This window comes from Notothenia rossii (assembly GCF_949606895.1).
Source record: "Notothenia rossii genome assembly, chromosome: 4".
NCBI classification, from domain to species: domain Eukaryota; kingdom Metazoa; phylum Chordata; class Actinopteri; order Perciformes; family Nototheniidae; genus Notothenia; species Notothenia rossii.
Genome location: NC_136902.1, coordinates 72,162,295 through 72,234,383, shown reverse-complemented (window position 1 = coordinate 72,234,383; position 72,089 = coordinate 72,162,295). Strand labels below are relative to the sequence as shown.

Sequence of the window (72,089 nt, the reverse complement as noted above, 5' to 3'; positions counted from 1 at the left end):
CAAAAATTATAAAAGTAAGGTTGACATGTGGAGATTATCCGGCTGAACAAAACGTGATCCCTCTCTTAAATGTGTGTCAACCACAGACCTTATTTCGAGCTATTTTCCAAAATCCTATGGAGAATTTGCATTGGTTTTTCGCGAAGGAACCGGAAGAAGTTTACTGCCGGGTTTTACGACGCGTCACTGCGGTTCTCTATTGTGTGTTTCGCAACATGTTTAGCTTCTATGGCACGTCTCTACTGGGAGTTGTAGTTTTAAAAGACGTTTTCATATTTCCCATAATAAGAAGTTGCCAGTATTAAACTGTGTACATCCCTGGATGTTTAGGGGATAGGAACACTCACATTTAAAACATATAATTAATACATGGGTGAAAATTGCTTGTGCCCATAATGGGCAGCATTAATATATACCCACATGACAGCTAAGGTCAGAAGAGCTTTATTTAACAGCTGGTCTTATGTCTGTGACCCCTCCTGTTGTTAATTGATAAGCCTGAAACATGCACTTGTCAAGGTTCAGAGGCAAATCTGGCAGTAGCCATTGATCATCTTAAGATAAGATATACTTTATTGATCCCAAGTTGGAAACATTTGCGTTACATCAGCATGTGTAACAGGTGTAAATATGCAGTGGTGTTTATTTGTAAATCATTTAGTATAATCACACAAATTATGTGTTTTATTTAATAATTCTGTGTTCTTTATTTATTGATTGTTCAATACCTGACAAGGCCGGAGATTAAAAACTTGGGTCGCAGGTTCCTCAACAGTGCATTACAAGACATCTATCAATATGTGTGTATACCTCCACCATTAAACTGTCGTATTCTGCACATTTCTTATACTATCTACATACATCTTATAAGAGTATACTACGTATAATATCAGTTAAAATAAGTGCTTAAACATACAGTGGTTAACATTGCAGGAAAGCAATATATTAGTACTTTGTCAGGCTTAATATGTATACCCCCAAAGCTTTTTTCTTATTCAAAATAAGACCTTAACCTAAAGTATTCTTTAATGTTTAAATAAAGCCTTATTAGTTTGTCTGTCTGTGTCTCCTATTAATATCTAAGAATAAAAATAATACATTTCAATAACGTGCTTTAACCACCAGGTGTCCCTTTCTATCAGCTGTGCACCGTTATGGTGTAAATATACCAATATACTGATTGGATCAAATATAAAAGTCAGCCGAATTAGTATTGATACTGCAAGGACACTTATATTGTGAAGAGAAATTGAAGATTTTGTTTAATTGCTGATATATTTATGATCCACGTCACATATTCAGTTTCGGCGGCAGTTGTTCATGTTTGTCTAGAAGTCTTCTCATCAGGGCTCTATAAATAGCGAACTACGGCAGATATGTAATATTTAATGCGGCCGAACCGTGTATTACAATGCCGTTATGTGATGACCTCCAAAAAGAAAATCAAGCAAACTCGGAATAAAGTATCATTTATTTAAAAAAAATGTTTTCCTATTTCACATAAACAGGAAGTACGGTTAACTAAAATGTCCGTGCGGAACAATACCCCAACCCATAGATCCGTGGGTGAATAATGTAATCACCACATTACACACATCCCTTCACATTTACCTTTTAATTTACATTAAAGTATTTCGTGAGGCCTTCTAAAATGTTTTTAAATATAGTTAGGGTTGTAGTTGAAGAGTTTGTAAATGATTGCGTTGCCTGGCAACAGATTTCAGTATTCTGAGCCCCTACTCCCCCCACAACATTTAAGAAGGCATGGGGGAGGTTGGACGTGAAGGTACCAAGCCGGCGTGTGGACACAGGACAGTGTTTTTAACATGCGCGGTTCGGGGCCAGGGCGAAGATGTGTGTCGCTCCCTGCAGTTACAAGCCTCCGGGAAACGGAGGAGCCGGCGCTCAGTAGTGGCCCTGAGCGTTGGCGGCACGAGCAGGCTTCTTTTCGTCAGCGACAGAGTCTCAGGAAGCTTGTTTTTGTGTGACACAGGAGCTCAAGGAAGTGTTGTTCCTGCGTTGAGGGAATACGTCGCTCGTGGGGGACATGGGCCGCGTTTGACGACGGCTAATGGCGGACCCATTCGCACGTACGGCGTGAGGCCTATGTGTTTGTGTATTGGAGGACAGCGGTTCAACTGGTATTTTGTGACGGCGGACATTCCTTTTTCCCTCCTCGGGGCAGACTTTTTATGTGCTCACTGACTCCTGGTGGACGTTAAAAATAAACGCTTGGTCGACGGGCTGTCAGGCTCGCTGTCGGATGCGGACGTTTTTCTCAGGCTGTTGGCTGACTTTCCAGACCTGACGCTGCCCACCTCCTCCGCGCTCACCACCAAGCATGGGGTGGAGCACCACGTCACCACCGAGGGTTCCCCTGTCTACGCCAGGGCCCGGCGGTTGAACCCTTCTAAGCTTGCAGTAGCGAGGGCGGAGTTTTCAACCATGGAACGCCTGTGTATCGTCCGCCGTCCTGACAGTCCTTGGGCCTCTCCTCTACACGTCGTTCCCAAGCCGAAAGGCGGTTGGCTGACCTGCCGTTTGTGTTCGTCTACCTGGACGTCACCAGCGCTTCGGTGGAAGAGCACCTGTCTCACCTCCGAGCCCTTTTCACGAGGCTCAGCCAACACGGGTTGATAATCAATCCTGCAAAGTGCCAGTTTGGGGTGTTTGATATTGACTTCCTCTGACACCGCGTCACCAAAGGTGGTGCAGCACCCCTGCCGGCGAAGGTGGTGGCTGTTGCGGCGTTTCCTCGCCCGCTCACAGCCTGGTCGCTCCGTGAGTTTCTGGGGATGGTGACTTTCTACCACCATTTCATCTCCCGGGCCTCTCACATTATCGGCCGCTGTATGAGGCTTTGAAGGGTACGACCCCCACCCTGGCGATCGACTGGACGGCGGAAGCTGAGTCTGCTTTTACGGAGGTCAAGACCGCGTTGGCTCAGGCGGTCCTGTTGGCGCACCCATCATCCACGGCTCCCATCTATAGCAACTCCAACAATTGGCCTAGCAACGGCTTAGCAACCCCATTGTTAGGAAAATGTATCTATATATATTTATACACCTTCTTGCGAGATCTTTCAGGGGTCGTTGTAAGTTAAAGCGCAAACTGTTACTTGGCTATTGTTGTTATGATTCTCAGTATGTGAACACAGATCGAAAATGGAAAGATTTCTCACAAGTCAGCGTAAACGACCGCGATCTCCAATGGAGCCGGTCCAGCCGGATAACCCTGCTATCCGTGTGTGTGTTTGTGTGTGTGTGCGTCTGTTTGTGATGTGGTGATGAGGTTAAATGCCACAGCATGACAGTTGAAAGTGAACGATCGCTATTGTGTACTTGTAGGCTTAGGGTGTAATGATATTATACAAAAATATTGTAGGAGCACAGAAACAGTGTTCAAATTCTGCTTTTACAAACTTATGTTGGTTGTGCTTACCTTGCAAAGTAGGCCTAATGTTAAGTGTCAAAGGAATGTTTTAATGTAAATATTAATGATAATATTGTAGCGTGTCCAAGTTAATAGTTATGTCAGTTATTATGGGGGTTATTCCCTATCTTTATTCAAGAGCGTGGTATTTAAATTTGAGAGCATACTTTATTGATTTATTTCCCTCAAACCCTGTCCTCGCACTCAAATAGTGCCTGCTTGCACTTAGATTTGCTCTGCTTCTGCTCAAACTGTACGCTTGCATTCAGATATATTGCTGCTTACAGATTTCCTGTGTTCCAGCTTAAAACCTTCAACTCACACTCTGGCTGTTTCTGTGCGCTCGTGAAATGTCTGCTCTCAGATTTCTTCTGTGCACGCTCGGATCTTTAAAGAGGACTGATCACGGGGTTTGTCAAGCAAAGCACATGGTGTAGTCCCAAACGATAGCTGAGGATTCTGGGTAGTGTAGTGTCTTCTGCCATCCAAAAACTCCGAAAAAATATTTGTTTCTCCGAATCGAAGGGGAAAAATACAAAAGCATTGTACACAATTCAAACCAATCAATGTTGTGTAATTAACAAGGATAATCTGGTGTTTTTGAGTTGATGAGTAGTGCAGATATCACTGTAAAATCAATCGACAGTAAGGACTATACTTACTTCCGGGTGTAAAATTCTCCGTTATCCAATGGGAATGGACGCTCGTAATACAATAAAGGGGACATGATCATTATCTTTTAAATAAAGTTAACTAAAGGGAACAATCTATTTGACACAGCTGAAGCTCTGGCCTTCCTTAAAAACTAGCTAATTTAATAAAAATCACAGTTGTATTACACACAATGCACTGCTTCTTGAGAACAAAAATTCGTTTTTACATTCTGACGAAAAATTAAAATGATTATGAATACAAATAAAATTAAAAAAGCCTCCCGTGAGTTACTACAAGTTATAAAGTATATTTTAAAAACGTTTTATAGAATACAAGTTCACTGCGGGACGTTGTAGAAATGCGTGTGTGTACCACGACAAAGGAGCCTCATTCACACTATATAGCGGTTGTTTGCGTGGGGCCGACACGTAAATGTAGAAAAGTTCATGACTCCACCACGAAATGTGGTGTTAAGGAGTCGTGGTGGTGTCACGCATTCTGGTGAGATCAGGTTGTACAATAAGTACCCTATACAAAGATTGATGCAAAACAAGTGACAGGTGACCTTTTTAGAGAGGTTTAACACACAAAAAAACACCTCTGGGGTCATCTCTTTTAAACGTTAGAGCCAATAGAATCAAAGGGGGATAGCCACATGTTGCGCTGTCGGGTCCAATCACGAAGTGTCATTTCTTGACTGGCAGCAAAAACAACCAATCACAGCAGTGCTTCTCTGGCAGGCTCTGTCCAATCACAAACTGTTACGAACATGGATTCACAAGGGAAAAAAGGACTCAAATGCACGAACCGGGAGCCAGAGATAAAGTATAAGTAATATACTTTTATTTGCCAAAAGGATATACAAAAAGAAAAAACACTCTTTGCGAGGAGACAAAAATAACAAAAAGTTTCAATAAGGCTCAACAAAAAACGCTCACAACGTGAGGAACAAAACTTACAAAACGTTTTCAGGAGCATGAATCAGGTTTGTGTCAAGAGAATCAAAAACTGATGAGCAGAGTTCTGACATGAGGACAGAACAAGACAAACTGACACTGAACACTGAGAGACTGGGGAATTTAAACACTCAACAACGAGACACAGGTGAAAACAATCAGGGGCGGGGGTGACGCTGATGAAGGCGGCAGAACACATAAGGAAAAGGAGTCAAGGGACCTGAAATGAGACGTGACAAAAACAAAACAGGAAGTGAAAAACAATACAAAATAAACAACATGAAACATGACTGACTAACACTTCTGGCGGTGCACAACACAAACAAGAAGTGTTCTCTTTAAAGCAGGGGTCTGCAACCTTTTTGACCAAAAGAGCCATTTTGCTCCTTTTTCCCAAATTTTTTTTGTCTGGAGCCGCAAAACATATTTCATAGCTTGATAGCTAATAAAGTTGTATTTATTGTTATATCGGACAAAAACTACATTTTTTTTGCATTTATTAGGCTATTTATTACGTTATACAAAACTGTTAACCTCTAATAAGAAACAAAGAACTCCTATAAAGGAGAATTAAAAATAATACACAGGCCTACTTTAAAATAAATTAAACACATCACTTGGGGAGTCCTCTGCACATTTGAAGGAAAAACATATATAATTAAAATGTGCCCACTTTGAAATAAATAAAACATATAGCTGCACCCTAAAAAGAGTTAACGGTAGGGTAGGTAAGAATGGAGAAACCAGCTCGAGTGCGCTAGAATTTGAAAATACACAACCGGAAAAAATATGCCTCTTCCTTCAGACTTCCTTACAGAGCCCCTCCTCCAACACACACGAACGCGCATCATCAATGAGGCAACGAGATAAGTTTGTGCAAAGATGGAAGGCTGACAGGCAGGTAGGCCATCCAGTTATTTTAGCCGGGCCGGCTAAAATGATTGGACGTGCTTTTTAAAGCGCTACGGCTTCCAGAGATTAATTTGTGTATGTATTTATTGTCAAAGCATTTAATATATTCATTACTATCCTATCGGGACGTTAAGAGCATTCCATGGAATATAACAAAAAGTGTTTTCTGAAATAAATTACATACCTCATTGAATTATGACTGAAGATTGTTAGCTGTCTTCCTCTCCCGTGTTGTTCCTCGATACGTAAAGGCTGCAGCACCGTAGACAACTTCTCTCTACATATCAAACATACCGGTAAACCAGCATCGTTTGTTGTGAAAGCAGATAACTCTGTCCAAACAGAATTAAATCCTATGTTCCTCCGGTACTTTTCTTTGATCTATCCATAGTTCGATCATCGAGCCGGGGGTCAGGTTATTCACCCGCAGGAAAAGGCGCTGGCGCGGGACCGTAGCAGGATGCGACGCATATTTTAGTTGACCTAATTAAAACCGTTTTGTTTTTTATTTATGTGTCACAGTATCACCTCAAAATACAAGATACGAAACATTTTCAACCATGCAACAAAATATAAATAGTCCTACAAATACTTTTATTTTATTTCCTTCTTATTTTTGTCTAAGCTCAAGGGAGCCAGAGCAGAGGGCTTAAAGGGCCGCATGCGGCCCGTGAGCCGCCGACCCCTGCCCTAAAGGAATACCCTTTCTGTCCAATGGGAAATGCTGTGGTGTTTTCTGAAATGCTGTGGCGTTTTCTGAAATGCTGTGGTATTTTCTGAAATGCTGTGGAGCTTTCTGAAATGCTGTGGCGTTTTCTGAAATGCTGTGGCGTTTTCTGAAATGCTGTAGTGTTTTCTGAAATGCTGTGGTGTCTTGCACTTCAGGGCCACCGTAGTTATTGGTCATATTTCGTTTTTTTTATACAAAGAATTTAAGGCTCCATCATTAGAAACAGAAACAGATTTATCTGAAAACCCTGCAGGCTGTTCCAAAAAATAAATATGTTCTGCCTTCTGACAGAGGGCTGTTCCAGATTTTGAAAGGGATGTGCAAAATAGCAATTATATACAGTTTTTAATTCACTATTAGGAATAACGATTAGTGAATCAACTTCTAATTATGGGGAAACGAAAACGTCTTCTAAAACAACAATTCCCAGTAGAGACGTGCCATATAGAACATGTTGTGAAACACAATAGCCAGCATGTGTAGTTCTCGGGGGGCGTTAGAGTCCAGTTTTGAATATTCTGCCGTGGTTTCGTTCCATTTCAAAGAGAAGTACAGAAACACGTAACTCTGGATTTGTTTTAATGTTTGAGGTGCAATAAAAGACACAGCAGCTTTTTGGCATGTTACATTTTATTTTCTGCCTCGCTCATGAGAGTAACAGCTGGCGAAATTACAGCCTCGCCTACTGATTTCAAAGGTGTGCTCTAAAATGATATTTATAAATGACTATTATCATTATTATAAGCAAGACAATAAATGGCAAGGATATGTAGAAAATAAACGTATTTAAGATACGTTCATAAGAAACGTAACGTGGGAGAAAACATGTTTCTAGAAGATATTGTTGTGACTCGACAGATATTTTAGGTTTAGTTATGTTTTCACTCTAGTTTTGTGTTTTGAACTTGTCACTTCCTGTTCTTATTTTGAAAGTAATCTTTCCTCTCATTCTAGATCCCACGTTTCCTGCATTTGTGTGTTTCCCGCCCTTGAGATTGCTTGGCCCTGCCCTGATTGTTTTCACCTGTGCCCATCCCCCTCACCTATATATAGCCCTGGTGTTTCTTTGTTCCTTTGTCAGTTCGTTATGTTTCATTTCGTGAGAACCTGGGCCTTTTTTGACTCCTGATACCTACCTTGAGATTTAGACCTTTTGCCAAGTGAGTTTTTGTGTTGCTGTACAACTTAGCTTTGGCTATTTAACTGCTTTCTATTTTTTGAAAGTACGATTTAGTTTTTGTTATTAAAAAAACATTATATTTTTGGACAACTGTCTTCGAGTCCTGCTTTTGGGTCCTGCGACCTGTGTCTCGGTTCATAACATATATGTAGAAAATAAACGTATTTGAGATACGTTCATAACGAACGTAACGTGGGAGAAAATACGTTTCTAGCTAAACGTAATTGAGAATGCAGTTTAGTTCTGTGGGAACGTAATTTTTAGGAGACAGGGTTGCACATTAATAGGTTTTTAAATGTTAAGAAGCCCTCAGACACTGTTTCTTGCAGATGTTGCGACTTGCAGATGTTGCGAATGGGGTTTAGCAGGTTAAAATGATAAAACCACTGCTGAAGGTTAATCCATAGGTTAATCCAATCTGTGTCACTTTGAAATGATTAATGATAATCCATCATTCCATTTTTATGTCAATAACGGAGATTTCATATTAGCTAGAGTGTATGACAGCTTCCGGTTCCGGGGCATTCTGGCTACGCATCACTCATTCACCAATGGGTAATGTTTGGATGGATTTTAGGAACTTCTCTCGATTCTATTGGCTCTAACGGTTAAAAAGAGGTGTCATCAAAATCGACCGACGGGCGCCAGAGATATGGAAAATGCACCCAAATTACCCCAGAAGTGTTTGTTTTTTCTTCTAAATCTCTCTAAAAAGGTCAAATGTCATTTATTTTGCATCAATCTTTATACAGGGTACTCATATGTTATAGTGTGGATTCCTTTTAGCCTACTATCCCATCATTCAAGGGTGGTTTTCCCTATAAGTAATGTTTTTTGGACAAAATAAATTATATTTTTATTACTATGTTCAATCTGAATTTACTTTAAAATAAAAATATTCTATATTGATTCTGACTCTTCAACATCCAACTCACAGGTTTATCATTGCTTTGAGAAAAAAGATTATTAATTTACCCTTTTTAGAAGTGAAGATATGGTCATTTGTTCTGGGAATGTCATTTCCGAGCCTGAGGCCTGAAAAACAGGCTCTGGGCTCAATTGGTTTTAAAGACAAGAACGTCCCAGAATGAAACCAATCTCTGCTCTGCAGTGTCGTCATCATCCCTCTCTGCTAATCCCCTTCATTTAATTGCTATTCATAGTTGGAAAGAGTTCTATACATTGAACTAAAATATACTCCAGATTTAAATTGTATTTAGTTGATCCTGTTTTTTCAAAGTTATCCAACACAAATAGGACATTTGGTAGGGCAAACTTTTACCCGAGACTAAAGGCCCGATGTAATAATTTGTATCATACATATCAAAAATAATCAGCACAAGCAGTTATTAGATGCATATTTGATTAACTCCACTGTATATCATTAATAATTATTTTATTTTTTCATGTTTGAAGAAACAAATTGTAAAAGTATACATTTACACGCCTCATGATGACAGCCGGAGTGAAACGCAGCGTGTGGAGGTTTCCTCGCAGCCCTTTCATCTCACAGGCAGCGGCGGCGAGGGCAATGCCCCGCCTCCCTCCACGGTTCACCGTTCGGTTCTCCCCTCCCTCCTCTCCCCCGGACGGGGGAGACAGAGTCGGAGCAGGGTGCCAGCTTGGCGGCCGAACATGCTTTCCCCCTCTCCGTCACCACAGCGCGGCGGCGTCTGTTACGGAGACGGCCAGAAAAGTGCTACTGGACACTCCAATAAGCCCGGACGGGCTGTTCGGACCCCAGTTCCACGCCATGGTGGAGTCCATGAAGACGGCCGCGGAACAGGTGGACGGCATTCGCCAGCATGTACAGCTGACTCCAGTCGGCTGATCTGCCACAGCGGCACCAACGCCCGCAGCAGCCGCGGCGTCCAAGCCGGCCACAGGAGGCCGCAAGCGGAGAGACGCCCACAGCAACCGCCCCGGCGGCTGCAGGGGCTCCGTCCCACGTTTCCGCTCCCCCTCCACCCCAGAGACAGGGTCTCCCGGCGGCGAGTCAAAGGGGAGTGAAGCTCCCCCGCTCCTGGTCTGCTCCGCGAGAGCCTCCGAGGAAGCGGAGCCGGTAATTAAGCCGGCTGCCACTAATCTGTTGATTAAGTAGACAGCAGGGCTCCCTGCAGAAGCCTGCTGGTTTTAACCTATCGGTTAATAAACCTGCAGAGCTCGCGGCATTCCCCTGTCCGAGATACGCCTCCTACACACGGTCATAATAACCCATGAGCACCGGTATAACGCCTCATGGGGACAGCACTGCACACACCTCCACTCATCCCCTGAGCGTGTACACGCCTCATGATGACAGCCGGAGTGAAACACAGCGTGTGGAGGTTTCCTCGCAGCCCTTTCGCCTCACGGGCAGCGGCGGCGATGGCGTGGCTCGTCACCATGAAGACCATTACGGCACTTCACAGAGAAGCCTCTCCCCCCAGCAGTTCCATGGGATACAAGAAACACTCCTGTCATCCCAGGAACAGTGTCTTGCGCGGTTTTTACCCCCGCTATTTTTCTAAATCTCCTCTGTCCTGTGCGCGCGCTGTCTTGCTATGTGGCGCGCACGGCTGTCTTGCGCCATTCTCAGCGCCTGTTTGTGCACTATAGAGAGCGCTCGATCGGGCAACCTCTGTCTGCACAGCGGCTGTCACACAGGTTGTGTGAGGCTGTGTCACAGGCATGTCTCCTCTGCGGTGGAGCCCCCGGAGAACATCAATGCGCACTCCACCAGAGGAATTTCCTCCTCCACGGCTTTGCACGGAGGAATGTGGAGTGGAAGATATTTGCACGGCTGCATCTTGGTCTTCCCTCTGTTCGTTTATTCAATTTTATTGGAGGGATGTCTCCCATTCCTCTCTGACACACCCTGTACTGGGTGTCCTGTCGGAGTGAGGGACGTCAGGGAGCCAGCTGTGCGCCTCTCTCCTGCCTCTCGGCACGCGGAGAGCGGCCCTTTTCCCCTCTTATAGGAGGGATGTTCCTTTTTCCTCTGACACACTTTGTACGGAGTGCCTGGTCAGAGTGAGTGACGTCAGGGATCCAGCTGGGCGCTCTCCTACCTGTCTGACATGCAGAGAGCTGCTGTTCCCCCTCTATGATCGCTGCTTAAGGTGGGACCTTCGTCTCTACTTTCTCACAGCGGTATGTATTGTTCCCAGCCTTCACCCCGTCGGGAAGATAGGCATGTTTTGCAATGTTCCAGGGACGGTGATGCGCCATTACGCATGGCACAACAGGCATGGGGTGTTATTTAGCAGGTGTGTCTGTGCTTCTAGTGCCGGGCGGACCCAGTGGGGCGCAAACTGTATCATGCTTCGCCCTTAACCCAATAGCGATAGCCTTAGAGGGCGAAGCCATATACGAAATAGAACTGAGGTTACCTACTGTAACCCCAGCTTCTATGAGTAAATGGTGCAGCCCTCTAAGTGCTGGGCCCCACTGGCTCTACGAATAGCTGAAGAAAAGTTATTTGGTATGGGAGCAGATTGCCGGGCCTCCTTCCTATTTATACCGGAAGGAGGCCCGAGGGTGGGGCCCACCTTGCAGGTGGGCGTGGACTACAAGTGTTTCAGTGCTGCGCGGGGGCGCAGGGGGATTACCCAATAGCGATAGCCTTAGAGGGCTGCGCCATTTACTCATAGAAGCTGGGGTTACAGTAGGTAACCTCAGTTTTCCCTCCAGTGTGATTGTCAGCTCCTCCCTTAATTGTTGCCACCTGTGTCCCCTTACCTTGTGTGTATATATGCGTCTCGCCTTGTCCTGTGCCAGTTCGCCTTGTCTCACCAAGTCTGCCAGTCATCCCTTGACCTTGCTAAGTATATTTTTGATAGACTCTTTGTGTTACGTTTTTGATAATCCAAGTAGATGTTTTGTTTAGCGCTTTTGATCTTATGGTTTCTCAGTTTTGATCCTCCTAGTGAGCGTTTTGTGTCTTTGCCTTCTTATTAAATACTTTGTTAATCCTGACCTGCTTCTGGTGTCGTGCGTTTGGGTCCTGAGCCTTGTGACATTCATAACATTTCTTTAATTCTTTATTATAGTCATGGTAAAGATGGATAAGAGAGAGAAAGAGAGGATCTAAAGTAGTGATGGCGAGATGAAGCCTTATGAAGCTTTGAAGCTTTCCAGCCAATTGGTTCGCAAAAGGGTTCATCTCATGAGGCTTCATCATGGGCTTCATTTGAACCCCAACCCCCTGTTGGTCAAAGTGTGTAAAACAGGCAGATTGGACATCTCAACAGTGCTCTATCTCATACCGAGTTCCCAATGAGTAAAGCCTTAGAATAAATCTAAACAACGAACATTAAATCATATTTTCATGTTAACAATATTGTTTTTATTCCAGTTGATTTTGATTGAAAAGCCTAAGGAGGCTGGTAAACATTGCAAAGAGGGATTTGTATTCCTTACTAATATTCATAAACTTAACCATGTTGTCGCCTGAGAAAGGCTAAACCATATTAAAGAATACATTTATTAACTACATTATCTCATTTAGCTGTAGCTTTTATAAACAACAAAAAATACGTATTAGGCGCATTCACACCGCAGTAATTTTCCCACAAAGGTTGAACTAAGTACAGATCGCGTTCACACCGGAATAAGTCCCTGGGGGAGGATTAGGCAAATGAAGCTGCTGACGTCACTTCTTCTTCTTCTGCTTTGGGTTTACTGGCAGGCCGCAAACAACTCCATGCGTATACTGCCACCCGAAGTCCCCGGCCGGAAGTCCCCGGAGTTGGGGACTGGCTTCAGTAGAAGCTGCTGAAGCCTTCCGAGTAAATCGCCAGAACGTCGACACCTCCTCATCTCCACCGCTCCCATGTTTTCTTTTGTGTTGCATAAGTTAGTCTCTCTGCGTTTGTGCGCTGGGCTAATGCTAATAATGCTAATGCGAGGATAATAAAATGGCGGCTTCACAAACTTTTTGGGAGTTTTACGGGGCGTGGTTTGCATTCTTCCCAGCCAATCAGATATAGGCAGACCCGGCGTCATGGGCGGGCCCCATGGGGCCTGGCCCGCCCATCCAGGATTTGGGCCCGCTGTTTTAATCAGGGCTGAATACAACTTTTTGAATTGTTTTATTATTATGTTTATTGTTATTTGTAGGGCTTTGTCCTAATATTTATTTTTGTTTTAAACTATGTTGAAAGATTAGTTTAATATCATTTTTTAAATTTGCTATGAAATTCTGAATGAAATTCTGAAGGAAAGGCTGCGCACAAGACTGGTTTTTCGCTGGGTTAAGTTGTGTGTTTTTGAGTGAGATGTGGCACAGCAGCCTGTCAGTTTACTCTTGCTAGGTTAGTTTGGCTATTATCATTTACATTTATCTGCAACAATGGATATCAGGAAGTGGTTCATGAAAGGAATATGGCAACTCAGCCCCAGATGTAGGCACATTAGAAGAAATCAGTTACGTTACCGACGAGCTAGCAAGCCAGCCAGGGACAAGGGAGGCTGGCAATCAATTATATTTTGAAGAGAAATGGACTCTCAAGCTGGCCCTCTCACAAACTCCGGCTCTGTGCGCAAGCAGACCGCTGCACACGCTCTCTGCCTCGCTCATTCCTCTCTCCCTTTCTCTCCATCGCTCAACCTCACTCCACCTCTCCATCCTGTGTGCGCTCCTCAAGTTTGCCTGCGTGCTTGCCCAAATTGGCACAGCGTTACAAATGTGCGACAAAACCAACCAATGGATGTAGCCTATAATAAGACCGTCAAGAGCCTTATGGCAACCTAAAATCTATGATCTAACTCCTCTGTTTCCGTAACAACCCCCCGTTGACAGATCTCGAGCGTCTACAGCCCCCCCCCCCCTCCCCCCGTTGACAATTCAGATTTCCCGGGAAATGTAAGTTTCGGGGTGGGCCCGCCCTGGTAAATCAAATGCCCGCCCAGAGACGTATGTCTGCCGCCGGGTCTGGACATAGGAACCTTTTTCTCCCACGAAAGTCCCTGCTCTCTAGCAGGGACGGAAAAGGGGGTAAAAAAGGTTCTGATTAACTAATTTTAGTTCCGGCTCTTTTTTGTGTCAACGCGACATTTCATAACTATATCGGAAATAAAGTGGGGAAAGTACTGCGATGTGAACGCGGCTATTGACGAGTCGTTGAACCAGGGACCCCGCGGTCGTGAGTCAACTGCTTTCCAGCTGAGCCACAGCACACACACGCTGAATCTCCCTGAAAACACTGTAACATATTTATTCCTGTATTTATTCAGTCATGTTTTTATTCCTACATTTATTTATGCTTGTATCTATTTATACTTATGACATGTTCCGACCTCTATATAAGTGAGGTTCTGAGCTCTTTTAATTCCATCGTGTCACCAGCGGACCCGGGTACAGGAGGGGTAATATCGTTCTTATTATACATCCATGGGTATTATGAGCGTTGTGGTTTCTTCAACAGTTCAACCGATCTGAATCGCTTCCAGAAGCAGTCACGTGGTATCGACAGGCAGCGAGGCTTCGTTTGTCATCGATGACGTCACTGGCCCAAAACGATACAAGCCTCGATACATGCTTCACAAAAAGCTTCGGGGATTACTCGACACACGCTCCGAAGCCTCGGCGCAATACGTAACATCACTAATCTAAAGTAAAGAGCCACATGTGACTTAACCTCATAGTAAATGTCAGCAGGAGTATGGAACTGATTTTGAAAAAGAAAGAAATGTATTGCTTTTATTTTCATTGGATACATTGTACAACCACATTTCACAAATTGAATGAAATTAGTACTATTTGATTTATTTATTTAATCGTTTATTTGGCAGGGACAGTGCACAGTAATGAACACTTAAAACATTAAAATGTGTCCATGTTTCCATCCGCAGTCCCTCACATAAAACATTTAAGAAGTTTACATTTTACAAACATAGCAAAAACAAAATACATGATATGCAAAAGAGCAAGAGCAGCATACACAAGTATTTATGACATGGTAATAAATCTAGCAGCAACGACATATAAAGTACAAGAGAAGATACAAGAGATACATAAAGTGAAAGAGGAGTTACCCCTCTATTAAAGTGCATTTACAGTAGCGGTAATTGCACGGATGTTTGTTTCTCAACCATTCTTTGAGTTGACCTTTGAAGCTATTGATAGTGGGACAATCCTGTATCTCAGTGGGGAGGCTATTCCACAATGAGCTGCCTTTAATGGAAAGGACATTTTGTCCAAAAGTGGTCCGTCTGCGCAGGGAAGGGGGAATCAGCTCCGGAAGTCAGTCAGAGCTGGGGGTGCAGGGGGACGGGGGATTTCACACACGAAATGTAGCAGGTTTTTTTCTAATCAGAAAACGATTTATTGTTGATTGGTAGTAATAACAACGCACTTGAACTTTATAGCTCGCACTGCCCCGCGGATTGTATAACAATAACAGATGCAGAGATTAAACAGATTAAAACGGAATAGGCCTACTACATGAATAATCATAGGTTTCTAACTGTGACAATTTACACATTTTACACAGTTGCACATATTTGTGAATTTGGCTGTGCGATATGCTAGAAAAGCGCTAAAAGAACGTATTTATTTATTTTATTTAAAGTGGACCTATCATGCTATATTTGAATAATATAGTGTAGGACCATACCTATATTAGGCATATTTATACTTTTTATTTTTCAAAATACCAAACAGATCATGCATTTTAGCCATTCCTCATTTCGCTCAATTTAACACTTTGCATGGGCTGATTATGTGAGAACAGCACCATCTACAGGCCTGGCATATGTACTACATCGTCTCCAGCGCTTTCGAACGCCAATGTCCGTGGCTGTCTCCTCCTGATTGGTGGAGTTGGCCCAATAGCCGTAGCGCCAATTCTGTGACGTCACAGAAGTGTTCAAATCTGGCTCAGTCTGTATCAGATCCATTGCAGCCCCTTTTTAAGATATTTGGGTATGGAGGAAACTGGAAAGGGTTGAGTTTTCTGACACTTGGTGAGTTCCGTGGAACACCGGGGACACATATTCATGTATAAAAGACGTACAAAAGTGCATTTTGCATGATAGGTCACCTTTAAAGGACACCTATCATGCTATATTTAAATGATATATTGTAGGGCCATACCTATATAAAGTATATAAATATAGTTTTTTTTTCCAAATACCAAAAAGATCCTGCATTTTAGCCATTCCTCATTTCGCTCTATTTGCTCTTTCCAGCCCTGTTTTTGCAGGGGGCTGATTCTGTGAGCTGCAGCTGACCACGCCCCCCTGCAGGAGAGGGGAGCGTGCTCTGAGATCAGCTGCTAGGCTGCAGCGGGGAGAAGAGGGGGAGAAAAAGAGATCTCTGTCCACCGTGTTTTATTCTTATAGAAATAAGAAGAGAAGTAAGAAACCCTCCTTTTTACGCAGAATGTCCATAGACATCAAACGGCAACACATATTCAGTTGCCAGTTACTTTGGCATTAGGGCAGGGATATCTAGATACTTTCCAAGGTTTGATATAATGAATTGTGCTACTTTTAAAGCAAGCAACGATGTTTTCAATTCTGTAATCAAAAAGCTCCTCAAAAACACTATCGAAGCAGTTCCTGCCGTTGCTACGTTAGTTCAAACAGTGACAACGGACTATTTTTCTTAGCGGATGCATGTCAATTTAAATCAATACATACAACAATTTTTTTAATCAATAAAATGATTTTTTAAATCCATAAAAGCATTTCAATTAATATTGTGAGTCATGTTGTTACTTTGTCGAGAATGTGGCCATGTAATAAGCGGGATAATGTGCACATTGCATAATGTGCCTTCATGTCTATCTAGATCCTTCCGCTTCGCGTCGGGCTCCTGATCAGCCTGTCGGTGTTCTTTTCCCCATAATGACCGCGTCTCTGCACATTATCCCTTACATATGATTATATAGAGTCATTCATTTGTTTTAAAGCAGGAGGCGCAAACGCTTGCCTCGCGGAGGGAGAAAAAGAGCCACAGCGGAGAATAAACAGAAGGGCAACCATGGCAACCATGCAAGGGAAGTCTTCTTTGCTGCTTTTGTGGTAGACTACAGTGCCACTTACAGGCCTGGCATATGTACTACAGCGTCTCCAGCGCTTTCGAGCAGCAATGGCCGGCCGTGGGCCAACCTCTCATTCCCCTGATAGGTGGAGATTTGACCAATAGCCGTAGCGCCACTTTACTGACGTCAGTAAAGTTTTCAAATCTGGATCAGTCTGTATCAAATCCATTGCAGCCCCTTTTTTAGAGATTTGGGTATGGAGGAAAATAGAGAGGGTTGTGACACTTGGTGAGTTCCCTGGAACACCGGGGACACATATTGATGTATAAAAGACGTACAAAAGTGCATTTTGCATGATAGGTCCCCTTTAAGTGAACACTGTAGAGCCGATGAACGAGAGTCAGAGGCGGTGTATTCAGAATGGACTTCCACACTTTATTATCCATTAATCGACAAGAGGTAAGTACATGTGCTGCTCTGTATGATAAGCTAGCATGAATGACAACAAACCCCGGTACCCTCACTAACGGGTCCGGGTTGCAACACACACTAATCACACAGTGAATTATGTATCATAAGTTATAACATGTCACCACACAACCCCCCCAGAATTCACCCATAAAAAAATTCAGCGTGGCGGGGCTGAACGACAGGTCGACCCCCATGACTCCTGAGCAAGGGAGTCGGGAAAACGACCTCTGCATATGCGGCCTCAGGAAAAGGCGAGTCCGGAACAACGGGCCCCAAGTCAGTGACAGGGATCAAGGCCGGGGGGCGCCCCCGTTGAGGAGGTCGTGCCAGCACCACCGGCTGACCCAAATCCAAATGGGCCGCCTACACCCGGTCCACAGAAACGCGCTCGGCCTTACCACCCAGGTCGACCACAAGGTGTTCCAAAACACGGAAAGGTCCGTCGTAAGGAGGCCGTAGAGGACCCCTGTGTGCACCGCAACAACTGCGTAGTCCGATGCGTCTGTGGTAATGGAAATGGGAGCCGTGGATGATGGGTGCGCCAACAGGGCCGCCTGAGCCAACGCGGTCTTGACCTCCGTAAAAGCAGACTCAGCTTCCGCCGTCCAGTCGATCGCCTGGATGGGGGTCGTACCCTTGAAAGCCTCATACAGCGGCCGCATAATGTGGGGCGATGAAACGGTGGTAGAAAGTCACCATCCCCAGGAACTCACGGAGCGACCGGGCTGTCAGCAGGTGAGGAAATGCTGCGACATTCTCAACCTTTGCCGGCAGGGGTGCTGCATCGCCTTTGGTGACGCGGTGTCCGAGGAAGTCAATGTCAAACACCCCGAACTGGCACTTTGCAGGATTGATTATCAACCCGTGTTGGCTGAGCCTCGTGAAAAGGGCTCTGAGGTGTGACAGGTGCTCTTCCACCGAAGCGCTGGCGACGAGTATGTGGTCCAGGTAGACGAACACAAACGACAGGCCCCGCAGCACTGAATCCATCAGGCGCTGGAACGTTTGAGCGGCGTTCTTGAGCCCAAAAGGCATCCGCAGGAACTCGAAAAGTCCAAACGGCATTATCACTGCCGTCTTAGGAATGTCCAGGGGATGCATGGGCACCTGGTGGTATCCGCGCACCAGGTCCACTTTAGAAACTGGCCAGATGTGCTGAAAAGTCCTGACTGTGCGGCACCGGGTAGCGGTCAGGTGTCGTGGTGTCGTTGAGGCGGCGGTAATCCCCTCACGGGCGCCAACTGCCATTCGGCTTGGGAACAACATGTAGAGCAGAGGCCCAAGGACTGTCAGAACGGCGGACGATACCCAGGCGCTCCATGGTTGAAAACTCCACCCTCACTACTGCAAGCTTAGAAGGGTACAACCGCCGGGCCCTGGCGGACTGGGGGACCATCGGTGGTGACGTGGTGCTCCACCCCATGCTTGGTGTTGAGCGCAGAGAAGGTGGGGAGCGTCAGGTCTGGAAATTCAGCCAACAACCTGAGAAAAATGTCCGCTCCCGACAGCGAGCCCGACAGTCCGTCGTACGCCACCTTGCCAAGTGCACACACGAGGGAGGAAAACATCAAGGCATCAACCAAGCGTTTATTTTTAACGTCCACCAGGAGTCCGTGAGCACATAAAAAGTCTGCCCCGAGGAGGGGAAAAGAAATGTCTGCCGTCACAAAATACCAGTTGAACCACTGTCCTCCAATGCACAAACACATAGGCCTCACGCCGTATATGCGAATGGGGCCGCCATTAGCCATCGTCAACCGCGGTCCATGTCCCCCACGAGCGACCTCCTCCCTCGAAGCAAGGAACAACACTCCGTTGAGCTCCTGTGTCACACAGAAACAAGCTTCCTGAGTCTCTGTCGCTGACGAAGAGAAGCCTGCTCGTGCCGCCAACGCTCAGGACCACTACTGAGCGCCGGCTCCTCCGTTTCCCGGAGGCTTGTAACTGCAGGGAGCGACACACTTCACACGCGCCGGGGGTCGGCCTCTTCAGCCAAGACACGGGGCTCCGTAATGGACGTGTTGGCTAGCACCGTCTGAACCCGGGAAGGCAAGTTGCGCAAGAACGTCTCCATGAACAAAATCCGGGGATCTTCCCCCCCCTAGCAGATTTAGCATTTTCTCCATTAGCTGAGATGGCTTGCTGTCTCCTAGGCCTTGCATGTCAACTTTCTGGCGGGCCCTCTTCTTAGCAGAAAAGCTAAATGTCTTAAGGAGGAGGGCCTTAATCGCCTCATATTTGCCATGGTGCGGGGGGTTTGCGATAAATCCCACCAACCTGGATGATGTGGAGCTTCCCATCGCTGCTACCACATGGAAATATTTCAAATCGCCACGTGTGCGAACCACGCCGCAGCGGCATGGTCCCAAAACTCTGGCAGCTTTACAAAAACATCGCGATCAGCCATGTTCATTGAGTCTTCGGATACTTTCACGAAAACGTCAGGGTCACCAGTGTAGAGCCGATTAACGGGAGTCAGAGGCGGTGTATTCAGAATGGACTTCCACACTTTATTATCCATTATTTGACAGGAGGTAAGTACATGTACTGCTCTGTATAATAAGCTAGCATGAATGACAACAAACCCCGGTACCCTCACTAACAGGTCCGGGTTGCAGCACACACTAATCACATGGTGAATTATGTATCATAACGTGTCACCACAACACAGAGCAACCATCCGAAAATATTAATAACGAGTAACTCTGAACTTCTCTCTCAGTCTCTGGACTCTCTCTTCATGCACACACAGCATAGGTTACAGAACACCGAAGGTGGTCTTGCGCTCAAGAGTGGTCATTTATTCCTTAGCAACAGCTTGTGAGAGCAGCGCATTAATTGGTGTTCGTTAATGCTGCCAGTTGGTTGACGGCCTCTGTGTGTTGATGCGACTTCTCACGCTCCCTAAATGTTTCCCCTGCCTTTCGCCAGTTGTTAAACCCTCCTTTAACAAAACTCCCATCCCTGTTCTTGTCTACACTGACGAGCGTCTTTTCTATTGCAGAGCAACAGAAGAAGCACACCGCATTATCATTTTCTTTTATATAGTGAAGCCATGTCCACTGTTTAAACCAGCCTGAATTGAAGGATCAGGTAAATGTTTCCTTTCCAAACCGCCTGGCAGGGAATGTAAAGTCTCTTCACCGAGGGCAACTGAGTTGTTGTTAGCTGCTGGACGGGGGGCAACGTCTTTAACAAGAGCCGCGGCCGCGGGTGTTCTCTCCTCCGGGTTGCTGGAGTTACATTTGTCTGTGTCCACCTGCAGGGACTCCGAGTCGATAGGGTTTTTTGGTTGTTTGGCTTTGGGGTCATTAAAGAAATCTAATATTCGTTTTTGAGACATAGTAGTAGCAATATTAGTAGCAGACTATTACTTGTCAATTCATCCTCCTCAACCGTGATTTTTCGCGCCTATTATGATATTATGATATTTTCTGTGTAGTAGTACCCTAGTAGTAGTAGGGTTAGTAGTAGTAGTAGTCTACTTTTATAATTTTCTAATCATAAATCTAATCGATAGATTTATGATCGATAGATTTATGATTAGAAAATGATAAAAGATGGGTAGACATGTGGAGATTATCCGACTAAACAAAACGTGATCCGTCTCTTAAATGTATGTCAACCACAAACCTTATTTCAAGCTATTTTCTATATAGAGAAATTGCATTGCATTTTTGTCGAAGGAACCGGAAGAAGTTTACTTCCGGGTTTTAGGAGGCGTCCTTAAGGTTCTCTATACAGTACATATACTATACAGAGATGCTGTGTGAGAAACCAATGTGAGTTTGGAAAATTGCACAATATAAATCTATTCTAGTAGACCTCAACAATGGAATTATGATCAATAGGGCCCATTCCCAAACCGCCCCCTACACCCTACCCCTCCGTTTGCACGTTCACGCAGAGGGTCCGCCATATTGAGGGCTGTTCCAAACCAACGAGTGTGGAGCGGTGTGGAGGGGGAGTGGGCTATCAAGCCCTCAAACAGCGAGTCTGCAGCGGTGCTGACATGAGACCGGTCTCTACCTGGCCAGAGTCACGCTGTGTGTGTCCGTCAGGAAACAAGCTGTTAACAAGTAGTTCCAGCAAACATCCACTGATAAACTGCGATGTTAACAACCTCATGATAACCTCATATGTTTTAACTTAGGACCTGTGTTTAGTCTAGAAAAAGGTAAATGTGTGCATTTTATTATAAAGTTTTGTATATTTAGACTGTTGCAAAAACTAAGAAGCTTATAAACATCAGGTTTAAAACTAAAAGAGCTTTACAAAAAAGTAACACAATGAAATATGTTTGGAGTTTTATTTGAGTTAGCCTACTAATTTACATTTTTTGTCTAAGGCCCATTCCCAAACCACCCCCTACACCCTACCCCTACACCCTACCACTCCGTTTGCGCGTTCACACGGAGGGTCCGCCATATTGAGGGCTGTTCCAAACCAACGTGTGTGGAGCGGTGTGGAGGGGGAGTGGGCTATAAAGCCCTCAAACAGCGAGTCTGCAGCGGTGCTGACTTGAGACCGGTCTCTACCATGGATGTATAATAAGAACTGGATACAGCGTGGGAGGCGGGGCCTCATTCATTCCTATGAGAGTTGCTCAATGGCGCATGATGACAAAATGGCCCAACTTTTGAGAGAGCGAAACGTCACAGATTACCCGGCATGCCTGAGAAGTACCCGTATGTGCGGTCATAGAGCATGCACAACTTTAACCACGCCGCCCAAAAGGCTCGTTCACATCAAGCACGTGAATTTGCGTACACGTAACAGCACCGCACGTTCATGACAGCATGGTACTGGATTTATATTAACGAGGCGGCAGTTAGCAGCTAGCGGCTAGCTAGTAAATTATGCTAAGTTACACATCAATCGTTATGTACTTTTATAGACAAGTTTACGCGCCAAAACACGGGTAGCGCCATGACACTACACAAATGCACTTCATTTCCGCCGGAAGTCTTTTGCACAGCGTCTGTCGGTGTAAACCGATGTAAACAGTCAGACGGGCACTGGTGTAAACACAGCGATTTCGATGCTAACAGTGATGCTAGCATGGGAACACGATTCTACTTCTTTGACTGGAGATGGCGTTACTCTCCCCCACCCGAATTCAGTGCAAAACTGGGAGGATAACATGACGACGTGGCCCAGCATAAAACCAAAATAAACTGCCTTATTTAGGTCATGCCCACAGGAGCCAACAGTTGTCTGTTGTTTACATAATGCACAATTTACATGATCTCTTTATGCTGTGCAATATATCATATGTGCCTGTACTGTTTGAGTGAAAATAAAGTTTGATGTAATTTAATTTCATTATTGCACTGTTATTGCATTATTGCATTTCATATGTTCCTTAGAGTGCTACAATTTCTTTTAACACAGTTCATCATTCATATTAAGCTCATATTGTACATAAATAACACTGAATTAATTAATTGTTGAGAGGAAACTAAAGAAATGGCTTCAACAAGAAAGATCACATGTTTAATCCTAACAGGTATTACAAATTAAAATATAAAAGCAGCCCACACAATTACATCACTATGAAAATATTCATATATAATATTAAAAAATACAATGCATGCAGTATTTGTTGTGTTTATCTGTATTTAATGAACAACATGGCTGGGTGCTGGGTGCTGGTTTGTGGTCGTAGCACTCTCTATCTAACCACTCGTTCAGGTGCTTTCTCGAGTGATTGCAACCAACTACCGCACACGTAGTTCCCGAACCACTTTTCTTCATGTTGTAATTGTTATATCCTCTTTGTCTCTGCGATATCAGTGCTTTGTCGGCACAACGGAGCTAGCTAGCAAAACAAACCCAGTCCGCCAAAACGGAAGTGCATTGCATCGAAGGGAGGAGTTCAGGATGTAGAGCGGAAACGGCTCAATAACTTGTGTATATTACGCTGACATCAGGATCTAGTGATATCCAAGCAACAGAGCTTCATTTAGCATGATACTTGTGTGGGTTGTACATGAAACCACTTGGTAACCAATACCTTTTTTATGCATACTTTAAGTAACATTAGGCTGTCTTTGGCTCTTTTCTGCTGTAACAATGTAAATGTATTCTGATCTAATTGATGTTTTTCTCAGTTTGTTTCCCTATATTGCGACACTTATTTGGTTTAAGATTATTTCTCCTTTTTTTACAGACATCCCCAACCATAGTGGAATGCTGTTGTAAAGGATTGCGTTGATCCGTGCATCAATACCTTCACCCAGCTTTGAGGCCTCCAATGAACATCGTCTTGTGGCTGGGAAAAATGTGAAGAAATAAATCTCACAAAGACTGACTTTCTGGTGTAATCATTATAATATCAAAGACAAGCACTTTAAGTAACAATATATAAAATCATTCAGCAGCAGAGGATGGGGTGGAAACAGCATTTCTAACTAAGATGATTACAATATTACAAGTTAAACATCAAGATGAACATACTATTATTAATTTAAAAGTACATGGGAGACTTAAATATCCTGCAATATACCATTAGCAGAATAGGAACAAATGTGCCAAAACATTTCTAAAATAAACATAAACATAAACTGAGGGCTTTCTTCCTGAGCCGCTGGGAGTAAAGGTCCTCCATGGATGGCAGCTCCGTCCTGGTGATGTGCTGTGCAGTTTTCACCACCCTTTGGACATGGGCGAAGTTTGAACTTTAAGGTTGGGGGTGCCAAAAAATAACTACAAATGTAATGTATAGCTATAGGCTGCAACACAAGGATTCATACATGAAAATTGATCAGGATAGCCTACAGGCTACTGCAGGTGTGTTTTCATAACTAATATGCCCAATAGATGAAATTACTATGGCAGCGGAACTCGCCGCAAAATAAAACGGCTGCTGCGGCACATACTGCTGCTATAATTAGGCTATAACACAGAGGTCTGTAGGATTAATGTTCCCCAATGCTCACACACTTTTTAATGAACTGTATAGGCATACTAACTAATAACTGTAGGATATAAGCACAGCAGTTTTATCACATTTTGACCTAATTTCAGCGATGAAAACAAAGCCAACCAACAAAGTAATGACTTTTGTTCAACGTCATCTAATGATTATGATCTCCATGCATTCAGCGTCTCTGCCCCACAACTGTCAGCAGCGGCCGCTAGCAGGACCGAAGCATGTGAGCACAACGCAAACGGGAGGATTTGGAGGATTTTGGTTGAGCTGCTTACTGCAGCTGGCTATCCCCGGATGCAGATGCTGCGCAATTACGCATTTAAGCTCAACAAAACGAAATAATTTGAATGAATGGCTTACCTAGTGCAGCATCAGGCGCCTCTTTTTCCGGCTGGCATAGATGTCCACTATCTTCTCAACTGACAGTTTTGCAGTCAAATCTCCCTCAATGTGCAGCAGGGCCAGATCAGAAAATCTCTCCTGGATCATTGTAGTTCTCAGCCAGTTTCTGATCCTCCTCATTGCTGAGAAACTTCTCTCTGATGTCGCTGATCCAATGGGCAGTGTCAGTGCAAGCTGGAGTAATGGGAAGAAGTTTGGATAGCTCTCCTTGCTCACTTCGTTTTGCAGGTCCTTCAGGTTAATGGGAGATTGGACAGCACATTTGATCAGGTCCATTTCTGCTGTCACCAGCTGTGGATGGACGATCTTGAGGCTTGCATATTTTCTCAGAAGTGGTTCAATGCCTTTCTTCTCACACACTTTATCACAGCATCACATGCCGCTGCAAGCTCCATGGCTTCACCTGAAAACCGTCTGTCCAACTCGGCCATCATATTGTCCAGCACAGGGAGATATAAATGACAGTAGATGGCGTGAGCCTCAAATTGTCCGTCTATTTCCTCATTCCTTTCATCTCGTTGGCGCTGCCCAAGTGTGGCCCCCACTACATACTGGTAAAGCGACAAAGGGGGTCTTGAACTTCTTTTTCGCTTTGCCATGGAGGGGGGGTCACTTTCTGCAGTGGCAACTGGCATGCCGACGTCCTCGCCAAACTGCTTGATCTGGCTCCATATGTCTTGCCAACCTTCCTCCTCTCCTCTGCGTTCCCTCAAGTGTGCTCTCAGACTGTTGATCGTGGAGGCAGCATCTGCAAGTGTTGTGGATTTGGACTGAAGTTTCTTGTGAACAACCTGCACAACCCGCAGTAGGTCCTCAAGGATAATGAGGCAGGCGATGAAGCCAGGTGTGGTCATGTGATTATACAACCCACTTGCTTCCACTGACCATTTCTCTCCTTCATCCACCATCTCCTTCAGACAGCGTGTGATAGGCACATAATGTGATTTAACCGCAAAGACGCATCGCCATTTGCTCGCCCAACGCGTGTCACTGGGTTGCCCAATTTCCTTTGCCTTCATCTCGAGTGTTTTCTGCATCGCCAGAAACCTGTGGTGGTTGCTTGGTTCTGAAAACACGGAGTACAGCTTATCAATAACATTTAACGTCATTTTGATGTCTCTGTTGACTGTGCATGACGCATACGTCAGTTTATGGGCCATGCAGTGTACGTAGATGGCAAAGGGGTAATCTTCCTTGATACGCTGCTGCACTCCAGTTAAATGCCCAGACATAACTGAGGCCCCATCATACGACTGTGCGACTATTGGGACGTCCTGCAGTCCACATGACTCCAACCCCTTCTTGATACCCTCAACAATCCCAGCAGCATCTCGGGAGGCAGAGCAGTCAATGAAGCAGATTAATCGCTCCTTAACCTGTAGCTTTTCTGCATATCTGATACACACAGACAGTTGTTCAGACTTTGATGATTTGGCCTCATCCGCGATAACCGTGAAAAAACCAGTCTCACGCACTGCATTTGCTATTTCCTCTCTGACTAGCTCTGCACACAAAGAGATGACCTCGTTTTGAAAATCTGGACTTGTACAATTAAAGTACTTCTCATCCTGCATTTTGCGGAAACTTGGGTCATACTTGCCGAGGAAGTCGCACAGACTCAAAAAGTTTCCCTTTGTTTCATCATCATCATCCGGCTTGCTTTTATCTGTTTCTGTATCGACTGTATTTGTGTGCTTTTTTTCATTTTTATTTTCTTGTATTTCCTTTTTTCTCCATTGTATTTCCCGATGTCCACGGAAAGGGAGGCCCAGTTGAGACAGCAGCTTAACGACATCCATGACCTTTGTCAAATACTCCTTGTTTTTATCCACTGTGTTCTGGTGACTGGTTGACAAGTGGACTCTGACAGATCCATGCTTTTCAGTTTCCTTGTAGCCCTCCCACAGTCTCATGCAGGCCTTGTGTTTTTCACAAGAGGTATGCTTTATCAGCCTCTCAGTTAGCTTACTCCAATATCGCCCGCCTTGTTTAGCTAGTGTCTTCCTCCTCTCCAATCTCCTTGGAAAAGTGGCGGCAACAAAAACAAAACACTGCATCCCTTGAAACCGAGTACTCCAGCAACGGATGCTTGTTATAAAAGAATGCAGAAAAGCAACGATTTCTATCTCCAATTTTGTGTCTTGGGAAAACGGGAAGCACTGGCTGTTTGGGGCCGACACTTTTATCTCCTAGGTCACTGGGAAGTTGACCGCCATCAGAGGCTGTCTCACAGGGATTGCAAGCGGCGGGAGCTGCGGTGCCGACCGGCGCCAAGATGTGGTGGCTGGTCGACGGGCGAGGCGGGACTGGCGGGTCCGGAACAGGTGCAGCTTGGGTGGCAGCAACGGTGGCGCTCGAACTTGAATCCGAAACTTGAGTTGTTTTGGTTGCGAAGAACCTGCGTATATCCATTTTTTTAGTCTTCTCCTGTCAGGTTTTGGCGGCTGGCAGACTCGACTTGTCTGAATTTGAGTGCTCAAAGTGCGCATGTGCGTGCAGCGTGTGAGGGCGCAGCAGCTGCACAGATCGTCTGTGTACTCATTTTTGATTAATGTTCTGTCTCTGACAGCAGTACACACTGAGAGAATATGTTTGTGGATTTAAATTTATTATGTTTATTGAGTTTGCATTTATTGATATAGCGTTCCAGAGTTATATTTATCTAGGCCACCTACTATCTGTACATCATAACTAAAAAATAAAAAAAAAGACTCCGGCCACCAGGAGGTGCCGGGCACCCCGGGAACCCCCCCAAACTTCGCCTATGCCTTTGGAAAGCCTTACGATTGAGTGCGGTGCAGCTGCCGTAACAGGCCGTGATGCAGCCATGTCCGTGATGGACACTGAGGAACCTGAAGCTGCTGACTCTCTCCACCGTAGTCCCATTGATGGCGATGGGGGCGTGTCCCTCTCTCTGCTGCTTCCTGTAATCCACAATCAGCTCCTTGGTTTTGCTGACGTTGAGATGGAGGTTGTTATCCTGGCACCAAGATGTCAGGTTTTCGACCTCCTCTCTGTACGCCGTCTCGTCGCCGTCGGTGATCTGGCCGATGACGGTTGTGTCGTCAGCACGTAGGCCCATACCAGTGTCTTGAGGTGGCTGCGCTTCCTCCTGGGCCACATCCAAAATGGAGAAAAAAGAGAACAGACACACCACAGCTGGGTGAGGCTGGTGAGGCAGGGGAAGATGAGTGAGGGAAAGAGAGAAACAAAACAGGGGGACTAAGATGAGTGAGGGATAGAGAGAAAAAGACAAGGGGACTAAGATGAGTGAGGGAAAGAGAGAAAAAGACAAGGGGACTAAAGTTTAAGAGAGAGGAAGAACACAGAATGTGAGTGAACAATTTAATTTAATTACACATTTAAAAAAAATTGTGTGAGTAAGTGAAGACACAAGGAGGACTGCCCTGTCAAATTTAAAAGTTATTTTTGTTAAATATACATATCCTGTTGAGGCTAGAATCCAAAATGCAGAACCACTTTAGATTGTAGCCTCAAGGGACTGTTTAAGGTTACTTAAAAACATATAATTTCCCAAATTGGTGAAATGAACTCCATCTCTTAGCAATATGTCGGGGCAGTCAAACGTAATGCAAGGATGCCTTACACTCTCTCCACCCAAACCACTAACAAATGTACCCATCTCTCTGTTCACCCACATTCTGGCCTTGTTCAGCTTTCATTGTATTAACATTTTTTGCTACTATTTTTGTTCACCTAGTTCTACTATGCCAGCCATCAGAGGTATACATTTGTTAACATCTCTTTTAGGTTTCATTTCTTATATTTGTGAATTTCTATATAAAATGCTAATTTCTACCTGAAATGCTCATGTATTTTTAATTACATTTTCGTAAAGCTTTCACTTTTTCAGCGTAATAAATATTATAACTGGTTTTGTTCAGCATTGCCAGCTTCACTGTTGAGCGTGATGTTGTGCCCAGCATTCTCCTGTCCTGTGCTCTGAAATAAAAAATGTGGATAAGAATAAAACAACACTAAAATAAACACTACAATACAACTTGTAAAACTTTTGAAAAAACACAAGGTTGTTCATTTGTGTGTATACATATACAACACAGGCAATATACATATATATATATATATATATATATATATATATATATATATATATACAATTATAATTAATACAACTGTTAATTTGATTAGAGCTTTGACACATATCTTTATTGATATATGTATAAATATGACGACTTAATATATAGTCGGCCTAATAGCAAACAGCTACGTTCAACTCTTTTAATGGTATATTGCAAGTGCAATAAGAAGCTACAGGAACGTTAATCTACGTCGGTAATATTAACTTTATTTAATACAACAATTACGGTACAAGATTTACATCATACAGCCCAAGTATAATATTTTACAAATTATGAATTACAGCAAACATGTGCAATATATCCATTATTACAGCTCCGTGGGATGGCAGTAAGGCGATATGGTCCGTTGTTATTGTGCATCCATGGGTAAAGACAAACTCACGTAGTACTGAACATGTCACGGTCCCGTGGGTTAGATGCACGTTCATAATGCCGAGGGAAATAACTCTCAGAATAACGTTATTAGCACATTTTTACAACTTGAGGAACGAATGTTTTTAATAAGGGCTATACAAACGTTCATACTGGGTAGTTTATTTCGTTTAAAAAAAAATATTCAACGAGTTACAGACCACTCTTTCCCAATGTAAGTCAATGGGAAAAAGTGTTTCCGGGACCAGCAACCAAACGGAAGTTTAGTACCGCCGTTTGGCCACAACGAATACTCTCATCAGACTCCGGCGCACTTCCTGGGGGCTTGATCTCTACCATAGACTGTATATATAAAGGTCTCTACCTGACCGTAGTCACGCTGTGTGTGTCCATCAGGAAACACGCTGTTTACAAGTAGTTCCAGCAAACATCCACTGATAAACTAAGATGTTAACAACCTCATGATAACCTGTCCTCATAATGTTTTAACTTAGGATCATACCTGTGTTTAGTCTAGAAAAAGGTAAATGTGTACATTTTATTATAAAGAGTTGTTTATATTTACAGACTGTTGCAAAAACTAAGAAGCTTATAAACATCAGGTTTAAAACTAAAAGAGCTTTACAAAAAACACAATGAAATATTTTTGGAGTTTTATTTGAGTTATTAATTTACATTTTTTGTCTAAGAGATGCTGATCTGAAACCGTTGTTACATACAGTTAAGGCCATACTTTTCAACCCTCCCGATTGTCGCGGGAGACTCCCGATTTCATTGCCCTCTCCCGGTTTCCACCTGGGGTCATATTTCTCCCGCATTTCTCCCGATTTCTGACAAAATCAGATTTAAACACGACTGTTTCCACTCGGACTTTAATACAGCTATACCATTGTTTAGTTTCCATGGTAACACGTCTTACGGCATTTCCTGTTTCTGCCGGAGAGAGGGGAGGCCGTCCCAAAGCTTGCCGCTGTATTTACTCCCTCCATCTGACAGGAGGGAGCCTCGTTGAGCTGCGAGTGTGGCTACAGACGGAGTTCACTCCGTCACGGAGGGGTAGGGTCGAGGGAGTGGTTTGGGATTGGGCCTAGAAATGGCCATGACATGGAATCAGTGCGACACCTGCAGGTGAATGACATGCATAACAACCACAGCTGCACAGCTCTATATTGTCTTGTTGTTGCGTGTTGGCACCTTGAGTTCATTGTAATTTCGTTGTACCTGTTCAATGACAAATTAAAGATCTGTCTATCGAACCAAACTGCCATTAACAAGCTGCAGATGAATTCATTGTGGTGAATATTTTTTAATAATCATAACATATTATTAATATATATATATATATAAATAGTTTTAAATGAAATGTATATGGTGTGTACTCCAAAGTCACAAATACATAGGCCAATACAAAGGATTTACAAGTGACCACTTTAATATTTTCCTACAAAAAAATGGATTTAGTTTTCTCATAGCATATTATTATAGACCTAGTGATATGAATGCACCACAATGCAAATATCTTAATACATTATTTATTCTTTTCCTATGGAATGAAAATATTGAGTTAGAACAAAAAATTATTTTAACATACTTTAATGACGCATTCACATTTGTAATTTGCACATTTGGGACAGCAGTTTGCAGGGTTAAACTTTGTATTTCCTATTATTTTAATATGGATAATGTCACCACCATGCAATGGAAATATTTTTGAAATATACATGAGGGCTAACACACAATGACATTTTTCTTATTTGTATACAGTATGTATTCAAACTAAAGTTTTTCAGCTGCGACAGGACTCTGATTTCTTCATGCAGTGTACTATTCTGCTCGGATATGTTATCTTTTTGTGGTTTTATGACTTTAAATATCTGTGAAACAGTTTACTCCCTACAGAAGGCCTGAACCATTAGCTAACGTGCAACCAACCACACACACAGTCCTGCATGCTCATGAAAGATAAGAAATTGAATACCAGCAGCAGATGCCAGACTTTATGTAAGATATCTAAAATTCAGTCATACAATTGAATTCTCTTTTCGGATGCAGCTGGCACAAAAACAGTCAGTGCCTGGTTTATGTTTAACAGCAGTCAATCTATAACCAGCTGTTGATCTTGTCAGCAAAAGTGCCAAGGTTTCTGCAATGTTTGCTTTTTAGAGGTTACCAGAGGTTAATTTCCCAGATTTGTGTAAAATAATTTCTTATAATTAACTAAATAAATGTGACTTGGATACAGAATGTTAGTATAAAATGGATGAATGGATTTATCAGACTGAAAAAAAGAATAATTCATTCAAATGTATTGAAGTTTCTGAAAAAATCAGCACTTGCACAGCTTCTCAAAAGTATTGTTAATTATTATATTGGTTAATTAAATAGAAGACTTTTAAATAGGATTTAAAACTATTTTTATGGAACTTTTCTCAATGATGATGATCCAAAAACCTGCAGAAACCCTGTTTAAACATCACAAATACTGTAAATATTTTTACATTTGTGCATTACATTTGAGAACTCAAAACTAAATAAGCCAGCTCCAGAAACAGGTAAATTGTTCTGCAGCCTGCCCCTTACACTGGGTTGGCTTTGTTTGAGCAGCAGAGAAAGGTTCTTCCAAAGCAGTCCCTGAGCGTCTGATCTCTAAAGCCGTAAATTAGTGGGCTGAGAAAGCGTGGTATAAGGATGAAACAGAAATAACAAAAAAAGGCGATATCCTCTTGTGGCCAGCTGACATGTGGCGCCATGATACTTTCAGTGATGGGAAGACTGAAGGCCAACATGCACAGGAGCAGCTGAAAGCCGTGCAGCAGCACAGTGTGCTTGGCTTTGCTCGCAGAAACCTTATCCTTTCTCATCTTTCTTGTTTTCAGCAGGATTTGTATGTATGTAAAGAGGATAACAACAGATATTACTGCAAAGAAGAGAATATTAACAGCAGCTTGCAACAATGCCTGGATTGGAGATGAGTTGATATAAAAGGCTTTGCAGAGCACAGGTGTGGAGAGGATATCCACGGCAGGATCTCTTTCCCCAATAGAGTATTCAATCATAGGGAAAATAAAGCTGAGAAACCAAATGGACAGAATTATGATCCAGATACGGTCAGAGCGCCAGGCGGCTGGGCACTGCAGTGGGTAGAAGATCGCCACATAACGCTCCAGTGACATAGTAGCCAGAATTAAAGTTGTGTTCATGAATGTGGAAGTGGAAAGTAACAGCAGAGGAACACAGTAGACAGTAGGAAATGTTACCAGACCAATGACCAAGAGGAAAAGGATCACAGAGGACAAGAGCTGGAGAGTGTCGTTAAACAGCATGTAGGCAAACAGGATATAACGGGAGTTGTCCAGGAAGTGCCTGTTAGTTGCAAAGATGCGCAGCATGACAACAATGCAACAGAGGAAGACGCAGAAGACAGGGACGACCACACACACCTTGATGATCACAGAGAGGCTTGTGTGTGAAGTTGCATTTCCTGTATGCATTCTGCAAATATGCACTATTAAGCAAACCTCTCTCGCAAACCTGTAAGAAAAAAAACAACATTAAATCTGTGTACACAAAAAAGGGACAACCTCAAAAAACCACAATGACAATTGAAAAGGAATAAGAATACAACGTAGCTAAAGAGCAGGGTACTGTGAATAAGTAAATGCTGGATAATTAAAGTAAAACCTCACATTTGTAAATATACAATTATATCCCCTTTGAATCCACCCATTTGAACATACTATTTATACTGTATTCAACACACATATAACCTTTAGAATAAAACAGCTCTCCCCTCACCTAAGAATGTGCTCATCAGATTTCAGTTCTTGTTATCATTAAACTTGATGATGAACAACATCTCTGAGATGTTCTTCCCTTATCTGAAGTGTTTGGCCCCGTTCACATCTCTTTGATTCATGCCAGATTCCTCCAGAGATTCATTATTTACATGCTATCGTCATACACCATCATGTTTGTCATTAACATATTTCAGTGCATGGGGACATAGGATCCTGTTGCAGTATTTGTTGAAGCCGTTTGTGAAAGCATTTATAAGTGGCTAATAAAAAAGAAAGAAAGTTATAAACCCAGAAAAAACTACTTTATTGAATTATTAGGGTTTGGCTTGCATCTAATAATATAATATGATTGTTAAACTAGAGAATGCAATTCCTGAAGAAATTGCTAGTGGGAATGCTTTATGCTGAAAATCTGTTGCTAAAATGCTATGCTGAAATGTAATGTGTAAGAAGAAAGTGAATAATTTAGATTGAAATGATACATGAACACTGGGGGCTTGAATGTGTGATGAAAGAAGAAAATAAAGTAAAAAGGCTTGGAAAAGCAGCAGAATATTTGTACTGCAAACCTTTGCACTAACTTGATGGTGAAAAACCCTTCTACATTTAGGCATTTCTGAAATTATTTTGATTACTAATTAAATATTTGTTCTGTTCTGTTAAAGGACAAATGTGAGTAGCAGTGAATTAGCATACACAATACCAGGATCCTGAAAAGCTTCAGCCATCAGTAGTTGCAGTATTTATGTCTATGCTTTTCCTACTGATATGTCAACATTGTCTGTATCATAAAGGCCTAATGCTGCTGCTGAAAACATTAAAATGCATCAATCATGTTTGGTCACCTGGGGGAAAGAAGACCTCCTTTAAAAGGTGGGGTAGGTCATTTTGGAGAAACCAGCTTGAGTGTGCTAGAATTTGAAAATACACAGCCGGGAAAAATCTGCTACTTCCTTACAGAGCCCCTCCTCCAACACACACGAACGCGCACATGACCAATGAGGGCACGAGATAAGTTTGTGCACATATGGAAGGCTGACAGGCAGGTAGGCCATCCAGTTATTTTAGCCAGGCCGGCTAAAAGGATTGGTCGTGCTTTTTACAGAACTACGGCTTCCACAGATGACATTTTTTTATGGATTTTTTGTCAAAGCACTTAAGATATTTATTGCTATCGGGATGTTAAGAGCATTCCATGGAATATAACAAAAAGTGTATCTCGAGCCAGTTTCTCAAACTTACCTACCCCAACTTTATGTCACTTAAACACGTTATTAACTCCATCCATCCATCCATCTTCTCCCGCTTATCCCTGGTCGGGTCGCGGAGCAGTTCCAGCAGAGAGCACCAAACTTTCCTTTCCCTGGCCACTTCAACCAGCTCTGACTGGGGGATTCCAAGGCGCTCCCAGGCCAACGAAGAGATATAATCCCTCCACCTGGTCCTAGGTCTACCCCTTGGTCCCCTCCCAGCTGGACGTGCCTGGAACACCTCAGGGAGGCGCCCAGGTGGCATCCTTACTAGGTGCCTGAACCACCTCAACTAGCTCCTTTCGACGCCAAGGAGGAGCGTTTCAACTCCCTCCCTCCCGGATGACTGAACTTCTCACCTTATCCCTAAGGGAGACGGCAGCCACCCTGCGTAGAAAACCCACCAGAACCCATCACTGTTTCCCGTAGGTGGTGGGTCCACGGGACGAAAAAGCGGAGGTGTTGCCCACGTTGCCTTTTCGGGCTGTGCCCGGCCAGGCTCCATGGCAAGCCCGGCCACCAGACACTCGCCGACGAGTCCTCCTTCTGGACCTGGCTCCAGAAGGGGGCTTCCTCCAGGCCGGGTATCCTCACTTCGTGTGTCGTCTTTCATGAGGTCTGTTACGGCCCCAACCTCTAATCCGCGGTAGTGGCTCGTGCTGAGACCCGCAACATGAAAGAATACGCCCAATAACCGGTACTTGGTAACAAGCATTTATTGATAATCAGCCATTTGCTCACAAAAGTGAAACGGGAAACAAAAACAGGTCTGTAGGACTGGCCAAAAGGAACAAACAGAAGGAGGGAACCCGAGCCAGCCACACCACGGGCCGTAGGACCCAGAGCTCCCCCCCTAACCAGAAATCAAATATAAACCCTATGGGAAACAAAATAAAGCCGAGAAAACTGGACTACCAGGTCCTCCGGGCTAAACATAAACACATCAGCAAAAATATGGCCGATAGGCTACAGCTCAAAATAGCAAAGAGATATTCTAAGGAGTGTCTCCCGGCGTTAGGATAGGCGAGACATCCTTCTCCTCCAGCTTCTCTTTATATCTCCACGACTGAGTGGAATTTGGAACACCTGGGCAGAGGCGGAGCCAGGGGCAGACCAGGTGCACCTGCGCAGCAGGGAGACAGAAAAGAAAACAAGGAGGGGAGCACGTAACAGGTCTTTGAACCAATCTTAGTCTGGCCCCTTGCCTGAGACCAATTTGCCATGGGAGACCCTACCAAGAACACAAGGTTCCAGACAACACAGCCCCCAGGTTCATCAGGGCACACAAACCTCTCCAACAATTAATATTAATAATAATAATAATATTGAATCGCAACGGAACCAATACATTCTGTTAAAATCCTCTATACCAGCATATTTAAAACAATGCAACCATGTCACCAGCAGCTTTGTGTGAGATGCACCTACTTGCCATGGTCAGGTTATAGATATAGGTGATAGGAAAAACCAGCTGAATGTTTTACTTTCTGCCCAAATGTATTGTCAGCCCACATGATTAAAAGCAGCCCTGTTTGGTGTGAAAATATCTAGCTGCCTCAATGTCAAAAAACCCTAATGCAATACTGGTACAATTGCTCTTAAGGACAATGCAACAGAGAACTCAGATCTGGTGAACATCTGTGAAATTAAATGCACTAAAGTGGTTAAAGTTGTAGGGGAAAACTAACCATAGGACAGACTGGACAACCTCAGTAGAAGCTGAAAATGTCACTTTAAGTATTTGTTTTGCTGACGCAGAGCAGTTTTACTCAGCCTTTCACAGCTGCAGGAGGGATCTCTCATATTGATCGTTGGCACTGTGATGATTCTGCCGAGTGGGCACTTTCAAGTGGGCTGGGTCAGTTTGCAGTTTGTGAACTGGAGCAACAGCGTGTTATGTTGGTAAAAGCTGTTGCTATTGCTGTACTGGAAGTTCACAAAGATATTCTAGAACACCATAGTTACCACCTGCTGCATTAAAGTACAATTTAATGCATGTATTGTTAGGAGGCATTTATTAAATACATAATATTCTGAAATGTACCATTCTGCAAAATGAGTGCTTTTACTTATGGTACTTTGGGGATTAGAGAGAGAGAGAGAGAGAGAGAGAGAGAGAGAGAGAGAGAGAGAGAGAGAAAGAGAGAGAGAGAGAGAGAGAGAGAGAGAGAGAGAGAGAAGTTGCTCTTGTTATTGTGAAATTATATAACAGAATGGGGTCAATTTGACCTTTTCTTTTTAAATAAAAAATGAATAGGCCTACCTGTTTGTAATCATACTTCATGCTTCTGTGATTTATAAGTGTGAGAATGAAAAGGAAAAAACATTTGATAAGCGAACCCTTTGTTGCATATTTTTAGCTTTGCATCTCAGAACTGATTACCCTGAATCCACTTTTGTGTATATGGCTACTCAGATGTTTATGAACTGCAGTCCAAAAGGTACACAAACATGGTGGTGAATTGCACTCTTTTTTTGATAGAACATATAGGTAGACAGTAAAGGGTAGTGAGAGGGGAGGAGATGCAGCATGGAGTGCAGTAAGACGCAATCCAAGTACACAGGGCGCTCCCCAAGCCACTGGGGCGCCCTGTATTATCTTTTTTCCAGTGCCACACTCTTGAGAAAACATTACGAAAGTCAGTAATCAAAGTAGAGAGATAACTTTTATGCATGCAAAATCATTGTTGTTTTTAAGAAGATTGTGAAACCCATGTAGAGTTGTTGTAAACAACATACATGTGTAGCAGTGGAGAGTGACTGTATGATATCTCCAGAGCCCGGTGAGAGAGCACGTCTCGTATCCCCTGCTTAGTGATGAACAGGTTAATTATTAACGTAAAGCTCCTGAGTCTAATTGTGCAACCTGAAGTTTGCATCTGTTTGGCAAACAAGTGTACTCTGTAGAGGGCGGCTCACTGGGGCTTGTCAGGTCTCTACGCAAGTTCTGCGTCATTAATCAGGACTGCAGGGGATTGGACCAAATCCTTGTCCAAAACAAACTTTCTGCCACTGAACCCCAGTGGATGCTAACTCAGCAGATAACCTTTTTGCAGTCTATCAGACACAATGATGCTATTGCAACACTTTTGGCAGCAGGATTTTAGTGAAATAGAAAAATACATGAAGAAGTGTCAAAACTACTAAGCTACTTTCAGTGAAACTGAGAGCAGGGTGCAGGTGAAGTAATGTGTGCATAAAAATGCTCCTACTTATAGGCCGGCTGAAGAAAAAACAGTGTGCCCTTTTTCTGAAGAAATGTTCAAATGGGAACCCTTCTGTTTAGTGTCTATATGCTAACATTCACCAGTCTATAATTAAAGAGCCTTCTTTGGTATTACAGTTTGCATTACATTGGAAGGAAACCTTTCTTTTGTGTTGTAGATACTTCACCATTAGGAAAAGACCTACTCTGATGATGTATATTTTAAGATATCATGTCTTTTTTATTCCACCCATTATTTTCTTCCTTTTTAAAAACATTTCTATTGTGTTATGCTAGTAGTGGCTAATGTACCCTCACAAGCCCGTTGTCTGCAGTATTGAGAATTCAGAGGTCTGTTAGCGCTTTTCTTTCTTTATTCATTGGAATCTTTAGCCCCAACTGATGCTGCTTCACAATACATCCCTTTTATCAGTTTCAGCAATTCATAAGCCTTAACACAGCTAAATAAGGTTCTCCCCAAGGCTGTAAACAGACTTTGATGTAGAAAATAGAAATCACAAATGGTGTGAATCATTTACCCTTCTTATGGATTAGCAGCCTGTCCATGGAGTAACTGGTCTCTTACCTGAACAACATTTCAAATGTGAGGCCACTTTTATTAAATGCATGATTGTGCAAACTTGGACAACCGCTAGTAGCCCAGTTCCATCCAAACCTTTCAAACGAAAAAGAAAATGTTCTGATTAAAATCTGATTAAAAATTGATCTTAATTTGAATATAATCAGTTAAACAGCACCTGCTATATTGTAAAGGTATTTAAGGCTCATTCTAAGAAAAAGATCAAACCTGATGATTCTTAGCTTAAGATCATTCAGTAGTAATGAAAACATGTTATGCATATTATATTTTATTTCTGCTAATAGCTCCTGCTTAATACACACTGGCCCTTGAACTCTTACTTTCCCTTGCATACACTTTGACGCAGTGGAGCAAGATAGAGAGAGAATCCAGCACGTAATTCCTGTCTCTGTTAGCTTTTTCAGATAAAGCCAAATACGTACATATGAAGACAGAGTCAACAGATCAATACCTTTTACGCAATGAAGTGGTCCCGGGGCCTTACAAATACTCGCATGATCCCACAGTTAGCCATATTCAGACTGAAAGATTGCAAGCAACAACAAGACTCTTTCTCTGATTTCGCAAAGAAAAGTGAGAGCAGATTAGATTAAATTGCAGAACAGAAAATCTACAGTCAACATAGATCATATTAAATACATTCTTCAAGTCCAGTGGATCCAACTCATCTGCAAAATGCAAGCTGTTGCTCAGTGTTCAGTGTGCACCAGCCGGGCTGCTGGAGGACTTCTGCGAAAACAGACCGACTTTTCACTGCTGCGGACCAACAAGAGTGCTCTCAGGAGAGGAGCAGCCTGCATCCGTCTCCTAAGGTAGGTTATGAATATTAGAAAAATTACATATAATATATAGTAGCAATACAGTCTATATATTTTTCCCGCTGAGTGCTGCCTTTTATAGCTCATGACTTTCAACTTTTTGTCCTCATTTTTCTACAGCATTTCTGAGAGTGTGCTATTGAGCAAAGGGGAGCCTGGAGTCCAGAAATTAGGACAGAAACGGACAGATACTGCTCACAGAGGGCCTTTGAGTGTTGGACATGGGCTTGCTGTTCCTTTTACACAGGTAGGTCAGTCTCATACCAGAGAAGAAATAAAAGCAACCAAACAATTATTGTGTACCTTTGAAAAAAGTCTGTTTTTCAAAGAAAAAAAGAATGGAGTTTAAATTATGTTTTCTTTTCCATCTGTAGCAAATTGAAAACCTCTCTTACGACTCCCTGATCATAAGAGCAGCCTCTGTGGTTACAGACAGTTCAAGTACTTTGCTCTCCCAGACCTCATTGGCTCTCGTAAATGCCCTTACAGATTACTCAAAGGTAGGTTTTCATCCAATGTGCAGCATTATATCAACAGCTTATGATTTCCAACCACAGTCTGAGAAGAAAAATCTAAATAAATATATTGTCAGGCTTTACTAAACAACACAAAGATCATCAGTGTCCACATTGTTAGTTTTAATTGCAGCTAAATCTCTGCATCTTTTCATAATTTTACACAGAGAACAATAGCACTAATAAATGACACTGACTTCAGTTTCTTTATGTTTTTTGTACAACTCCAGACTTTAATTTACATTTTAAAATGTCCATGTACTGTCCCTGACTGTCGGTCCTTCTTCTGTTTGCTCACAGGCTGTGCAAACACGCATCATTGTCCAAAGACGGTATTTAGCTTCACTGGGAAAACTGACCCCATCAGAGGAGGATTTGTTTCTGGCGGCAATCAATGCCCAGCGTGCAGAGGTTAGTTTTGGAAAATAAACCTTGATGTACTCTAGCATTCTGGGTTTCTTAAAATGAGCTTTCAGTCTTTGCAAAAAGGATAGATTAGATACATTTATAATATTGAGTGGTTCTCATCTCTGTTCTTATCTGTTTGCCCTTACAGGCAACTGACAGGCTACAAGAATGCAAACGCTTTGAGACAAACTGGATCAATTCGGTCAATTTGTGCAAAATGGCAGCCGAGGCAGCACACTCTTCAGGTGGGTAACATGTCTAAGGAAAGCTGCATCTCTTAATGCATAGTGAAAATTGTGAAATGTTGCTGTATTTATAATGATGGAACAAGGAGTGGATTCAAATCACTTGTGATTTTGATTTATGATACCATGTGTACACATTGGTAGAGCTTCAGTAAAAGAAAAATGATTTTAAGTTCCACATTGAATATTTTAACTTATGATAGTGTTATGTCAACCCTTGAACTTTCTTAGCACTTTGACTAAATGTGTGTTATCATCTGTGTGTTTGCAGGAGCCGATCAGGCCTCCATCACAGTGAGGGCAAGCATCCAGGTTGCTCAGTCCCAGGTGGGGGAGGCTCGGAAACTGGCTGCGACTGCAGATAAGAAGTTGGCCGAAACTAAAGCAGAAGAGATCCAAAGAATGGCAGAATATGTTGCCTTTCTAGATGGAGAGGAGCATGAGGTGCATGAGGCTTACCTACGAGAGGACTAAGTGATTGATTGATTGATTGATTTCCCTATCATGTCTCTATTTATTTTTGAGCCTGCAAGATCTATATGTGTTGGCATTTACACAAAGAAGATCAAAATTTGACAAACTGAATGAAATAAGTACCTTCTATTAGTAATTATTTAATGTTGCATGAATCCTTATTTAAGACTATTTATTTGGTTAGTTAATATTAACAGCCCTTTTCTGATAAATGATGAAGTTATGATTCAATTCTTCAGTATATATTGGATGGCAGTGAGGGCTTATCCGACATTGGATTACATTGTTGTTTATTTTATATTTATTTTTATTTTAAAGCTATCGTTTCCGCTATTGTATTTTTCCATGTTCATGTAATAGAACATTTAAAAATAAATCTTTGAGTATTTGAATATGTTTATGGGTCCTTGTTTGCCGTCATATTACATGATCCTAAATGACTGGGTGTGGCTTTGTGGTTACTACCAGGTTTGGGGAAAAATGGAAATCATGGAAAACGTTTTAGCATACAAGAAAAGGACACGTTTCTTTACAGTTACGGTTACTCTCAAACAGACATATTCAGATGACCGAGTATACATTTGGATTTTAAACAGGATTACAAATGTAAGATACATTTTAAAATAAGGAACTATATATTACCATTTGCGCAGACAGTAGGCAATTGCAGAGGGAAATGGCCGCTTGGACCAGAACAGATGGACAAATGACTCAAAACCTCCTCTGTAGCTGTCCTGCTAGTTGGTTATTCCAGAAGGACATTTTGCCATGTTGAGACACAAGCAGACTCACAAAGTTGAACAAACAAAAGTGTCACGTTTGGTAAAATCAATAAATAGCACAGGAACAAATAAAAGCCCCGTTGAACTTCGGTTAGTTCAAATGGATTCAAGGATTCCAACACTTGAGTGTTTTTTCAAGTTTTTCTTGGCACAAGTGAACTGTATGCAGTTTTTGATATTATGGAATTATATTATGGCAACAGCAGCTGTTGTTAAAAGCTATTGATTTAGGTCAAAATCAAAATGCAAAATTGCCACGTCAATTTAAATAAGGAATGTTCTTTGCATCAACAAAAAAAACCTTCTGAATGACAATAATGGGTATACTGCAACACACATTGATGAGTTAAGCAAAGATATGCATGTGTAATTTCTGTAGTGCTTAACATTCAGTGTATTTGCAATAATGATATCTATTGTTGGGTTTATTTGTATAGCAGTGTAGTGAAATTCCAGTTTATAACAACAAACAGAATTACAAGTAGAACTTTTTGAACATACGTCCAAATCTTAGCTACTGTGAAAGTGAATTAAACGTTTAGTCATTTTCGATATGTTTCAATAAAATAATTTAAATGTTAGTAAAATGCTTTTCTTGAAGAAAAAAATACTTTGTGTTTCAAAGAAAGCGTAGCTTTTCAATGCATGAGAAAATGTTTCATCCCTGAGGCCATAGATGAGAGGACTCAGACATCTGGGAGCTAGTATAAACATTATGTAGTTATTGTACCTGACATCAATATATAACTGTAAATGAATCGGAAGTAAAGCAGCTTCTATGAACGGGCACCACAGCTGGATGAGACACAGTAGCAGCTGGAAAGCATGAAGAATGACCGTTCTGATCCCTTTCCATGTTGACTTCTTGTTCTCTCCTGATGCAACACACTCTCACTCCCTAAACGTCCAGGAGCAACGCTTGCTCAGGGTGAACGTGGCGTGCAGTTGGGACGCGCCGAGGCTCCTTCAGCTTCATTAAGGACGCAAAGAGCTTTCAACTGATTGCAATGTATTCCCATCGGCGGCGGTATTTGACGCTCATGGAAGCACCGCACCCATTTATGTCGGCAGCTCTTAAAGGCAATGTGAGCGTCAATTCCCATTGGATAACGGAGAATTGTACACCCGGAAGTAAGTATTCTCCTTACTGTCGATTGATTTGACAGTGATATCTCCACTACTCATCAACTCAAAAACATTGATAGGTTTAAATTGTGTACAATGCTTTCGTGTTTTTCCCCTTCAATTCTGAGGAAACAACTTGTTTTCTCTGAAATGTGAAGCGCCAAAGAGTCTACACTATCCACAATCCCCAGCTATTGTTGTGACGACGCCTGTCCGCTTTGCGACAGACCCCGTGATTAATCTTCAAGCTCTGAGATTGGATGTTGGAGTGGCAGTGCGGCAAGTTACGCCGAGCGTCAAGCTCTTTGAAATGGAACGAAACCACGGCAGACTATTCAAAACTGGACTCGAACGCCCACCCAGAACTACACATGCTGGCTATTGTGTTTCGCAACATGTTCTCTATGGGACGTCTCTACTGGGAATTGTAGTTTTAAAAGACGTTTTCGTTTTTCCCAAAATTAGAAGTTGACATTATTAAACTGTGTAGGCCTACAGCCCTGGAGGTTTAGGCGATAGGAAACAAATTGGTGTGTGTACAAATTTAAAACATGTAATTACTAAATGGGTGAAAATCGCTTGTATCCATAATGGGCAGCATTAATAACCGCATGACAGCTCATTGTTACTTTGTAATTCTACTCCACTACAATTCAGAGGTTAACCATATGTTTACTCCACTACATTTATTTTAGTTACTTTGCAGATTCTGATTAATGATGTGAAATATAAACAACCCTTAAAGCAGACTTTAGTTACACCTGAGTCAAATTCAGGGAAAGGTGATTCTCAAGTGCCAACAATTAGGAGAGATATTTGATTGTTGGTGCTTGAGAAGACTACACATTTATCTGCAGATCTCTATAAAGTCATCCCTTTCATGCATGAATTAGGATATTTTTTACCAAGAAGTTTTTACTGCTCTTGGGGCATGAAAAACAAGATTTGAAATTTAGTTTTTTTTAAATATTTTTTTTTCAAGATTTTCAAAGGTTTATTGACATATCATATACACAACTACGGTGTAGTTATGCAATGAATGAAAAACTTGGGTCACAGGTTCCTCAACAGTGCATTACAAGACATCTATCAATATGTGTGTATACCTCCACCATTAAACTGTCAAATTCTGCACATTTCTTATACTATCTACATACATAAGAGTATAATTAATGTGTATAATATTGGTTAAAATAAGTGCTTCAACATAGTTAACATTGCAGGAAAGCAATATATTAGACAAAATACTTTGTCAGGCTTAATATTTATCTGTAGATAGATACCCCCAAAGCTTTTTCTTATTTGAAAGAAGACATTAAACTAAAGTATTCTTTAATGTGTTAATAAAGGTTAATTAGCTTGTCTGTTTTGCACATGCTCATATTAATACCTTTGTACATCCTGCACTAAACTGTTTCATTGTGATCACTTAAAGTATCTTCTTGATTTTTCTTATTCTATATTTCTATCATTGACCTTCTACTTTACCCCTATGAAAGTATGTACTCTTACTATTTTTTTCATCAAATAACATTATTCAACAAAAATAACATTATTCAACAAAAATAATTCAATAACGTGCTTTTACCACTATGGCGGTGCACACAAGGTGCACACAGCATACTAATAATAACTTTGCATTATTAGTGTAGGACATGTGAAACATCTGAATATATGTGGTTTTATTCATGTTTTTACATAATTTACTACACATTAATATCTAATTTGTAAAACATCACAGACAGAAAGGTATATCCGTCATTTAATGGTAAGCTATTTAAATTGTGATTCCATAGATGTGTTTCCCATCACCCAAATCCCCTGACTATTCTCTCAACTCAGTATGTACATTCTTATATTAAAAGAAAATCAGTAATATCTTTAAAAACGTGCATTGCATATTGTTCCTGTAATGAAATTCCCCTTTATGCTACATTGAAAGGTGGAATTGAATACACATCTTCAGAAACATAATTTGCTTCAGATATAACTCATAGCAAATAAAGTATAAAAATATAAGTAATAAAAAGATAAAGCACTGGCATGTAATTTACGTTAGAATAAATAGTTGTAATGTTTGAGGTGCAATAAACGACACAGGAGCTTTTTGGCATGTTAAAACTATTATTTTCTGCCTCGCTCATGAGAGTAACAGCTGGCGAAATTGCAGGCTCGCCCCGATTCTCGATTTCAAATGTGTGCTCTAAAATTATATTTATAAATTACTATTATAATTATTATAAGCAAGACTGTTACGTGCTTGTGTTGCTTTTCTCTGTCTCTCCGCTGCGCAGGTACACCCGGTCCGCCCCTGGCTCCGCCTCCCCCAGGTGTCCTAATGACATTCAGCTGGGGACTTAAAAAGGAGAAGTTGGAGGAGAAGAAGTCTCTTGCCTATCCAGATGCCGGAAGACTCTGTCCGTGGACTACCTCACTCTGCTGTTTTAGGATCTGTAGATCCCCTGTGTTACTTGTGTGTCTTATGTACTCTGGAGGACCAGGTAGTGTAGATTTTAGTGGCTTTATTTTCTCCCGCAGGGATTTGTTAGACCTCTGGGTAGCGGAGGGAAGCTCTGTGTCCTATGGCACGTAGTGTGGCTGGCCCAGGCCCCCTTCGTCCTTTTGTTTGTTTTTCCTGTCCTCCAGCCCTTGTTCATTTGCCGGTTGGCCATGTGAGTACGGTTGTGTCTGGAATAAATAAGACGCCGTTTAATGCTGCGTGTTTGCCGTGTTTTATTTTATGTTGCGGGTCTCCCCACGAGCCACTATCACTAAGTAGGGGGCTGGTCGTAACAAAGACAATACATGGCAAAGATATGTAGAAAATAAACGTATTTAAGATACGTTCATAACAAACGTAACGTGGGATGTAGCACCTCATTTCGGACTCCAACTTATAGCTTCCTGCCTACGACCTGCCAAAGACCAGTATCGAGGAATGTTAAGCCCTCCCACTATTTTCCAAGAGGGCGTTGCCAGATTTTCAATTTGAGGTTTTAACCAGGAGATGGCGCTTCATTCACAAATACAGAAAGACAACTTATCAAGGACTTTCAGTTGTGTTTTGAAGAGCATTTGAACACATCAATATTTTAGATCAAATAAAGTATATCTAATCTTGTAATTCAATAAAATATAGTCTTTATATATTAAATAATCATAATAATAATGTAAATGTTTACATTACACTTCTTTATTTGTTATGCTCATACTTTTAACTTTACAATCGTTTGCTTTAATATGCAGTATATTTTTTGTATATTTTTGTGTTTGCTTCCTCCTGCTCCCTTTCGGGCACATACTGTATGATTTATTATATGAAGATATTATTAAGATAAGATAAGATGTCATTTTTATTGTTTGAATATTTTAGTTTAGAATTTGCTGTCCCACGGTAATTCAGAAGGCTCACAGGTCACATTCCGACCATTATTTAAAACAATACTGTAGGTGCTTTCCCACCGTCTACAGTTTGATTTGTATAGAGGGAGCTCTGTGGGTGATTGGCCGGTGATTAGGTGTGGTGCATTTATCATTCGGTGATCAGAGCTAGCTGCCTGCCGTCAGATTTCATTTAAAAAACAGGTCTGATTTTAAGCTTTTATCTTCAGTAGACTCGACTACTGCAATGGTGTCTTCACAGGTCTCACTGAAAAATCTATTAGAAAGCTTCAGCTGATTCAGAACGCTGCTGCTCGAGTCCTCACTAACACTAAGAAAGTGGATCACATAACTCCAGTTCTGAAGTCTATACACTGGCTTCCTGTGTGTCAAAGAATACATTTCAAAAATACTGCTGCTGGTTTATAAAGCACTGAATGGTTTAGGACCAAAATATATTTCTGACCTACTGCTAAATTTTGAACCATCCAGATGTCTCAGGTCTTCAGGGACGGGTCAGCTTTCTGTCCCCAGAGTCAGAACTAAACATGGAAAAGCAGTGTTCAGTTATTATGCTCCAAATATCTGGAACAAACTCCCAGAAACCTGCAGGTCCCCTGCAACTCTTACTACTTTTAAATCCAGACTGAAGACTTTTCTTTTTGTCGCTGCTTTTAATTGAACTATTCACATCTTAAACTGCACTATAACCTTTATCCATGTATTTTTTCTTTTAATGTTTATTTTTATTATCTTTTCTTTTTAATGACTGATTTTAAATGCCATTTTCTTCATGTCTTTCATTTTTTGTAAAGCACTTTGAATTGCCGTGTGTTGATTTCATCTTTATTATTATTATTATTAATATGAAGATATTATTAAGATAAGATGTTACTTTATTGATTGAACATTTTAGTTTAGAATGTGCTGTCCCACGGTAATTCAGAAGGCTCAAAGGTCACATTCCGACCATTATTTAAAACAATAGGTGCTTTCACACCGTCTACAGTTTGATTTGTATAGAGTGGCAAAGTCCCTCCCCTTCCGGGGGAACTCTAAGGGACCTTATTTTGTAAAAAGTATGTATTGAAGTCAATGGAGAGAGAAAGATTATCTTTCGATCCTGTTTGAATTGTGCCACAAATTACACATATGATGTTTGTCAATTTAAAAGATAATTTTGCAAGTCAAAAAAATTAAAATGTGTCGTAAAACTGTGAAGTAACACATTTGTTTGTGTGAAACGCTGAATGAACTACATCTCCGGTCTATCAGAACAACACACGTCACCAATACCTCATTCACACCAACGCAACTCCGGTTCAAGCTCCGTGCTAGAGCTTTTCAGGTTCAGAACCGGTTCTTCGGTTTAGCTCTGGCTCTTTTCACACTGCCCAGAGTCCGACTGGTGCTGCGTCATTGCGTCATCGTTTGCATCATGACGTAACCGTTTGCGTGCCTGCTTCATAAAGCCAAAGCGCGCGGAAACCCCTCACAGCTGACACCGACAACAACAATGGTCGATTGTGCTCCAGCTTCCTCTGTACCTCTTCAGAAGACCAGGTTCCCAGTAGGTAGCTGGTCTCTTCAGTGGACCACTGCTGCTTGTTAAGTTTCTCCATCGTTGTGTACAAACTGGATAAAACGCAGGGTTTTTGTTGTTGTTCAGGAGTTGATCCCACCCCTGCCCCCGCCTCGACGTAAGCGTGACGTATGTGGTGCTTTTGCTCTGGCCGGACAATGGTGCTTGAAACGAACCGGATTCCGGAGCTAAGAGGCTGCTCCACTGCGGTGTGAACAGGAAAACCCGGTGCTTTTTAAGCTCCAGCTCCGAACTGGCCCTGAAACACCGTTGGTGTGAATGAGGTACAAGATGGCCGTCACTACTGTCTTGTCAACAAAAGGATTGACTATCCTCACTATCACCACAATGAAACACGTGCAGAAGAATGTCAAGCAAAGCCGCCTGCATTCCTTTGATTCTCTCTGAACTGCCTGGTCTTTTTAATGTTTAATGTCAACCATTTGTGCAGATAGCGTGAAGTAGAAAAGATCGCAGATGCTAATGTAGCGTTAGCATTTCTCCCCCGGGCTTAAATTGTGTATTATAGAATGATCACACCGGTCAGGGGCGCCGCCAGGGATTTTGGGCCCCATGAAAAGATATCACATTGGGCCCCACCACCAGGCCCAGGCCACGCCAACCAAGCAATTGCTGTAACCACACCTCCAGAAACCAACCGACTAATTTATGCTTTAAATAACTCTACCTGTACAGGCTTAAATCTATCTTGTAGTCCAATACTAACCACACAATATTTACTGAGACTGAGCGGTGAAAATATAACACTGTGCAGACTGCAAATTCTACTGCAACATTCTGCTGCAGTAGAATTCACTATTTGATATAACACTAACATTCTTGACAATAGACCTCAATAGTCATCTTTTGTGGTGTACAGTACATGCCTTTTTAATAACATTTTTGAATGGAACATTCATAAATCAAAATAAATATAACTTAAATATACATGACCTCTTAAATTAAAATAAAGTGAACATTAACACCAATATTATCATTTATAAAATGCTATAACAAAAAAAAAAACATAAGCTGCAGATATTTTTATTACATAATACATACCAACTACAAAGTAAGCGGGTATTAAAGTGTAAATGGACAATAACATGGAAATGAAAAGGCCTGATGGTGGTGCTAAATCAGAGCCTATTACCTGTTCTCAGTCTTTTTCTCATCATGCATCTTGTGTGTAGTGATCCAATATCTTGCCCTAAGCCCCAAGCCTGTTTTTCAGGTTTCAGGCTCGAAAATGACATCCCCAGAATAAATGACCAAATCTTCCCTTCTAAAAGGGTTAAATTAATAATCTTTTTTCTCAAAGTAATGATAAACCTGTGAGTTGGATGTAGAAAAGTCAGAATCAATATAGATGTTTTTTATTTTAAAGAAAATTCAGATTGAACATAGGTGGAAAACAAACCTGTTTGATAAATGCACGTTTTGTTCAGCTGGATAATCTCCACATGTCTACCCTAATTTTATAATGTTCAAATCATAAATCTAATCGATAAATTATTTTAAAAAAAGGATTTCAGGACGCGTCACTGCACCACTAGAAGCCAACTCCATCGATGAAGCTGGCTGAAACTTTCTCTCCCTCTTCTTCTCATGCTCCCTAACTCTCCTTTAACTCCTCCGGTAACTTTCTTTTATTTGAAGACTGTTTTTTGCCCGGCGCTTGGCCGGTTACCGCTGGTATTAAAAACATTTTGGCGAATGGTTAGGTGGTGCAATAGTCTGTAGTGAAGGAACGCGCTCCCGCTCACGGGAGCCTGCTCGCGCTCCCGCTCCCGCTCACGGGAGCCTGCTCGCGCTCCCGCTCCCGCTCACGGGAGCCTGCTCGCGCTCCCGCTCCCGCTCACGGGAGCCTGCTCGCGCTCCCGCTCCCGCTCACGGGAGCCTGCTCGCGCTCCCGCTCCCGCTCACGGGAGCCTGCTCGCGCTCCCGCTCCCGCTCACGGGAGCCTGCTCGCGCTCCCGCTCCCGCTCACGGGAGCCTGCTCGCGCTCCCGCTCCCGCTCACGGGAGCCTGCTCGCGCTGCGCTCCGCAGCAAACAGCCGTTTACTTTTCACCCAACAACGACAACCGACTCACGGAACTCTATGTTGTAGTGTTGATAAACGAAACAATTTAACTAAATTGCTAGTCAAAATACCAATACCACAGGACAATTCTTTTAAAGCAATATTTTTAGTGGCCCGAGCGGGCAAGTGGAAAGTACGTTATGCTGGCCCGGGTTGTCTAAATAGTGATTCCGGGCCAGCAGGCCATTTATAATGTTGAGCCCTGCCGGTTACCGGCCGGCCCACATCGTCCGGGCCGGTACTGAAGTGGGCCAATCCGCCCCTGGTTGAAAGCTCTTTGCGTCCGTTTATGAAGCTGAAGGAGCCTTGGCGCGTCCCAACTGCACGCCACGGTCACCCTGACAAAGCGTCGCTCCTGGACGTTTAGGGAGTGAGAGTGTGTTGCCTGATGCAGTTTCGGCCACTTTCACAATTTTAACATAATAGTAATTAACATGAGCAAAAAGTACAATTGGTTTATAGCTGACAACATACTATTCTGCCATCTGTACACATTGAAGGTCTCCATTGAACAAATCCTTTTTTTTGTGTAAAAGCTAAGAGAGGCTATTGCAAAGAAGGCGGAGAGAACCATAATACAGGGAACAGTGCTGAGGCCATGAATGATGAGGATGCAGTGCACAGCGCTGCGTGTGGAGCACAGCTCTCCGTGTTTCAGGGGCATGTAGATGGAAACATAACGTTGCCATCTGCATATTAAATTATCCTCAACGAGAGGATGTGGCTTTGTGGTTACTACCAGGTTTGGGGAAAAATGAAATGCATGGAAAGTGTTTTAGGAAACTAGAAAAAAGGACACTGTTTTTTTTTAAAGTGGACCTATCATGCTATATTTGAATAATATAATGTAGGACCATACCTACATAAGGCATATTTATACTTTTTATTTTTCAAAATACCAAACAGATCATGCATTTTAGCCATTCCTCATTTTGCTCAATTTAACAATGTCTTTTCATGAGCTGATTCTGTGAGAACAGCACCATCTACAGGCCTGGCATATGTACTACAGCGTCTCCAGCGCTTTCGAACGGCAATGTCCGTGGCTGTCTCCTCCTGATTGGTGGAGTTGGCTCAATAGCCGTAGCGCCACTTCTGTGACGTCAGAGAATTGTTCAAATCTGGATCAGTCTGTATCAGATCCGTTGCAGCCCCTTTTTAAGAGATTTGGGTATGGAGGAAAATAGAGAGGGTTGTGTTTTCTGACACTTGGTGAGTTCCCTGGAACACCGGGGACACATATTCATGTATAAAAGACGTACAAAAGTGCATTTTGCATGATAGGTCGCCTTTAAGGTACGGTTACTCTAAAATAGACATAATCAGATGTCCGATACCCTGCGTATAAATTAGGATTTTTAACCGGAGATTAACATTTTTAGATACATTTTAAAATAAGGAACTATATATTACCATTTGCGCAGACAGTAGGCAATTGCGGCGGAAAGGGCCGCTTGGACCAAAACAGATGGAAAAATTACTAAAAACCTCCACTGCTGTGTGGCTATAGTTGCCATGATGAGACACAAGCAGACTCAATAGGTAGAACAAAGTCAAATCACGTCTGGTAAAAATCAACAAATAGCACAAGAATAAAATAAAGCCCTTTTCAACTTTTGTTAGTTCAAATGGATTCCAGGTCCCAATTCTCCTTTTGTGATAAAAAATCTAAAACCACATAATTCTTTACATTTTTAATATACTTGAGTGTTCTTTCACGTTTTTCTTGATATACTGTAAGTGAAATGTATGCAGTTTGTGATATTATAGGAATTATATAATGGCAACACCAGCTGTTGTTAAAAGCTTCTGATTTAGGTCAAACTCATCTCAAATCTAAATGCAAAATTGCCATGTCAATTTAAATAAGGAATTTTCTTTGCATCAACCAAAAAAATATTCTGAATGACAAGAATGGGTATAATGCAAAAACAATTGATGAGTTAAGCAAGAATATGCATGTGTAATTTCTGTAGTGCTTAACATTTAATGTATTTTCAATAATGATATCTATTGAGGGGTTTATTTGTATAGCAATGTTGTCAAATTCCAGTTTATAACAACAAACAGAATTAGAACTTTTTGAACATCTGTCCAAATCTTAGCTACTGTGAATGTGAATTAAAGGTTTAGTCATTTTCGATATTTCTTCAATAAAATAATTTAAATGTTGGTACAATTATTTTCTTGAAGAAAAAAATACTTTTTCAAATTCTATTTTTTTTATACAAGCCAAAGGAAGCGTAGCTTTTCAATGCATGAGAAAATGTTTCATCCCTGAGGCCATAGATGAGAGGACTCAGACATCTGGGAGCTAGTATAAACATTATGTAGTTATTGTACCTGACATCAATATATAACTGTAAATCAATCGGAAGTAAAGCAGCTTCTATGAACGGGCACCACAGCTGGATGAGACACAATAGCAGCTGGAAAGCATGAAGAATGACCGTTCTGAGCCCTTTCCATGTTGACTTCTTGTTCTCTCCTGATGCAGCTTTGGCCACTTTCACTATTTCAACATAAGATAGTACAATAGTAATTAACATGAGCAAAAAGTACAACTGGTTTATAGCTGACAACATATGACTCTGCCATCTGTACACATTGAAGGTCTCCATTGAACATGTCCTTTTTTTTGTGTGCAAGCTAAGAGAGGCTGTTGCAAAGAAGGCGGAGAGAACCATAATACAGGGAACAGCGCTGAGGCCATGAATGATGAGGATGCAGAGCACAGCGCTGCGTGTGGAGGACAGCTCTCCGTGTCGCAGGGGCATGCAGATGGCAACATAACGCTCCAAAGTCATTGCTGTCAAAGTAATCGGTGTGACAAAAGAGTACAGAAACAAAAGAATACAGAGAAGGATACACAGACCAACTTGTATATCAAACCTGAAATAGGCAAACATGACAGTGATAGTAGAAATGATCAACAACATGCTATCAGATAGTAGTGTAACAGCAAATAAGATGTAGCGTGCGTTTGTGTAGAAACACTCCTTTTTAAAAAAGGTAAAAATGAGCAAAAAGTTTATGTAAACAAAGATCACCACCAGGATCTGCACAACAATGATCCGGTAAACCTGCTGCTGATAAGACACACCACCCACCAGTGAGCTGTTATTGGTCATATTTTGTTTTTTTTATACAAAGAGCTTAAGGCTCCATCATTAGAAACAAAAACAGATTTCTCTGAAAACCGTCCAGGCTATTCCAAAAAATGAATATGTTCTGCTGATCTGAGAGCCTTCTGACAGAGGGCTGTTCCAGATGACTTTAAAGACAAGAACGTCCCAGAATGAAACCAATCTCTGCTCGGCAGTGTCGTCATCATCCCTCTCTGCTAATCCCCTGTTTCTCCCCCTGATCCTGTTTTTTCAAAGTCATCCAACACAAAGAGGACATTTGGTAGGGCAAACTTTTACCCGAGACTAAAGGCCCGATGTGATAATTTGTATCATAGATATCAAAAATAATCAGCAAAAGCAGTTATTAGATGCATATTTGATTAACTCCACTGTATATCATTAATAATTATTTTATTTTTTCATGTTTGAAGAAACATTTCTAAAACTATACATTTACGCATTTAAGACTATTTATTTGATTAGTTAATATTAGCAGCTCTTTTCTGATCAATGATACACATTTTTATTTCTCTGAATGTTTTAAAAGCACGTCTAAGTGAAATGCTTTCTGAAACTATGGGTATTTGTAAATGTTGATAAGTATGTAAATATGTTGTATGATATCCTCTATTGTTTGTTTTTATGTTGTTTTATGTTTCATGTGGAACTTAAATTGCTACAGGTCTCCCTTGTAAAAGAGATCTATGATCTCAAGGGACCAATCTGAATAAATAAAGGTTTGAAATGAAATGAAACATTGTACCACACTCAGGGCCGCCCTTACAGGCCAATCACGCAGACTGCATAGGGCCCTTCCTTGCGCAGGGGGCCCCGCCCAGAGGGCCTCAGCTGCTGTGAGCAGTTCTCCGCTCAGTTCTCCGCGCACCCCCGCGAGAGAGTTGACAAGGGGAGACACGTCTGTAACCCGACACCGTTGCAATGAATCTGACCAATCAAGGCTTTGATACGGCCACTAGTGCAGGTGAAGAGATGTCGGTGAAAAGACAGTTTTAGTCCAGCGCAAGGAAGAGGGAAAAAAAACAAAAACATGAAGGAACTAGAGCATCACTCGAAGGTGGGTTATTGAATGAGTCAAACGTACAACTTGCGAATGTTGTATAAGTCAAATTGCCAATTGCCATATTAAAAAATCAGCTGCAATTCACGACATGAAGAAGGCAGTTTCTGAATAGCATATATTTAATGGAGATGCAGTTATTTCTAGCATTATTTATCATTCACTCAAGTATGTTATGCCTTTTATCTGCTAATGTACAGGAGGGAGAGTGATAAACTGTCTGTCTAGTTGGCTTACATAACAGTTAAAGTTTACAGCCTAAAAAACATGGAGCATTTTTTCCCCTTTTATTCATTTTTATGTCAATTTGCACATTTCATGGTGATGCTCAGCCTCTCCCCTTAACTCCTAACAGTCATCATCATGTCAACCACAACACAGAGAAATACTGATAGAAATGTGTGTGCAGTTGTGGATACATTGCTGACAGAGGGAACTACATTTGAATACAGATTTAAGAAATATCAGTTTTTGAGCATGTCATAAGCATGTTTTGTCTTGACTATATTAAAACTATATTATAATAACATAATATAGTATTTATATTATTGAATTGATTATGATTATTATTATTAGTAGAAGTAGTTTATTTGCATTAATTATATTTTAATCTTTTTGAGGCTAGTATTTGGCAGGAAATGCAGACGTATTCACCTCTTAACGCATACTGAACGACATACATGCACATTTACCATTTACCTCACTGTATAAAAAAGTAACTGTGTTGATAATAATAATAAACAGGAATTATATTTGCAAAGTAGCCTACTTTGTTTCCCAAACTTTTTTTTTCACTCCTGTCGGTTGGGGGGGGGGCCTCATCTCACAATGTCGCTTGGGGCCCCAAGTTGGCCAGGGGCGGCCCTGACCACACTACATCATATGTTATCATATTGTGGATTTATTATATTATGTATTGCCCTATGTTATCTTTGTGTGCATTTGTTTTGAGATTATAATTCATTAGTTATATATAATATATATATATTAGTTATATTCATTGGCCGATTCTTTTGAAAAATGAAAAATGGAAAATTAGCCAAACGCAGCAGCATTTGGATGCACTTCAACCAAAAGCCAGGCAGTGATAAAGCGCACCATTTGTAAAGGCAAACTATCCTTTAAAGCAGGGTCAACAAATAATCTCCATCGCCACTTAAAAACACAGTATCTAATATAAAGAGTTGCGTGAATTTAATTCAAGGCAAGACAACTTTATTTACTTAACACATACAGAGGGTAAATTCAAAGTAGTACATTCACTGACATGGATATGGCGCCACATATTGTCATGTTTACAAAGAACATTATTGACATTAGGTCTGGCAATATAGTCAATCATTATCCTGGTGATTATTTCGCTTATTTTCCCTTCAAAGAGCCATAATTCCGATCACTAATTGCTGCCCAGGCTTGCCCATGCTTTTACCAGCAGTCCGTTCTGGTAGTTGACCAGGAAGCAAGCCACATTGAAGAGCTCCTCAATGCTTCCACCCACAGACAATGGTATGGCTTTGTCAAATAGTTTGTCCTCTTTGACTCTTCTGATGCACCTCTCCACATGGACCCTCAGACATGCAATGGATTGAGTCTGCCTGACATCCTCCCTGCTCATTTGGGTTTTTTTGTGCAGAAAGGCAGGCCGGTACACTTTACACTCAACCAGATTGTCCACAAGGAACCCTTTGTCGACCATTATCGCCATGTCTGGTGTGAGCAGGCTCACGATGCCAGACAGCTTGAAGATCTCCCGGTCACTCATAGATCCTGCCTACAGGCCAGACACAAATGTAATGGCACCATGTGGTGCCATGCCGATCATGGCCTTGAATGTAGCATGCGACTTGTATGTAGAAAACACCTCACTCTGCAGCAGGAGAGATGATGGAGTCTGGCAGAATACTTCAATGCAGTCAAGCACCACTTGTGTGTCAGGGAAAGCTGAAAACTCTGGTGGAAGGTGAGCTTTGACAACTTCGCGTGGGATCCACAGACGTTTGCTTCCAAGCAGTTAGGTAGAGGAAGTGTGTCCAGGTGGAAATAATTCTGCTGACTGTGGTGCGGTGAATGCCAAACCGTTCTGCTAGATCCCTCAGATGTAGGCCCACTGACAGGTGCATGAGGAACAGCAGCAGCTCATCTATGGATGGAAGTTTCTGTGAAAACAAATAAGTGTTAGGCATACTGTAGATGAGGGAGACCGGGTACAGTTGTAACACATTTTCCTGGGGTTTGTTGTTCTGTGTGTGTGTGGTGTGTGTGTGTGTGTTTTGTGAGTGATGTGATGCACTTGTTAAACGGTGGTATAGTGCGCAGCGTGCATAATTATTAATATACATCCATGCTTGTATGCTGCTTACCGTTGTTGATGGTTGAGAGGAATCCGAGCTGCTGGCAGAGGATGCCTTGGCGTTGGTGATCCGCCCCATCTTGGTGTTGGCTGCGGGCTCCACCAATTTCCAAAAGACGAGGAAATGCTTGTATGTGGCAAATCTAACAATGTAATATTGTTCATGTTAGACAGAGTTTTGTTTCTTAAATTAGCTTCCCTAAATGAAAAGTGTTTATCAAACTAGTGGCCATAACAACATCCTGATAGCCTTATAAACTTATTCTCTCTCTCTCTCTCTCTCTCTCTCTCTCTCTCTCTCTCTCTCTCTCTCTCTCTCTCTCTCTCTCTCTCTCTCTCTCTCTATTTATCGTATGTATATCGCTAACTCCCCAAACAACTCCAAGACCGGAAGTACTCGGGCTCACACCCAGCCGCCGGAAGTTGATAGACGCCATCTTGTGCAACTACCCTATTGTCTTGAAAACCCAAGCAGAATCTGTGAGCATCCCCCACTTTTCGCTTCTCAAAGCGAGTGGAGATGTCTGCCCTCTGTGTCTTTATTTGTTGTGTTATGGGGCCCTCTAGTGTCTGAACAAGGTGGTACCCCAGGTTGACAACCCCGGTCGACATTGCGCATGTTTTTATTGTTTTTCTTTTCATTTTTATTGACTGTGCCCTTGGCTTTAAGCCTGGAAACGACAGTGGACTGGACCGGCTGTGCCTGATTGGCTGCTGCCGGAACCGGAGACTTTCTTGGCCAGCCCGTCCTCGCCTCGTGCCTGGGCTGGAGACCCGGGGCGGGCTGTGACCTCTGCTGTTTCGGGACCTTGAAACGGGCAGGACGTGAGGCAGCCTGAGCGAAGGACTGCCGCGGGGCCGTTGAAGGCGGCTGGACCCTTCGGGGAAGACAAAGCTGGAGAGCGTCATCCTCCTTCTTTTTGGATTCACACCGCTGCTGCATCGAAGCTAGAGCGGAGCCAAATATGCCCTCGGGAACAATAAGACGTCCGCTTTTTCCCGGTCTGGAAGGTTCGTCAGGTTAAGCCAAGGCCTGCAAGTCCATACTGATGTGCTTTCGCCCGGGGGAGCGGACATCGCCTCCGGCTTTGCAGCCTGAGCAGATGAAACGAAGATGTCAGCTTTGTGCTCATCCGAGTCGGATGAGGAACTCAGAGGTATCCTCTTCATCCTCCTCCATATAATCCAGCTCCAGGACATCCTCCGCGGGTGGAACCACGGTGAGGTCCTAGCTTGGCGCGCTAGCCCTCGGCGGAGGCTCTTGACGGTGAAGCGGGCACAATGCCCGCACGAACCAGGGTTATCGATAGCTTCCTGGGCGTGTTTCAGCCCAAGGCAGGACGAGCAGACCTGGTGTGAGTTCGTGCTCGAAATCTTAAACCCGCAGCCGCGGAGCCGAGTCTCCGAGCCTCCGTCTCCTCCGGTGTGAGGGAGAGAAGGGTCCATCCTCGTTAGCCGGGGTGTCGGCGTGGAGGTACAAACTAGTAACAGGCATGTTACCGTTTGAAAGAAAAAATCAAAACCTTATCGTTATTCCGAAAGGAAAAACGGCGGGCAGATTTTTTAATATTAACTGGTGTGTTAATATCTTTTATCTCCGTCTCCTCTGGTGTGAGGGAGAGAAGAATCCGTCCTCGCTCGCCGGGGTGTCGGCGTGGAGGGATAAACTAGTAACAGGTACGTTACCGTTAGAAGAAAAATCTAAACCTTACCGTTATTGCGAAAGAAAAAACGGCGTGGCAGATTTCAATATTAACTGGTGTGTTAATATTCAATTCAATCTTCTTGCAAAGCAAGAGTAGCCGGCAAGCGCCCGTCGACCGAAAGTTAGCTTGTGGTTCAGTCTGTGGACAGTTAAGCTAGCCCGGCTACTGATATTTTGAGATGTGCTCCGAAGTGAGAAGAGGTGTTTGAATGACACTGCGTCGTAGCGCAAGCTACTTATAAGGTGGGTGGATTCCCTGACGTAGACGTCAAGATCACCAGCCAATCAGGATTGGCGTAATGAGATTGATGCTTCTGTTTAAATACGCGTTGAGGCGCATCCCATAGTGAGACATCGAACGGAGTGTTATGAATGAGAACTTACCTTCTTATATCTTTCTACACTTAAATGAACTTTCTTTCCTCCCGATTTCCATCACTCTTGTTCGTTCTCTCTATGTCTGGTCAGACATCAATCTGTTCCACGTAGCGCGCCCCCTAGAGGCCTGGAGCACTTCCGGAATGTTTTTTTTTGTATGTGTTTTGGGATTTGTATGTGCTTTGGACTTTGCATATCGTTTTGGTATTTGCAGCGTTTTTTTGTTGCGTTTTTTTTCGGGGTTTGTGTGTTGTATTTAGTTTGCATCATTTCTGTAAATGCAGCGTTTTTCTGTTGTATTTGTTTTCAGGGTTTGTTTGTTTTTCATTTCATTATTTGCAGCTGTTTCCTGCTTATGCATGCGTTTTGGGCCGTTTGCACCTGCCGGCCACCGTAATAATGGGCAGCATTAATATATACCCATATGACAGCTCATTGTTACTTTGTAATTCTACTCTACTACAATTCAGAGGTTAACCTGGTATTTTTACTCCACTACATTTATTTTAGTTACTTTGCAGATTCTGATTAATGATACAAACAACCCTTAAGCAGACTTTAGTTACACCTGAGTCAAATTCAGGGAAAGAGGATTGTTATGTGCCAACAATCAGGAGAGATATTTGATAGTTGGTGCTCGAGAAGACTAAACATTTATCTGCAGATCTCTATAAAGTATATTAATTACTAGTTATTCTCTACTAATAGTTAATTAAAAACTGTATATAAGGGCTATTTTGCACATGCCTTTCAAGATTTCAAGATTTTATAAGGTTTATTGACATACACAACTAAGGTTATGCAATTAATGAAAAACTTGGGACACAGGTTTCTCAACAGTGCATTACAAGACATCTATCAATATGTGTGTATACCTCCACCATTAAACTGTCAAATTCTGCACATTTCTTATACTATCTACATACATAAGAGTATAATTAATGTGCATAATATCATTTAAAATGAGTGCTTCAACATAGTTAACATTGCAGGAAAGCAATATATTAGACGTTAAGTACTTTGTCAGGCTTAATATTTATCTGTAGATAGATACCTCCAAAAAAAAATTCTTATTTGAAAGGAGAACTTAACCTAAAGTATTATTTAATGTGTTAATAAAGGTTAATTAGTTTGTCTGTTTTGCACATCCTCATATTAATATCTTTGTAGGCTACATCCAGCACTAAACAGTTTTATTGTAGAGATCACTTACATATCTTCTTGATTTTTTATATTCTATATTTCTATCATTGACCTTCTACTTTCCCCCTATGAAAGTATGTGCTCTTAATATTTTTTTCTTCAAATAACATTATTCAACAAAAATAACATTATTCAACAAAAATAATTCAATAACATGCTTTAACCACTAGGCGGTGCACACAAGGTACACACAGCATACTAATAATAACTTTGTATTATTAGTGTAGGACACTTATGTATGTATAACATCTGAAGATGTGTAGTTTTATTCATGTTTTTACATAATTGTACAGGATATTGCTATACTATTTCTCATGTTTTACTTCTACACATTAATATCTGATTTGTAAAACATCACAGACAGAAAGGCATATCCGTCATTTAAAGAGCAACTTCCAGGTTAAAGACACCTGTGAATAAATGTGTAGGAAAGTGATGAATACACTAGATTTTCAAAAAAATATACAGAAATATACACTACAGTGACATCTGGCGTCGTTTTTGTAAGAAATGTTCACTTCCGCATAAAAAAGCCTCGGCACGTGACCTCCCGCGTGTGACGTAACATGGGGGAAACAAGGGGGAGAGCGGCCGGTGTAACGTATTAATAAACATTGATCCCAATGCTAGTTTCGACACAGAAGACACAGAAGAAGTTGAACATGAATATTTGAATGCATATGACGGACCACAACCTTATAATTATGAGCCGTCCAAGAGACCAGGAGCAGCCAAGGATTAGAATAAATAACGGCCATCGGAGAGAAATTGAGCTGTGGTGTGAGGAGAACCAGTGGAGAACTGGGCAGCTATCTTGGTGAGTGACCGGCGTTAGCTACAGAATGTTAGCTAACGTCACATCACAACATTGTGAAGTTAGCTATCATATATCAGGCTATAACTAACATAGCATTGATAATATAGTAACGTTACTGGCAGGACTGTTGATACTGATTCATAACAGAAACTAATGCGCAAGTATCAGCCGTATCTCGCGTTACCTAATGCAACTCCACACTACGGTGCTGTGTACCGGAGGGGAGACGCGAGATACGGCTGATACTTGACGATCTGGCGGAGAAAGGTTGTGGAGCCTCCGTTGATATGCCGTTGTAAATGGCTTGATGGAAAGCAGGTTTGTAGTCGGGGAAGGTGCACAGCTGATTGCAGCAGGTGAGTGGAGGTTGAGCCGGGAGCCAGGAGTGACAGCCACCACGCACACACAACAACACAGACAGGGGGAAACAAACAAACACAAAGGAGACGGCTGGAGCAGTACAGCCACCACAGCGTTACCAAATGCAACTCCACACTACGTCTTACGGTGCCGTGTACCGGAGGGGAGAGAGAGAGAGCAGCGAAGGGGGGGAGAGAGAAGTAATATGGTTTCCTGATAAAGCTGTGGAGAGTATGTGCTGCAGGGAGGTGGATGCACAACGCACCCAGGAACGAACGCGAGCTCCGGTCCTTTTTACTTTGGACTCGATGTCCTTACAGGCTGGTAATTGTGCAACCTGCACAAACACAATACTGCACCATTATTACAAATGGTGAAATACAATGTAAACCTACCGAAAAATACCAGCTCACTAAAACACAACCGCTCTACTCAACGCAACTACTAACTATATGTTTACCCTTTGTGATGTAATATGACACGTTTGACGTATGACCTTAAAAAAAAGACGTTTTTTAAGAGCAGAGCTCAAAATTGCTCCTTTCCCTCTGAATTCCTGCCCTTATGTCTCGTAAAACATATCAAATCCTACATTCACTTTTTTTTAATTGTAATTTTCAAGCAAGTTTAAGCATAAATGTAGAAAAAAAACAACCTGCAAGATGCTCTTTAATGGTAAGCTATTGTAAATTGTGATTCCATAGATGTGTCTCCCATCACCCAAATCCCCTCACTGTTCTCTCAACTCAGTATTTACATTCTTATATTCAAATAAAATCAGTAATATCTTTAAAAACTACAAGTCCTTTTCTATCAGCTGTGCATCGTTATGGTGTAAATATCTACCAATTGGATCAAATATAAAAGTCAGCCGAATTACTATTGATACTGCGAGGAGACGTATTTTTTGAAAAGAAATGCAAGATGTTGTTTAATTGTTGATATATTTATGATCCATGTCACATATTCAGTTTTGGCGGCAGTTCTCCTGTTTGTCCAGAAGTCTTCTAATCAGGGCTCTAAATAAAGAACTACGGCATATGTGTAATATGTAATGCAGCCGAACCGTGTATTACAATGCCGTTATGGGATGACTTCCAAAGAGAAAAGCAAGAACACTCGGAATAAAGTATTATTTTTATTTTTTTTAATGTTTTCGGATAACATATCACATTAACATCTTATCCCAACATGCATTGCGGCTAAAAAATCCAATCAACGAGCTTCAAGCTGAGGATCTTGGGTAATCTGTTCAGTGGGTTTGTGGTGTGTATCATTCGAAATGTCCCTTATAGGCCTACGTCTGTTTCCGGTGACTTTACTTACGGCTAAAAAGCATGCTAAAAAGCCCAAGATTATAGAATTAAACAAATAAAGACAATGATAATTGTGTGTTATTGTTGAGTAAATAACAGTGTGTTATTTAGAGAAGAATAACAAATTAGAGGGAAAAAAAGATTTAAAAAAATACAGATTTCAGTATTTTGAGGCTCTAAGCCCCATTTCTTTTCTTCACAGACGGGAAAAAAAGTGTGACATTATAAGATTTAAAATAAAAACAAATACATAAAAAGATAAAACACCGGCATGTAATTTACGTTGGAATAAATAGAATGGTTTTGAATAATAGATGACAGTAAAATCTACGTCACTTTACAGCCCCGCCCACTTTTGGGGAAACCAACGCTGTCATTTGAACGGCGATCAAGCCTGAAGCAACAGAGATCTTCTTTTACTGTCCTTTTTTATTAGAGGATGTACAGAAACACGTAACTCTGGATTTGTTTTAATGTTTGAGGTGCAATAAACGACAGAGCAGCTTTTTGGCATGTTAAAACTATTATGTTCTGCCTCGCTCATGAGAGTACAGCTGGCGAAATTACAGCCTCACCTACTGATTTCAAATGTATGCTCTAAAAAAATATTTATAAATGACTATTATCATTACTATAAGCAAGACAATAAATGGCAAAGGTATGTAGAAAATAAACGTCTTTAAGATACGTTCATAAGAAACGTAAGGTGGGAGAAAATATGTTATTGTAACGTTCACAGATGGAGTCGGAAACAGGCTTCAAGTTATTCGGCTTTAATAACTTTTCTTAGCTTATAGGAATACAGGTACAGGTACAAGCACAGGTACAGCTTGGGGTTTCCACCTTACACACTCTCTAACGCTAACTCCCACACATACCCATATATATAACAGTGTCTACGTCACAACTTCCCCGCCCTCCCCCGTCTGCTCCCCCAACCACAGGACCGCATCTAGACCAGCATCACTGTGCAGCTCTGTGATTGGCAGAGAGACGGGGGATGTCTGAGTGACACCCTCAGCATCCTATCAGGGTCGCTACACTACCCCCCCACTACAAAGTTCCTCGCCCATGAGGAACAAACAAAACTCAGCACAAACACCACTACCCCCACCCTCTCCAGTACTCTGCAGGGACCAACACACTGGCTGTCCAGTTTTTGGAACCGGCCTTTCTTCCGTTGTGGGCTGTAGACCCAGACCAGCTCCCCGGCCCGGAAATGCTGCCCTCTTGTCCTGGTGTCATAGTTTCGCTTCTGTCCACCTCGTCCAGTCTCAGCTCCATCTCCTTCAGTTCGCCTCCGCGTCTGAACCTCATAGAGTCCCGGGTCTGCTCCGCCTCTGCCTTCCTCGAGGCCTCTCTGTGTTGGGCGTTCTGCTCCATGGTACTCATCTCTGCTATAGCTACGCTTGCCTGCTTATGGGCCTCCTCCAGCTGAGATTTACCGGTATCCAACTCTGCTTCTGTCCTTTTCAGGTCTTCTAAAGTTTTCGAAGTCTCCAGTTGGGATTGTTCCAGCTTATTCTGGAGCTCGTTGTAACCTTGGTGCATCGCCTTAGCGTCTCTACCCATCTCGCTGATCCTCTCCTGGTACTTGATGCATTCCCTCTGCAGCTACCGGACCTCCAGCTGCTTCTCCCTCGGCAGCTCCTCCAGCTGCCGCTCTCTGCTCTAACTGCCTTCCCTGACCCTCTGAGCGGACCTCAGCTGCTGCTCCAGCTCCCCCTGCTTACCAAACTCTGCTTCGGCTCTCTCTCTCTGTGCTTGCCTCATGTCCTCCTCCAGCCTAGCGGCCCGGTCGCTCTCGCTCTGCGCCTCAGCCTCCAACTCGGCCCGCTCCCTCGCCAACCGCTCCACCTCCCGCTGCAGCGCGGTCAAATGCTCCCGGTTGTCCGCCGCCTCCTGCTGGTAGTCTGCGATGCTGTCGTTGAGCTGGGCCAGCTCATCAGACGCTCCTCCAGGTGGTCCTTCTCGGCTTCCAGGCTCCTGAGCAGCTCTTTGGACTGCGCCTCCCTCTTGGCACCCTCCTCCACCAGGCTCCTTTCTCTCTCTTTGCCCTCTTGGAGGCACTTCTCCAGAGAGGCCACAAGGCTCTCCTTCTCTTTACTCTCCTGGAGATCTCGCTCAAGAGAGGCCAGCTCCGCTTTGAGTCTAGCCTCCTGTTGCTGCCACAGTTCACTCTCTGCATTGACAGCTGCTTCCATCTCCCTCATTTTCTCCTCTAATAAAACTGGAACACTTTCAGTCACCTTGGTAACCCATACAGGCTTCTCCTCCTCTCTGCAGCTTCTCACAGCCGGTGGTACCAGCCCTCCGCTGCTCCTCGCTGCCACACTCCACACAATCTCTCTCTCCACAGCCATCTCCAAGGCCGCCTGCAAGGACTGTGGATGCTGCAGCTGTACCCCAACCCTCAAGTCCGCAGGGAGGAGAGCCCTGATGAATTGATCGCGTGCCAGCTCACTCCGCACTCCGGGTGGCATGTGTGCATATGCCCGCCGCGTCAGGCTCTCCACGTCGTTAGCCAACGCCCGCAGCGTCTCTCCAGACTGACAGCGGTTACTCAATTTGTTCCGGAGCAGCTCTGGCGGGAAACACTGTCCAAACCGCCTCTTCAAAGCCCCCGCTAACGCCCCGTAGCTGTGTCTATCCTCAGGGCTAAGCAGCAGCAGACATGACAGAGCCTCATCCGTGAGGCACAAAGCTAGTTGTAGTGCTTTAGTCTCTACTGACCACCCCCCGGCATGTGCAAGCAGTTCAAATTGGGCATGGAAAGCCTCCCAGTCAGCCTTACCCGAGTACTTGGGTGTCTTCACGGACGCGACGGCTGCTACTGGTTGATGGGCGCCGCCATTGTTGTTTACATCCCGCTCAGTTTTGGCGCGAAACGCAGCTAAAGATGGCGACATTCCCGCGTCTCTAGCCATCATCACCGCCGACTCCATCAGGCGCTCTCTCGCCTCCCGTGCCTTCACAAACTCCCCAGTCATGTCCTTCGACCACCCGCATGCTCCTTCTTCCTCTCCATCCCTACTTTCCTGCTTCACTGCATCTTGCTGAACTTTTCCATCTCCGCTAGTTTACCTGCTAGCTCCGTGACGCAGTTACGAACACCCGTCCGGATAGACGTCCTCCGTTCGAAAAGCCACTTCTGACACCAATGTAACGTTAACAGATGGAGTCAGAAACAGGCTTCAAGTTATTAGGCTTTAATAACTCTTCTTAGATTATAGGAATACAGGTACAGGTACAGGTACAAGTACAGGTACAGCTTGGGGTTTCCACCTTACACACTCTCTAACGCTAACTCCCACACATACAACAGTGTCTACGTCACAACTTCCCTGACCTCCCCCGTCTGCTCCCCCAACCACAGGACCGCATCTAGACCAGCATCACTGTGCAGCTCTGTGATTGGCAGAGAGACGGGGGATGTCTGAGTGACACCCTCAGCATCCTATCGGGGTCGCTACAATATCCATCCATTCATCCATCCATCTTCTCCCGCTTATCCGTGGTCGGGTCGCGGAGGTAGCAGTTCCAGCAGAGAGCCCCAAACTTTCTTTTCCCTGGCCACATCAACCAGCTCTGACTGGGGGATCCCAAGGCGCTCCCAGGCCAGAGAAGAGATATAATCCCTCCATCTGGTTCTAGGTCTACCCCTTGGTCTCTTCCCAGCTGGACGTGCCTGGAACACCTCCCTAGGGAGGCGCCCAGGTGGCATCCTAACTAGGTGCCCGAACCACCTCAACTGGCTCCTTTCGACGCGAAGGAGGAGCGGTTCAACTCCGAGTCCCTCCCGGATGACCGAACTTCTCACCTTATCCCTAAGGGAGACACCAGCCACCTTGCGGAGAAAACCCATCTCGGCCGCTTGTACCCGCGATCTCGTTCTTTCGGTCATGACCCATCCTTCATGACCATAGGTGAGGGTAGGAACGAAAATGGCCCGGTAGACAGAGAGCTTTGCCTTCTGGCTCAGCTCCCTTTTCGTCACAACGGTGCGGTAAAGAGACTGCAGTACCGCTCCCGCTGCTCCGATTCTCCGACCCATCTCACGCTCCATTGTTCCCTCACTCGAGAACAAGACCCCGAGATACTTGAACTCCTTCACTTGGGGTAAGGACTCATTCCCTACTTGGAGTGGACAGTCCATCGGTTTCTTGCTGAGAACCATGGCCTCAGATTTGGAGGTGCTAATCCTCATCCCAGCCGCTTCACACTCGGTTGCGAACCGATCCAGTGAGTGCTGAAGGTCGCAGACCGATGAAGCCATCAGAACCACATCATCTGCAAAAAGCAGTGGTGCAATCCTTAGTCCACCGAACTGCAGACCCCCTCCCCCACGACTACGCCTCGAAATCCGATCCATGTATATTACAAACAGGATTGGTGACAAAGCGCAGCCCTGGCGGAGGCCAACCCACACCTGAAATGGGTCCGACTTACTGCCGAGGACCCGGACACAGCTCTCGCTTTGGGAGTACAGAGATTGGATGGCCCTGAGTAGAGACCCCCTCACCCCATACTCCCGCAGCACCTCCCACAGTGACTCACTGGGAACCCGGTCATATGCCTTCTCCAAGTCTACAAAACACATGTAGACTGGATAAGCATACTCCCAGGCACCCTCCAGGATCCTTGCGAGAGTAAAAAGCTGATCCGTCGTTCCACGACCAGGACGGAATCCGCATTGTTCCTCCTCAATCTGAGGTTCGACAATCGGCCTGACCCTCCTTTCGAGTACCTTAGAGTCAACTTTCCCGGGGAGGCTGAGTAGTGTGATGCCTCGGTAATTGGCACACACCCTCTGATCCCCCTTTTTGAAAAGGGGAACCACCACTCCGGTCTGCCACTCCTTCGGTACTGTTTCCGACTTCCACGCAACGTTGATGAGACGTGTCAACCATGACAGTCCCTCAACACCCAGAGCCTTCAGCATTTCTGGGCGGATCTCATCCACCCCCGGGGCTTTGCCACTGTGAAGTTGTTTGACGACATCAGTGACCTCCCCCCGGGAGATTGGTGTCGATCCCCCTTCATACTCCAGCTCTGCCTCTAACATAGAGGGCGGAGTTGTCGGGTTCAGGAGTTCCTCAAAGTGCTCCTTCCAACGCCCTAACACTCCATCAGTTGAGGTCAACAACGTCCCATCCTTACTGTACACAGCTTGGATGGTTCCCTGCTTCCCCCTCCTGAGGTGTCGGACAGTTTTCCAGAACAACTTTGGTGCCGCCCGAAAGTCTTTTTCCATGTCTTCTCCGAACTTCTCCCACACCCGCTGCTTTGCCTCGGCCACGGCTGAGGCTGCTGCCCTTCGGGCCTGTCGGTACCTTGCAACTGCCTCGGGAGTCCCCCGGGATAACAAATCCCTGAAGGCCTCCTTCTTCAGTCGGACGGCTTCCCTGACCACCGGTGTCCACCAGGAGGTTCGAGGGTTACCGCCCCTTGAGGCACCTAGGACCTTGAGACCACAGCTCCCCGCCGCGGCTTCGGCAATAGAGGCTTTGAACACCGACCACTCTGGTTCAATGTCCCCAACCTCCACAGGAATGCCCGAAAAGCTCCGCCGGAGGTGTGAGTTGAAGGCCTCCTGAACTTGGGCCTCCTCCAGACGTTCCCAGTTCACCCGAACTACACGTTTGGGCTTACCAGGTCTATCCAGAGGCTTCCCCCGCCACTCGACCCAACTCACCACCAGATGGTGATCAGTTGACAACTCCGCCCCTCTCTTTACCCGAGTGTCCAAAACATACGGCCTCAGGTCCGATGATACGATAACCAAATCGATCATGGACCTTCTGCCTAGGGTGCTCTGGTACCACGTACACTTATGAGCATCCTTATGTTCGAACATGGTGTTTGTTATGGCCAATCCATGACTAGCACAGAAGTCCAGTAACAAACCACCACTCCGGTTCAGATCAGGGGGGCCGTTCCTCCCAATCACTCCCCTCCAAGTGTCTCCATCATTGCCCCCATGTGCGTTGAAGTCTCCCAGCAAGATTAAAGAGTCCCCTTCAGGAGCCCCATACAGGACTCTTTCCAGGGTCTCCAAGAAGGCCGTATACTCTGAACTGCTGTTGGGTGCATAAGCACACACAACATTCAGAGTTTTCCCCCCCATAACCCGCAGGCGTAGGGAGGCAACCCTCTCGTCCACTGCGGTAGACTCCAACAACGAAGCACCCAACCGGGGACTTGTGAGTATCCCCACACCCGCCCGGCGCCTCACACCTTGAGCAACTCTGGAGAAGAATAGAGTCCAACCCCTATCCAGAAGTAAGGTTCCAGAGCCGACGCTGTGCGTAGAGGTGAGCCCAACCAGATCTAACTGGTAACGCTCCACCTCCCGCACAAGCTCCGACTCCTTCCCCCCCAGAGAGGTGACGTTCCACGTCCCCAAAGCCAGCTTCTGTCGCCCGGGTCTGGTCCGTCGAGACCCTCTGCCTTCACTGCCACCCTTCTGGCAGCGCACCCGACCCCATCGCTGTTTCCCGTAGGTGGTGGGCCCGCGGGACGGAGAAGCGGAGGTGTTGCCCACGTCGCCTTTTCGGGCTGTGCCCGGCCGGGCTCCGGGGCAAGCCCGGCCACCAGACGCTCGCCGACGAGTCCTCCTTCTGGGCCTGGCTCCAGAAGGGGACCCCGGGCTTCCTCCGGGCCGGGTATCCTCACTTCGTGTGTCGTCTTTCATGAGGTCTTTTGAACCAATCTTAGTCTGGCCCCTTGCCTGAGACCAATTTGCCATGGGAGACCCTACCAGGAACACAAGGTTCCAGACAACACAGCCCCCAGGTTCATCAAGGCACACAAACCTCTCTACCACGGTAAGGTGCTGGTTCTTCAGAGAGGTCGCTACAATATGTAGAAAATAATTGGATGGCAGTGAGGGCTTATCCGACATTGGATTACATTGTTGTTTATTGTATATTTATTGTATTTTAACTATAGTTTCCATAATTTTGTATGTCCCTGTTCATGTAATAGATTATTTAAAACAAAGCTTTGATTTAATGTGTTTATGAGTCCTTTTTCGTCCTACTAAATTATCCTCAACGAGAGGATGTGGCTTTTGGTTACAGGTTTGGGAAAAAATGAAATGCATGGAAAATGTTTTAGGAAACTAGAAAAAAGGACACTGTTTTTTACAGGTACGGTTACTCTAAAATAGACATAATCATATGACCGATACCCTGCGTATAACCGGAGATTAACATTTTTAGATACATTTTAAAATAAGGAACTAAATACTACCATTTGCGCAGACAGTAGGCAATTGCGGCGGAAAGGGCCGCTTGGACCAAAACAGATGGACAAATGACTCCAATGCTCCACTGTAGCTGTGATGCTATTGTTGCCAGGATGAAACACAAGCAGACTCACTAGGTTGAACAAAGTCAAATCACGTCAAAAATCAACAAATAGCACAAGAATCAAATAAAGCCCTTTTCAACTTTTGTTTGTTCAAATGTATTCCAGGTCCCAATGCTCCTTTTGTGGTCAAAAATCTAAAACCACATCATTCTTTACATTGTATATATACTTGAGTGTTCTTTCAAGTTTTTCTTGAAATAAGTGAACTGTAACAGCTGTTGTTAAATGCTACTGATTTAGGTCAAACTCGTCTAAAATCTAAATGCAAAATTGCCATGTCAATTTAAATAAGGAATGTTCTTTGCATCAACAAAAAAAACCTACTGAATGACAAGAATGGGTATACTGCAACAAACATTGATGAGTTAAGCAAGAATATGCATGTGTAATTTCTGTAGTGCTTGACATTCAGTGTATTTGCAATAATGATATCTATTGTGGGGTTTATTTGTGTACCAATGTAGTCAAATTCCAGTTTATAACAACAAACAGAATTAGAACTTTTTGAACATCTGTCCAAATCTTAGCTACTGTGAAAGTGAATTATATGTTTAATCTTTTTCAATATGTTTCAATAAAATAATTTATATGTTAGTACAATGCTTTCCTTGAAGAAAAAAAGACTTTGTCAAATTCTATTTTTTATACAAGCCAAAGGAAGCGTAGCTTTTCAATGCATGAGAAAATGTTTCATCCCTGAGGCCATAGATGAGAGGACTCAGACATCTGGGAGCTAGTATAAACATTATGTAGTTATTGTACCTGACATCAATATATAACTGTAAATCAAGCGGAAGTAAAGCAGCTTCTATGAACGGGCACCACAGCTGGATGAGACACAATAGCAGCTGGAAAGCATGAAGACTGACCGTTCTGAGCCCTTTCCATGTTGACTTCTTGTTCTCTCCTGATGCAGCTTTGGCCACTTTCACTATTTCAACATAAGATACTACAATAGTAATTAACATGAGCAAAAAGTATAACTGGTTTATAGCTGACAACATACGACTCTGCCATCTGTACACATTGAAGGTCTCCATTGAACATGTCCTTTTTTTTGTGTACAAGCTAAGAGAGGCTGTTGCAAAGAAGGCGGAGAGAACCATAATACAGGGAACAGCGCTGAGGCCATGAATGATGAGGATGCAGAGCACAGCGCTGCGTGTGGAGCACAGCTCTCCGTGTCGCAGGGGCATGCAGATGGCAACATAACGCTCCAAAGTCATTGCTGTCAAAGTAATCGGTGTGACAAAAGAGTACAGAGACAGAAGAATATAGAGAATGATACACAGGCCAACTTGTATATCAAACCTGAAATAGGCAAACATGACAGTGATAGTAGAAATGATCAACAACATGCTATCAGATAGAAGTGTAACAGCAAATAAGATGTAGCGTGCATTTGTGTAGAAACACTCCTTTTTAAAAAAGGTAACAATTAGCAAAAGGTTTATGTAAACAAAGATCACCACCAGGATCTGCACAACAATGATCCGGTAAACCTGCTGTTTATAAGACACACCACCCACCAGTGAGCTGTTATTGGTCATATTTTTTTTTTTTATACAAAGAGCTTAAGGCTCCATCATTACAAACAGAAACAGATTTATCTGAAAACCGTCCAGGCTGTTCCAAAAAATGAATATGCTCTGCTGATCTGAGAGCCTTCTGACAGAGGGCTGTTCCAGATGACTTTAAAGACAAGAACGTCCCAGAATGAAACCAATCTCTGCTCTGCAGTGTCGTCATCACCCCTCTCTGCTAATCCCCTTCATTGCTAGTGTGGAAAGAGTTCTATACATTGAAATAAAATATACTCCAGCTTTAAATTGTATTTAGTTGATCCTGTTTTTTCAAAGTCATCCAACACAAAGAGGACATTTGGTAGGGCAAACTTTTACCCGAGACTAAAGGCCCAATGTGATCATTTGTATCATAGATATCAAAATAATCAGCAAAAGCAGTTATTAAATGCATATTTGATTAACTCCACTTTATATCATTTATAATTATTTTATTTTTTCATGTTCGAAGAAACATTTCTAAAACTATACATTTATGCATTTACAGGACCATAGTCTCCTCATTTTCATGTCACTCAATCAAGTCATTTTTATTTATATAGTCCAATCTTTTTATAGGTATTTGTAAGCCTTTCGTTAATTCTAAAGAGATCTAAAGAGCTGCAAGGGACTTAACCTCATAGTAAATGTCAGCAGGAGTATGGAACTGATTTTGAAAAAGAAAGAAATGTAATGCTTTTATTTGCATTGGACATATTGTACAACCACATTTCACAAATTGAGTGAAATTAGTTCATTCTATTAGTAATTCTTTAATATTGCATGAATAATTATTTAAGACTATTTATTTGATTAGTTAATATTAGCATGATGAAGTTATGATTCAATTCTTCAGTATATATTGGATGGCAGTGAGGGCTTATCCAACATTGGATTACATTTTTGTTTATTGTATTTTAACTATCGTTTCCACAATTTGTCCCTGTTCATGTGACAGATTATTTAAAATAAAGCTTTGAGTATCTGATTTAATGTGTTTATGGGTCCTTTTTCGTCATATTAAATGATTCTCAACGAGAGGATGTGGCTTTGTGGTTACTACCAGGTTTGGGGAAAAATGAAATGCATGAAAAATGTTTTAGGAAACTAGAAAAAAGGACACTGTTTTTTTACAGGTACGGTTACTCTAAAATAGACAGTCAGATGACCGATACCCTGCGTATAAATTAGGATTTTTAACCAGAGATTAACATTTTTAGGTACATTTTTAAATAAGGAACTTTATATATTACCATTTGCATAGACAGTAGGCAATTGCGGCGGAAAGGGCCGCTTGTGTGTTACGGTTTGGGAAAGGTAGGACCCCAAAGCAGACTACAAAAAAAAGGTAAGTTGGTCTAGAAAACAAAAACGAGCTTTATTGTAAAAGCTGATGGCAAAAACACAAAGGGAGCACA

The 72,089-nt window shown here is 42.9% G+C and overlaps 4 protein-coding genes and 1 pseudogene across 5 annotated transcripts; 1 reads left to right on the top strand and 4 right to left on the bottom strand.

Annotated features, from left to right (window-relative positions):
• Nucleotides 1-30,779: 30,779 nt before the first annotated feature.
• LOC307037725 (odorant receptor 131-2-like) lies at nt 30,780-32,537 on the bottom strand. The gene has a single exon (XM_079678786.1). It carries the CDS (start codon nt 32,520-32,522, stop codon nt 31,710-31,712), a length of 813 nt encoding a protein of 270 aa, XP_079534912.1. The 5' UTR covers nt 32,523-32,537; the 3' UTR covers nt 30,780-31,709.
• Nucleotides 32,538-38,492: 5,955 nt separating this feature from the next.
• Nucleotides 38,493-40,838, top strand: LOC307036796 (diablo IAP-binding mitochondrial protein-like). The gene is made up of 6 exons (XM_079677411.1): nt 38,493-38,798; nt 38,925-39,051; nt 39,179-39,304; nt 39,620-39,730; nt 39,876-39,972; nt 40,244-40,838. Exons 1-6 carry the CDS (start codon nt 38,662-38,664, stop codon nt 40,444-40,446), a joined length of 801 nt encoding a protein of 266 aa, XP_079533537.1. The 5' UTR covers nt 38,493-38,661; the 3' UTR covers nt 40,447-40,838.
• Nucleotides 40,839-40,878: 40 nt separating this feature from the next.
• On the bottom strand, nt 40,879-50,917 carry LOC307034902 (odorant receptor 131-2-like; annotated as a pseudogene). The gene is made up of 4 exons: nt 50,889-50,917; nt 49,786-50,089; nt 41,840-42,103; nt 40,879-40,907 (listed from the first exon to the last, which is right to left on the bottom strand). The product of its transcript is annotated as an odorant receptor 131-2-like (transcript).
• Nucleotides 50,918-51,607: 690 nt separating this feature from the next.
• Nucleotides 51,608-52,531, bottom strand: LOC307034901 (odorant receptor 131-2-like; the record flags this gene model as incomplete). Its single annotated transcript, XM_079673828.1, has 1 exon — nt 51,608-52,531. The coding sequence occupies one exon, from the start codon at nt 52,529-52,531 to the stop codon at nt 51,608-51,610; it is 924 nt and encodes a 307-aa protein (XP_079529954.1).
• Nucleotides 52,532-69,744: 17,213 nt separating this feature from the next.
• LOC307034900 (odorant receptor 131-2-like) lies at nt 69,745-70,659 on the bottom strand (the record flags this gene model as incomplete). The annotated part of the gene is made up of 1 exon (XM_079673827.1): nt 69,745-70,659. One exon carries the CDS (start codon nt 70,657-70,659, stop codon nt 69,745-69,747), a length of 915 nt encoding a protein of 304 aa, XP_079529953.1.
• Between the last annotated feature and the right edge of the window lie 1,430 nt (nt 70,660-72,089).

Coding starts and splice junctions, on each gene's coding strand:
- LOC307037725 (XM_079678786.1), bottom strand. CDS start 32,522: ATGCTGCGCATCTTTGCAACTAACAGGCACTTCCTGGACAACTCCCGT.
- LOC307036796 (XM_079677411.1), top strand. CDS start 38,662: ATGCAAGCTGTTGCTCAGTGTTCAGTGTGCACCAGCCGGGCTGCTGGA. Junction 39,731..39,875: donor TCAATGCCCAGCGTGCAGAG/GTTAGTTTTGGA, acceptor TTGCCCTTACAG/GCAACTGACAGGCTACAAGA. Junction 39,973..40,243: donor CGAGGCAGCACACTCTTCAG/GTGGGTAACATG, acceptor GTGTGTTTGCAG/GAGCCGATCAGGCCTCCATC.